This window comes from Molothrus ater, chromosome 20 (assembly GCF_012460135.2).
Source record: "Molothrus ater isolate BHLD 08-10-18 breed brown headed cowbird chromosome 20, BPBGC_Mater_1.1, whole genome shotgun sequence".
In the NCBI taxonomy this organism is placed as follows: domain Eukaryota; kingdom Metazoa; phylum Chordata; class Aves; order Passeriformes; family Icteridae; genus Molothrus; species Molothrus ater.
This window is the reverse complement of record NC_050497.2, coordinates 8,856,502-8,925,009: the sequence shown is the minus strand read 5'-3', so window position 1 is coordinate 8,925,009 and position 68,508 is coordinate 8,856,502. Positions and strand designations below refer to the sequence as shown.

Below are 68,508 nucleotides of genomic sequence, written 5' to 3'. Positions count from 1 at the left end.
CAGATAGTGAAATGAGCAGATCTGGGCTCAGACACGGGGTGACTCCCTGGGTCTGCACCAGCACGCCAGGCAGCATTTGCATCCTCACACAGAGAGGGTTTTAATTGATATTGTGCTGGGATAACAGCAGGAAGAAGAAAGCACAGATCCCTTTTCATGTCTGGGCCCCAGCTCTCCTGCAGAACCCCGGGTGCTGCTGGGGTCAGGGTGTGGGGTGGGCAGGGTGATCCCCCCAGGGATGGAGCAGGGCTTTGCTGGGCTTCTCCCTCTGCATGCCCAGTGCTCAGGGAGGATGTGGTGATGTCACAGCACGTTTTTGAAGCAATTTGGGGTAAATGTGAGCCTCTGGAGCAAGTCCCACCAGCACTTCACTCCTTACACGCACCCCCAGCATCCTCCCTGGGCGCTGGCAAACCACTCGGCCTCTCCCCCAAAAATGCTGAGGTGTCCCCTTCCCTGGGCATCTTCAGGGGGACCCACCAGAGCTGTGACCCTCACCTGCTGCTGCAGGGGATCCCCCAGAGCTGTGACCCTCACCTGCTGCTGCAGTGGATCCCCCAGAGCTGTGACCATCACCTGCTGCTGCTGCAGGGGATCCCCCAGAGTTGTGACCCTCACCTGCTGCTGCAGGGGATCCCCCAGAGCTGTGACCCTCACCTGCTGCTGCTGCAGTGGATCCCCCAGAGCTGTGACCATCACCTGCTGCTGCTGCAGTGGATCCCCCAGAGCTGTGACCCTCACCTGCTGCTGCTGCAGGGGATCCCCCAGACCCTCACCTGCTGCTGCTGCAGTGGATCCCCCAGAGCTGTGACCCTCACCTGCTGCTGCAGGAGCCCCAGGCCCGTGCCAGCAGCCGGAGGGGGAGCAGCGGCATGGACACGCTTGCAGGGCGGAAAAACCGTTTGAGGAAACGAGGCCAGATAAATCAGGCGGATTCATTCAGCTCCCATGGTGCCTGGGAGAAAGGGGAGCCTTTGTGGGGAGCGAGGCGGCCGAGCCAGCCGCCCACCTGCCCCCGGCCCGCGCCGCCGGCTCCGGCGCCAGCGGCAGCAGCTGGGCCGGCCGCGCGCCCCGGCGCCTGCCAAGGGTGCCAGCGTGGCCCTAAATGCTCCCTTTCACCACAGCTCCATCGGGAGAGGGGCTGGGGGCTGCTCCTCAGCAGCTCCCAGAGGGGTTCGTGGGGTGCTCTGAGGGTGTGGGGTGCTGCACCCCAAGCTGGCTCCGCTCACCGTCCCATCCAAGAGCGCTTCCCCTCATTTCTATCTTTATGGCACCAAGGACAGGGGGACGAGCCCCCCACCATTTGCTCTGATTCTTGGGATGCTCGGCGTGCCACAGAGCCCGTGGGGGCTCCCTGGGGGCCTGGGAGAGGGGCTCGGGCTCTTTGATCCACCTCAAGTCTCCCCTGCTCCGGGCACAGCTGAGCCCGTGGGGCCCAGCATGGCCCCGCACAACTGCGGCCTCATCCTCCCCACATGGCAGGGGTGGAGGGGGACAGGGAAAAGGAGCCATCCTCATTTTCCTTCCCCCTCTGGCTGCTCCCCTTGTTCTCCTCGTGGTTTGGGGAGCCGGGACGTGCCGGGGAAGGAGCCTCCCCCTCGGCCCCGGCAGCTGTGACACCCGGGAGCATGCGCCGCTTCCGGAGAGGAAAATGACATAATTCATACCCAGAATAATTCCCTCCTCAGAGCAAACCCGGCTCTATCTCCTGGCTGACAGCGAGGCCCCAAGCCCCTCTCTTGTTTCCTAATCTCCAGCTCGAGCTGTGAGAGGTGGTGGGAAGCAGAGGAGAAGGCCAGGCCGGCGGTGTTTAAAATGTGGATATTGCAAATCAGCGCCGGGCAGGGGGGTAACAGCTCCAGGAATGACAGAGTCCCTAATTACATATGCTTAGCCAAGATTTTTGGCAGCAACATCAGAAAGGAGTTAAAGCTGCCTAATTCCTGCTTAGCCCCAAAATAGCCTCAAACAGACAGCACCGAGGTGGGGACACGGCCTGGAGCTGTGGCTGTGGGGGTGGCACTGCTGGGGGACCCCAAGAACCCCCTCCCCGAGTCAGTTCCCCTCTGAGGGGGGTGGGTTTTGGTGTCTGAGCCCCCCCTGCAGCTGTCCAGCTGCAGAGGGACATTTCCCACCGGGGCCAGGCACGGCCGAGGGGCTGTGCCTGGTTATCTCCCCAATGAGGGGCCTGGAGCCATCAAGATCTGCTCCAAACAATCGCTTCCTTTCCCAGGCACCTTCCAAAAAAAAAAAAAAAAAGAAGAACAAAAAAACCCCAACAATAATAAAAGAAAAAAAAAAAAGCGCTGACTTTTCCCAGTGCTGCCACATTTCCCTGCCTTGTGTTTTCCTGCCCCCACACATCTTCCTCACCCAGGGATTGTCCCCAGCTGCCTCAAGCAGGGCTCCTCACTGCTCCAGGGCCAGGATTTATCCTGCTGTGAGCCAGCACAGGGACTCCAGACACACTCAGACCTGCGGGACTGGGTGAAAAAACCCCAATGGGACATCTTGGCCCTGGGATAGGGATGAATCCTTCACTATGGATCAATCCTACATGTGGGGATGGGGTTGCTGCCAGAGTTGCTGCAGCTCTGTTGTCATCTCACCCCACACCTCCCCCAGCTGAGCACAGCACTCTGGTGACTTTAACCATGACATCTATGGAAAGAGTGATGAAGTTCTGGAATGTTCTGCCTGGGGAGGTGGTGGAGTCACCATCCCTGGGTGTGTTTAACAAAGCCTGGATGTGGCATTGGGTGCCAGGGTTTAGTTGAGGTGTTGGGGCTGGGTTAGACTTGATGATCTTGAAGGTCTCTTCCAACCCAGTGATTCTGTGATTCTGTGATTGTGTGATGTTCCCAGACGTTTTTTTCAGCTAAAACTGATGGATTCATGGGCTGGATTTCCCTTTCCCAGCTGCAGGACCCCCGTGGGCAGCTCCAGGGTGGCTCTGCAGCACGCTGGGTGCTCTGCCTCACCTCGGGGCACAGCAGTGGTGCTGCCAGGGCAGAGCAGAGGCTGCAGGTCCCATCCCGGGATGGCTGAGCTCCCCCCGTGCCCGTTCCCAGGGCTGCCATCCCCGGGGAGCCCTGGGGAGGCAGCTGGGAGGGCTGAACCCAAGCAGTGCCGTCTGCCACGGGGAGAGGAGTCCATCACTCAGGGCAGCCCCAGCCGAGCTGCTGGAGATTGTTCCCAGGGCTGGCTTTGTCACTGGGGACCAGGCCAGCATCCATCCCTGCCCCTCCCAGCTCCTGGGCTTCACAGCCTGCACGGGGAAGGGCTTGAACTGGGCTCTGACCTCCTGCCTGCTGCCAGTGACATCCTGAGGTGTGCACACTCAGCTGTCCTTGCACACTCAGCTGTCCTTGCACGCTCACCTGTCCTGGCACACTCACACCCATGACACGGCTCTTCCCTCTCAGTGGTTTGGGCACAGCAGTGGGATTCAGGCATGACTCTGCTCAGAAACATGAGATTTTGGGGTTTTGGGGTCAAATTTTCCCCATCAGGAGATCAGGCACCTGCAGTGGGTGTCTGGCAGAGGTTTGGGCCTGCGTGGGCAGTGTGGTCATGGGCACAGCCAAAGATGGTTTGGAGGGAAGGCTGAGGCTCTTCCCAGCTGTGTCTTGGGACAGTGTCCAACCAAAATGTAGCAGGGCCATCAGCTCTCCTCCTTTTTAGGGGAAACACCATCCTGGGAAGAAGCATCCCCTGATCTGGCTCCCAGCTCATCCACCCTGATCCATGCACAGACCAGGCTGGGGCTCTCCCTCTAATCACTACACAGGTTCTGGTGTTAATCAGGCTAATTGATGCCAGGGTGGATGAGCTGGGAGCCGGAGGGGCTGCGGGGTGGGTGGAGGGCTGAGTGTGCTGCAGGAAGTGTGGCTGATCTGCCCTTGGCACTATCTTTGTCACACTCACAGTTTCCCATGCTGGTTTGGGTGATAGGGCTGGAGCAAAGCAGAGGGAAAACACCCCAAATCCCAGCCTGGGGGCTTTGGTGTGCATGGTCCCCCCTCATTTATGAGTCAGACTGGACCCTGCACCTCTCCAGCTGGAGCCTGCACGGCCTCTGCTCCTTTGGAGCAGCCCTCTGGCTTGGCTCTACCCCACACTGGTGCCCAGGGATGAATCCTTGGGATATAAAACTGCTTCTGCCCCCTCCAGTTGCGCTTTGCCCCCCTATAATCACGCCAGGGTGTGGTGATGCCCTGTGGGAGGGCTGTGCCTGGTGCTGGGGTTCCCCACTGGAGAAGATTCATCTCCTGGTGATTCATCTCCCCTTCTGTGGGAGCTGGAGCCCTTTTGGAAGCGTGCATCCCAGCTGCCCACAGCTGCACTTGGTGCTTTCCAGGGCTGTGGGGTCAGGATTGGCCTCCTCCTCCATTGTCTGCTGCCTCATTTGTCACTAATCAACATCAGGGCTCTGGGTCTGCACTGTGGGCTGGGGAGGGAAGGTTTTTCCGAGCCCCTGGGCCAGGGCTGGGTGCCAGAATGGGAGCAGGACCGGGAGCACGGCCACAGCCTGAGCCTTGTGGCGCTGGCTGCTCCCCCGGCTGAAGGGGAAACTGAGGCACGAGCTGGCGTGCGGGGGAAGTCAGAGCCAGACACCTCAAGTGTGGTTTTTCTTTCCCATTTGTTTACTTTCCTGCGTGCTCCCCAGGCCCTGCTCTTTTGCAAGCCGAGGGTCTTTCGTAAGAGGAGGGCTGGGGAAGTTTTGCAAGCACAGGGAACCTGCACGTGCCTTTTGAAACAAAGCCTGACCTCGGGGCCTGCTGGCTGCTCCTGTCACTGCCACCTTCCCCTTCCTGCCTGCAAGGGATGTCACTGGGGCTGGCCTGGAGGCAGGAAGGGACAGCCCTGCCCTGGTTTGTCTGGGCGTGGGCAGGGAGGTGAATCACTCCCACAAGGAGCACCAGCACAGGGAGCTGGGACATGGTGGGGAATCCAAAATCACCTTTGAGGCATCTCCTGGCACCCTGAGGGAGCCGCTGTGCTGCTGAGCTGGGCAGGGAGGTGTGATGGATGCCATGGTGCTGCTGAGCCAGGAAAATCTTCCTGTGCCCCATTCCCACTGAGCCCACTGGGGATGTGTCTGGGGAAGCTCTGAGCCCACTGGGGATGTGTCTGGAGCTGTGTTTTTGGATATAATCTGAATTTCAGAGCAGCAGGATCCGGCTGTGTCTCCTGACCTGCAGCAAACCTGCACCTTGTGGGTGCTGCTGTGCACCTGGCTGGTGTGGGGCTGGGTCCTGCACAGAATTCCCTGTCCCACATCCCATCCTCCTCCCCCTGGCGTGTGGCACCGGGGAGCTGAGTGCTCTGGAAGGACTCAGTTACCTAATAGGAAGGGGTGGGGGTGGGTGTGGGTGTGATAAATACACGCAGATAATTTTACTTCATGGTAAGTCAATAAATTACTAAAGAGCCTTTGATTGTGCTCTCAGTGGTGCATGTTGATTCAAAAACCTAAGACATTTAGCCTCAATTATGTCTATTTGTGTGTCTTTCCTGCCTGGCTTCTCTGCAGAGCAGGGGAAATAACCCTGCCTTGTCTGCGTTCCCACACCTCTCCAGCCTCGGCCGTGCTCCAGATTTCACTCCTGTCCTGATAACCCTTCCAGAGGCGAGTGGGAGAGCACCAGCTCTTGGCACGAACCCTCTCCAGCTCTCTGTGCTTGACCAAAAGCACTTGGAGCAAACTCTGCCTGGATGTGGCCAGCCCCAGGGGTGCCAGCTGAGGCAGTGGGATGCTTTGAGGCTGGCCAGGATTGTGGTTTCCCCCATTTCCCCTCTGGCATGGTGTTGGGATGATGCAAAACCATCTGCAGGAGTGCAAACCATGCGTGTGAGGACAGCCTGGCCCTAAAAGTGGCTCCTTGCAGCATTTCCAGCTCAGGAGTGTAAACCATGCACATGTGGACCCTGGCCCTAAAAGTGGCTCCTTTCAGCATTTCCAGCTCAGGAGTGCAAACCATGGATATGGTGGCCCTAAAAGTGGCTCCTTTCAGCATTTCCAGCCCAGGAGAGTGCAGACCACACATGTGGGGACACCCCGGCCCTAAAAGTGGTTCCTTTCAGCATTTCCAGCCCAGGAGTGCAAACCATGCATGTGGGGCCACCCTGGCCCTAAAAGTGGCTCCTTGCAGCATTTCCAGCCCCAGCAGCCCCGCTCCCCGCAGCCCCTGGCACGGCGCAGCCTCGTGTGCTGGGGCAGCCTGGCCGTGATCCTTGGAGCACACAGCTCCCTTCAGCTGCTGGGAATTCAGCTTTAGAGAGGAGCTGGCACTGCCTGCGCTGGGTGGCTCGGCTGGGGACGTGTCGCCACGCGAGGGAACAGCTCGCTGTCAAAGGAGAGCAGGGCTGAGCCAGGGATCAGCTCTGCTCCGCTCCAGGGCGATGTGTGCGGGATTCCCGAGTGCCCCGGGGCACTGCAGGGCTGGAGGGACTGGCACTGCTGCTGTTCCCCAGCCGGGAATGCACCGTCAGCCTGCGGGGTGGAGTTCACGGTCAAAGCCCCTTTGGAGATGGATGGCGGGAGCTGTCAGGGCCGTGCCGTTAGAAATGAGCCCCTTCCAATGGGAAGACGCTTGTTTCCTTCTGGGAAATCTCAGCAGAGGGTCATTAATCACCGGGCAGGGCAGCTCTGCCTGGCTTGTGATGGGATGTGGGTTCAGCACGCAGTGGATGTGCCATGGAGCCTCCACTCCTGGCCTGCAGCTGGGCAGCCTGGTGCTGCTCCCTGGGTGTGCAACAGGCACTGCCATGGCTCTGGAAAGCACAGGGCACCATTCCTGCTCCTGGCCTGCCTACATGTTTGTGCATGCAAATTTGACAGTGGCTTTTCAAGTGCAAATCTCCCGTGAAAACAAAAGGCAGTCCCGAAACTGGAGCGTAGGGGGGCATTGAACTGGGCTGTTCTTGCAACATCTCCCCAGATCCTGCTTCCCACTGCTGAGGTGCACCCAGCACCTTGTTCTTTGAGCTCTGACACCTATTTTTAGCTGGCAGGGAGGAAGCACAATTACACCCACCCTCAGCAGACACTTCTGCTTGGCTGAGTGTGCCCGGGCTGTGCTTCAGCGGAGTTTGGTGCCTGATGGGATCAGACAGGGAAAGGGAACAGCACGAGGATGTGGCAGGGACATGCAGTGCTCACACCAAGGGCCTGGCCCCTCTCCAGTCGCAGCCTGTGGGCAGGGAGGGACAGAGCTGCTGGCTGCAGGTGTTTGCATCAGGAGGTGAAATGTAATCCCCGAATGGTCCCAAAATCCATCCTAGCTTCTTGCAGATCTTTGGTGCTTTCCCAGGTGGAGTGTGAGGCCCCTGGGAAGGCAGCCCCCATCCATGGGCACGGCTGGCCAGGCTCTGCCAGGATGTGGACATCATCTCCAGGGAGCTGGGTCACACCTGGAGCCCCCACCATGCAAAACTGTCCCCACTCTGCACACCTGGAGGCCTCGGGAAGGTCCCCATCCTGCTCATCGGTGTGGGACACGCATGGGCAGGACAGGAGGAGGGCACACAGGGTGACACAGGGCTGTGTGTCCCCAGTGAGTCACCAGCCAGGGCTATTTTTACCCCCGGGGCAGCCTCGCTGGGTCATTCCCGGTTCCTAATTGCTGTGATCAGACCTCCATAAATCTCACCCGAAAGAGGAAGTCTGGGAAATCGAAATCAGCGAGGCGGGCTGGGCTGGGCTGGGCTGGGCTTGGCTAGGCTGAGCTTGGCTGGGCTGGGCAGGCACAGCTCAGGGGGTGCTGTGGCTGGAGAAGACTGAGGACAGAGAGCCCCGACCTGTGACCTGCCGCCCTTCACACCTCGCACTGCAGAGCTCCCCGCAGGGATGTTTTGGCTGACATTTAACCACCGGAACAGGCTTCTTCCACCTCCTCTGCTGTTCCCAGCCTCTCCCTGCTTCCCTTAGTGCTCCTAAACTCCAAGCTGAGCCGAGCCAAGCCGAGCCAAGCCAGTGCAGGGGAGCAGTGCTGGATGGGAAAAGCCAACCCCTGATCTCTTGCCCAAAAGTCACACCACACCCAAGCATCTGAAAAAGCTTCATTGAACAGTTTGTTGGCTATTTTTGTCAGTGCCTCTGCCCTTCCTGGCCGGGGCTGAGACCAGAAACAGCAACACCACGATAGAGAGGATGAGATGACCACATCCAGGGCATGGGCAGAGGAGAAGGGCTGGGGGATCCTGCTAGCAGGGTGCTGGAGGTGTTTGCACCATCGGGCCTCGCTGCTCTGGGTTTTCTGCGTTGGGTGATGGCTGGAACCCGCGGGAGGGTCCTGCTGGGGTTTGGTGGTGGGCTGTGGGCTGAAAAGGAGCCAGCAGCAGAGATAAGCAGAGCACAGAAACATTGCCATCTGCTGACACGCCGGGCCGTGCCGCCGGTCAGCGCTCGCAGGGGATGCAGGAAGCATCAGCTCTGCAGGATGTGGGCTGAGCCCTGCCCGGGCTGATGTCCCCATCTGGCAGCAGGGCAGGAGCACGGCAGGATGGCCCTGCCAGGCACAGCTGTGGCAGCAGCAGGTGCTTGGCACATCAGCTCCAGGCCACGGCAATGCAGGCCGAGCTCCGAGCTTGGTGCTGGGGGTGCTCTCCCTGCTGACCATCCAGGAGATGCTGGAGGTCTCTCTGCTCATCCCCAAAGAGTCAATGAACCTTCACCCTGCTGTGAGGAGTCACTTCAAAGTGTGGGGCAGCACCCAGCATGGTGCTGGTGCAGACAGAGAGGGCAAGTCTGTGTAAGAGAGGGTAATTGCAGCCTCTGATGCAAGCGCTGCACAGGATTTGGGAAAACCAGCACTTGGCTGCAAAAGGGAGTTTTGATTCCCCTCAGCCTGTTCCCCCCTGAGCTTCCCCCGGTGCCCTCCAGCTACAGAGCTTGGAGATGCATGTCTTGGACTGGATTTGCTTTGTTTCAAGTTCCCTGGGAATCTGGCACTGGTGCTTTCCAGAGGAAGGGTGCCTCCAGCTTCCCAAGCACCAGGGCTTTGCCACGGTGGGCAGAGAGCTGGGAGCTCCCCTCTGCTCTGGCCTGGTCTGCAAACACCATCCCCAAGAGCTGAGATGCAAACCCACAGTCCCATGGGGCCCAGCCATCAGCCCTGCACCCCCAGATTTACCCTTGCAGGGCTCTGGGATCTGCACACCCAGCACTGACGGCAGCAGGGAAAGCCAGGGCCAGGGGGATTTGCTCCCCCCATCCCTGGGGATGCAAACACCCAGCACAGGAGATGGGGAGGCTGCTGCAGCTCCCAATTCCTGCAGAAGGAGACACAGACACAGGCAGATGTGCAAGGACACATCTGGCCAGCCCGTGGGACACCCCTTGCTGAGGGGACAGTGTCAGATGAGCCCCCAGTGGCTCCCAGGGCCCAAGAGATGAATTCTGGTACAGCGGGTCCAGAGCAGCTGCTCTGAGCTCAGAGCAACCTTGGCTGGGTGGAGCATCCCAGGGCCATGGCCTGGCCTCTCCTCTGGCCAAGCTCATTTCCCTTTCTCAGCCTGGCAGCAGTGTTTCACTCTTGTGTCAACATTTGGAAGAAAAGGGGGGAAATAATAATTTCTGTCAAACCCTGGGAATGTGGGTGCCCCGAAAACAAACAGAAGCTCTGTTTCTTCAGTGAAAAGCCGTTGTAAATCTGGTTGGCTGCCAAAAAGTGATAAAAATGATTGCTGTTCTGCACTAGAGAAGAGTTTTGTTGGAAATGTCACCCCCCCACGCATCCTCCCCCCAAATCTCAGTTTTATGAAAACACCATTTTTTATCAGTAGCCTGGCAGGCAGATGCTTGGCCTGGGCCCCCACTGGAGGCCAGATGCACCCAAATTGCCATTCCTGCTTTGTGTTATGTGTAGACTGACAGCTGTCAGTCACCACTCAGTCACCTCTGCTTTCCAGGGGTTAATCATGCTCTGGGGAACAGATTTCCTCCTGTCCTGGGCTTCCCTGGTGCTGTTAGGGCAGGAATTCCTCAGGTAAGGATCACCATGCCCAGGCACCACCTCGCAGCGTCCAGCATGGGCAATGTGGGATGGGCCAAGGGGCAGTGCCAAGGGAATGTGCCACAGGAGTTGTGGCTTTGTCAGGATGAGCCATGGCCAGTGACAGGGAAAAAGCCACTGGGAAAAGCCTGGCCAGTGCAGCAGCTGCCTGGCACAATCCCTGGCTGGAGTGTGCAGGGGGAGGATGCTCCCTGTCCACACTCCAGCTTTTCAAAGGGCACAGGGAAGAACGGTTGTGTCATCAGAGCTGTGAGCTGGACCTGTCAGGGCTGGTCCCTTGTTTATTTAGGAACTGTGGCAGGTTTCCAGCCAGTTGTTTTCCTGGTGTAATATTAAACTCCCAACCTTTTGTTCCAAGGCATTGGCACCTCAGCCCCAGCCCCACTTCAGCTGGGGCAGCACTGAGCCTTGTTCAGGGAGCAGGGCAGGGACAGGGACAATGAGGGCAGCTCTCAGTGTCCCCTCTGCTTGTCCTGGCACAGCTGGTTGGGACTTTCCAGGTGTGCCCATATCAGGTGCTGCCTGATGGGTGTCCCCAGCCTGGGCCAGTGCAGCAGTGACAGGGACAGGGAGGGACAGGGGAGGACAGGGGGGACATTCCAAGCCCACCAGCCCTGACAGCATCACTGACACAGGGATGTGGATGGGCTTCTACAATCCTGCTCATGCAGATCAATTCCCTGAAAATCACTGGCTTAGGGGTTGGATATCAACACTTCCTGTGCTCCAGACCCACTGCAGGAATTTGCAGGATCATAATCCTCATAGAAACGTTTTGGACCTGCAAGGAAACAGCCCGAGGGTTGGAGAGGGACCAGAGCAGGGTTAAAGCATGGCCATGTGTAGGGGGATACAGTATGGGCAAATGAAGGTGGTATAGAATGTAATCTTATCCCCTAAAGAGTTGCAGCTGTACCAATTACTAAAGATTAGGAGCAGGCCTGATGATAACAGGCCACACCTGTAGCAAATAAGAACAGTATTATAAAAGAATGGATTGGTGGGATCTGGAGTCAGATAAGTACTACAGAGCCCAGGGTCAGTGCTTAGGGGAGGTATGACTCTCTGGCAATATAGAATCCTTGCACCTTAAGGATAATAGAACTCTTGCTATACGAGACAACAGCCATGCAGGTGTGTGAGGGGGCTCAAAGCCCCTCACAGCTCAGGCTCCTCTCCCAGCTGCACAGAGGAGCCGGCATTCCTCGGGGGAGAGGAGCAGCGAGCTGTGCTGTGTGGCTGGGCTGAGCTCCTGGCCAGGGAGCAGCAGCAGCAGCAGCAGATCCCAGCGCCTGCGGGAGCCCGGCTCTGCCTGCTGCGGGACCTGCCCGGGCACGGCCGCTTCCCCGGCGGCTGCTGCTGCTGCTCCGGAGCACGAGGATCCCACGGTGCGGAGCCTCCTCCTCCTCCTCCTCCGCGGGGAGCGGCCCAGGGCAGCGGGCAGGTGGAGAGCCCGGGGCCACAATTCCGCATCACAAACCCACACGCGTCCCGGCTCCGATAAGGAGGCGAGAGCGAAGCCCCGGGTGCCGTCGGAAACGCGGCGTTTACTGGGAGAGCCCCAGGCAAAAAAAAAAAAAAAAAAAAAAAAAGCCCGTGCCCGGCTTCCAAAGGTGCGTGGTGGTTGTTTTTGCACACTCAGACATAAATTAATTGATAGAACACCCGGTTACTCGGGTAGATTTGCCTCCCTCTCTTCTGGTGGCGCGGGAGGATTGCCGGGGGCACTGCTGGGTGGGGAGTGCCTTTGCAAACGCTCTCCTTGCCCGGAGCAGCTGCTCTGGACGTTCATTTTGAAGCAGATCGTGTCTTTTTAGTTCAATTCTGTGGCTGAGGCTCATCTTTATTCAGGAAAAAACTCCCTTTTAGCGATTGCAGCCTCACCTCGGGGAGGCACGTAGGTCTGGGAGGGAGCAGACTCCCTCCTCCAGCTTCACCTGCTCCTGACCCACGTCCTAGTGGAAGGAAGCACTGGCAAGGTGCTGCAGGAGGGTCAGGAGTGCATCTTTTGAACATCTCCCCCTTCCTGAATTTCATGTGCTGGTGATCAGGCAGGTAACAGAGCAGGAGTGTGGCTGATTTTGGAGGGCCTGGGAGCTGATAAAACGGCATTGCTGGGAGCGTGGCCCATCTCCTGCTATTTCACACCAGCCCTCCCTGCCCCACAGCAAGCTCCTGCACAAGGCAGGACTCCCAGCTGCATCCCAGAGCAGGTCCTGAGCTGGATCCATGGTGGGAACCTGAGAGAAGAGAGCCAGGGTGAGCCGAGCTCCTTTGGCCTTTATTCTAATGATAATCAGGCTGAATTCCTCTGCTCGACCCCAAGGGATGCAGACAGGGAGCTTTCCCAGAGAGCTGAGCTTGCTTTCTGTGGTTTCCCCTCTCCAGCGGGATCCAGATGGGCACAGGGCCCTCCTGGGGACGTGTCCTGAAGCTCCTGCCCACATCAGACCCCCCTGCACAGAGGGAGCATCCCTGGAGCACACGGTGTCTGCAGCAGGAGGTGGTTTATGCCCAGACATGTCCCACAACCTGCTAGGAGAGAGCCAGGAGAGAGTGTTCCCTGCACTGCTTTCCTTCTTCCCAGTGTTACAAAGAGAACACTGGTGGCAGGAGAGGGAGGCCGTGTCCTAAAACATCTTGAGAAGAGTCTGGTCTTCTCCCAGCTGGCCAGGAGAATTCATTCTCAGTCAGTGCTGGAGCTGCTGTAAATGCAAAGAGCCAAAATAAGGTGGGGGAGTGAGACCCTCTGAGCCCCAGAGCTTTGGGAGCTGAGGGGAGAGGGTTTTTCTCTGCCTGCTTGAGAAGCAACAAGTGTTCTCTGCCTCTCCTTTAACCAGAGCCCTCTTCCACAGCCAGTCCCTGGAGCCAGCTGCACCGTGGGCAGGGAGGTGGCAACTCCTGGGAATGCCTGTCCTTGGGGATGGATGGACAGCAGTGACAGACACCCAGGGGATCCCTGTCCTTGGGGATGGATGGACAGCAGTGACAGACACCCAGGGAATGCCTGTCCTTGGGGATGGATGGACAGCAGTGACAGACACCCAGGGAATGCCTGTCCTTGGGGATGGATGGACAGCAGTGACAGACACCCAGGGAATGCCTGTCCTTGGGGATGGATGGACAGCAGTGACAGACACCCAGGGAATCCCTGTAAATGGGGATGGATGGACAGCAGTGACAGACACCCAGGGAATCCCTTGGAGATGGACAGATAATCATGGGGCACTTGTACTTTCAGTGTTTTGCTTGATTTACTTTCAAACTCACAGGTTTTGAGGGTCCATCCTAACCAGCCTGGTGTGAAGAGGGCACAGGGTCAGGGCTGCTCTGCAGGGCCTCAGAGGGTGCCTGCACCCAGCTGTGGGTGCCCAGCTGAGGAGCTGGGGTGCAGCCCAGCCCTTGGCATGTCCCTGGGTGCCTGTGGGCAGCACGGTGCCCAACACGTGCGTGCAAGCCCGAGCCCAGGAACCTGCCACGTGGAGGGGATGGAGGAACCCAAAAATCCCGACTTCACCATAAAAATATCAATCATCTCCAAACATCCGTGCGATGCTGATCCTTCCCTCCCTGCCTGGTATTTTCTCACGCTCTGGAGCTGGCAGCAGCCACTGGGAAGCAGTGTTGGAACTTGTCCTGCCGTCCCATCAAGGCCCTTTATCTGCAGCATCGAGCCCTAGAGCTGGAAGAGCTGCAAGTAGGGGCAAGGCACGCTCCTGCTTGCCGCTTTCCATTGCGTCACTTGGCCAGGCTGAGCCAGAGCCCCGGGGCCAGATCCCACACACACCACCCTGCCTGCTCCTGCAGAGCACAGCCTGAGTGATGGGCAGCAGGCAGGGACCCTGGGGACACCCCTGAGCAGCATCACTGGGATCCCTGCACTGCCCTCCCAACAAGGAGCAGTGGTGTGCCTCTCAAAAGTCATCGTGTCACAAGCTGCATGCTCGGGGTGGCCCCAGGTGTGACCCTGATGTGGGACAGGGATGGGGACGCTGGTTGGGAGCCACCTTTGGAGCAGAGCGTGGCCCAGGCCTGGTTGGATGCTCTGCTGGGATGGTGGGGACAGGAGGGAATGGTGGCTGGGATGCTGGGTAGGGGATGATGAGGCACCTGCCTCAGTGTGGGATCCTGCTCGGAGCCAGCCCAGGTAATTAACACAATTACAATTACGAGGCAGGCTGCTCCTTGCCCCTCCCTTGCTGGCTCCTCAGTGAACCAATGGATTTGAAAACTCAGCCACCCTTCTCACACCCCCCAGCCCCAGGTGCCCGTGGCTTCCAACACAAATTCCTGAGATCCTCCTCTGAGCCCTGCCAAGTGCTGTGTGCCAGCAGCTGTCCCCTGCCAGGGCCACGTGGCACCAGCATTTTGGGGAGGACACCATGGTGGTCAGTGTGAGGAGAATTCTGACCCTGCCCACCTCTGGTTATGCCCAAGCCAAGGAGATGCCCCATCCTCAACTTCCAAGGGAGTTTGTGACTCCACCCTGGAGTCAGGTCAGGCCAGATGGATCCCCCTTTTCACAGAGAGCATGGCCAGAAACATTCTTTTATCAACAGGGAGCAAAAAGAGCTCAGCAAAGCTTTGTATCACACTGCAGCAATTCCTGACAGAGCTGCAGGGCCACGGGCACCGTGAGGGGATGGCAGAGCTGCCCTGAGCCCATGGGACTGGGGATGCCATGCTGCACTGGGGCTCAGAGGGGCTCGGGGCATGGGGCAGCCCCAGGAGCAGCCGAGGCAGGCAGGAAGCCCTGCTGCTCTCCTCTGCAGGAGGAGGTTTCTGGTTTCTCAGAGGTTTCTGGTGCGTGGGCGCTCTGCTGTCGAGCAAGGCTGAGCTCCCCACGCGGTGTCTCTGAGGTGACACCAGCAGTGACACCCAGGGTGCCTCTCTGACCTCGCATTCCACCGCCCACGTGCACGAGGCTGGCAGCAAACAGCTCTGAGGCTGTCACTGCAGGGTCACAGGAGCCTGCGTTTGGGCCCTCACTCCACTGCACAGACACAGCAGTTTGGGCAGGGGAAGGGGGGTGGTTTGGGGGCTGCTGGGGGGGCCCCGAGGGCAGGAGGAAGCTGCTTTGGCTTCTGCAGAACCCACACGGCCAGAGGAAGCTTCTCCTCCCAAAGCCAAACATTAAAATGTGTTATTTTATGAATCAAAAACCTGGCACCCCCCCTTCAGGGAGTGTTGCAAGGTGAGGAGCTGCTGTAAAATGAGAAGCCCCAGCTGGCTGGTACTGAAAGTGTTAAAAGCAAACACTCAGAGTATTTGTTTTTGGCCAGCCTAGGACTTGTTTTTCTGACAGTAAAAAGATGGTTTTATTTCAAAATTGCCAAAACTCTCTTGCTCCCCCGGGCTTGGCTATCCCAGTGGGTTCGCTCTGGGGCAGGTTTTCCCAGCCTTGGAAAAAACTGAGCCTTTAAAAACAAAACAAAAAATTAAATTTAAAAAAAAAATAGGCAAAACTGCAAATGCTTGTTGATTCCATTGATTTCCCAGTTTGGTCATTTCCCAGCTCTCCCTGGTGGAAATGAGTGAGATTCCACCAGAGCTGGCTCAGGGCTGCCCCATCCCAACATCCTCGTGTCAGCCACCTCAGCCTTGGATATGGGGAGCTGGGCTTTGATGGGCAGGAAGAAGGAAAAAAAAAAATAAAATAAACCAAACCAAGCCGAACCGGGCTGTTTTGATGGCAAGAACCCAAATGTCCCTCTGCACCCTGACCTTCATTGTGTGGGGAAGGAGGGAGCGACTGGGAAAACGAGATAAGGATTGCCCGGGGGTGACAGCGGCCACACGTGCCAGCACATGCAGTGAGTGTGTCCCTGCCCAGCAGCAGGGCAATGTGGAGTTCTGGTGGTTTGGGATTGCTCAGGGGCTGGAGGAGAGGGGCTCTGGCTGGCCAGGAGCCAGAAGGAATCATGGTCCCCAAGGAAAACAAGGAGAGTCAGGACTGGGAGAGCTGAGGGGGAAGAGGATGCTCGGGGAGCTGTCACAGACATATTTTGTGAAAAATCCTTTCATTAGGATCTTTTCTCCTGAGAAGCTGAAAAGCCTCAGAAGAAAACAAAACCCAATAATTACCTGCTGCTGTAGAATGCAACAAGTGCATCTTTGATTGGTCCATGAAGTTGTTTTTAATTAAAGTCCAGCTGTCTTGGACTCTCTGGAGAAAAAAATCCTGGCAAAAGGATTTCTCATAAAATATGTCTGTGACAGGGTGCTGCTCAGGGAAGTCTGCAGGGGCTCTTCTCTTCTGTTTGGTGGGAAATCTCTCCCTGGGGGTTTCTCTCACCTGGGATCCTGCCTCACCCACATCCATGGGAGGCAGAGCTGCTTTGGCAGGGCAGGGAGTGGGGGGACAGGAGTCCTTGTCCCCCCAGGGCTGGGGGTGATGTGCTGTGCCACCCCTGCTCCAGGAGCAGTTAGGGCCAACCTTTAACCGTGTTAATTTGATGGGGCTGAAGGAACTGTTTACATTCACCTTCCCCTGTGTTTGGTTTGTGATAGCAGCAGAGCAGGAGGCGATGCTGTGGTTGTCCCGTTCTCAGCAGATTTAGGGGGGTTTCCTATGGGAAAAGCAGTGATAGAGCCCTGGCAGGCACCCATCCAGATCCTTCCCCTGATTTTTTTAAAATTTATGTTTAGCTTTTACCTCATCTCAAATAAAAAAGAGTGATTTAAAACCCTTTGCAATAAAACAATTCAAACAGAAGCTGGTCTGCAGCGCTGTTTAATGGGGAAGAAGGTTCTCCTTATTTGCTTAATTACAGGTTTTTGTTTGTCGAGTACTTGTGGGTGAATTGTTTGCAAATAACAGCTGAGTTTATTCATGCTCAGAGCCCTGAGCCCTGAGATTAGAGCTGGGAGACAGGAGCTGGAGGGTGCTCAGGGCTGTGGGTGACCCCTGGCAAGTCCCAGGAGGGGCTCGAGGGCCCTGGGATCGTGTGCTGGATCCTCAGAGGGGCTGTGGTGCTGCTCTCTTGGAGCTGCCTGCCTCACACAATATGGTTTTAATCACGTGCAGTTGATCCTTTTATAAATCGCAGATAAGGATTAACTGCTTTATGGAGTCCCTGTAAAACACAGTCCATTAATGGGAGTGAACTGAGGTTGCCTGGGCTTTGGAGCCCTGGATTCAGCCTGCCAGGCCAGGCCATGGACTGCCAGGTGTTTCCTGACCTCCTCCTGTGTGCCTGCAGGAGATAACACCTCTCCTTAGGGCTTCTTCCCTGCTTTATGGTGCAGATAAGGGAGTTTTGGGGTGTTCAAGGAGAAGTGGCTGCCGGGGGATGCTGTGCTGAGAGTAGGTGGCTCAGACTTGGGATGGACACGGGATCTGTGTGAGCACAGCTGCTCCCAGCCAGTTCTGGGGCCATCCTGCTGCTGTGATGTCCCAGAACTGGAGCTTGGGGATCTCCTGAGAGCCTCCAGACTGATGGAAATGGCAGCTGCCCCGAGCACAGGGAACAGGGAAGTGACACCGGGCAGGGAGACGCGGCCCCAGCCAGGAAAAACAAAGAGCAGGACACAAACACATCCCTGCAGCCACCCACCCGCCTCTCCTAGGGCTGCACACAGCAAAGCCCAGCTGGGAAACTGCTCCCAAAGTGAAGAAATCCCAAAGTTTGCAGCCTGCACAGCGGGGAAGAGCCACAAAATTATTGTGACTGTTCTGAAAGGGCGATGGAGGCTGCAGGAACCATCCCATGGGGAACCCACCAAAGGGCAGCAGCCACTTCTCCCTCCCTGCCAGCCCCGAGTGAGCCGGGGCAGGGGGGCAGAGGCTGCTGCAGGTGCTGAAGGGCTCGGAGGGGCCCAGGTGACTCAGGTGTGACTCAGGGCACAGCCACGCAGCTCCCGGAGCTTCGCCCCAGCCTGCGCTCGCCGCTGGCGCTGGGGGTGATGCGGAGCCGGCACGGAGCCGAGCCGCGATCCGGAGTGTGGGAAAAGCGCAATCGCTGCGAACAATCGCGGGCAGAGCCGGCAGCAGCACGCAGAGAGCCAGCGAGGAATTCGGAGACACATTCCAGCGGGAATGACAGAGGAGGGGCTGCGAGCTGGGCCGGGAGAGCAAAAAAAAAAAAAAAAACGTGCTCCGATTTGTTTTGGTTTTTTTTTCCTCCCTCTCTGCAGAGGTGTCCCGCCCTGCCTGGCTTTCGAGTAAAGCGCTGGGTGCAATTCTTTTCTTCTATATCAAAACTTGCTTCCATCTCTGTTCCTTCGTCAGACTCTACGTTCAAAAATCTTTCTGCTAAGCACACACATCTGTGAGACTTTCTTGTCAAACTTTCATCCTTGCCAACACACACGCGGCCACCTCCACATGCTCGGTGCCCATCTCCACCCCAGCAGCATCACCCTCCTCCCCGCGCTGGGCAGAGGCTCCTGCCGGGCACAAGGAGCGATAATTGTCAGGCTGCGAGGCTGCCCTGGGCCCTGCTTCACTCCTTGCTGCAGGCACAGCAGCCGTCCGGGAGCTAAAAGCGCTCAATTGTTGGCCGATGCTTTTCTTTGAAGCCCTCATTCATCCTCCAAGGTCTGTATTGATTGGGGACTCCAGGAAAGCATCTGCCCTTCTCTGCCTTCATCAATGACTTTCCCACATTAATCCACCTCGTCCCTTGATAACCACACTAATTACTCTCAGCTAGGTTGACTCTGGCAGGGCGCTGGAGGCCGGGAGGAGGAACCTGGCTGGGCCTTAAAGCTGCAGCTCTGTGCAGAGCCAGCCCCGGGGCTGGAGGGAGCTGCTCATACTGGGAGTGTGAGCGCCAGGCATGGGGCTGCCCGAGGCCAGCACGCCAGCTGGGGGCAGAGGGGTTCGCTTTCCATTGCTGAGGCCTTTGTACCTGCCAGGGAATCCCTGGTGGTTTTTCAGGGATGGTGGTCCCGGTGGGATGCACACCCACCCTCCCTGCCTGCATCTGCCAGCCCTGGGGCTCCAGGGGCTCGCTCTCTGTGCTGCAGGGGGTTTCAGACCACCACGGGAGGTTCATACCCTCAGCCTGGGGTGGTCTAGGCACGAGATGAGACCTTTTCCATGTCTCCATCTGCGTTTCCTTGAGGGGGAAGAGAGGGACAGAGTTCTTTGACCTCACCACACTCAGGCTGAGCTCTGGCTCAGGAGCAGCCCCGTGGGAAGGAGCTGGATACAGGGAATCCCACATCCAGTGAGGAAATGATTCCCAATATCCAACCTGAACCTGGTGCTGTAAGGGGAGGAAGAAAACCCTCCTGCAGCAAGGAGAGAGAGAGAGAGAGAGAAAACCCTCCTGCATGGTTGTGGTGGCAGTGGGGACACGGGTGGCAGGGGGACATGGGGGGCTCTGCTGGGCCCCCATGGGGGGACAGGACACCCCGGGCTGGCCCCCAGCGTGCCCCTGCAGCCATTCCTGAGGTGGAGCCGCCATCTAGTGACACAGGGATGGGCTCCCCCCACATGTCCCCAGGGCAGTGGTGGCCCGGTCCTCACCATCCCCAGCTCCTCAGGCATGGGGGGACAAAGCCAGAGCCAGGTGAAGAAGCTGGATTGGGGTCCCTTCTCCTCACTCTTTCAGGGTGAGGCAGTGCATAAGCCCCAAAGTGCAAAACAGTGTTGGGTTTTTAATTTATTTAATAATAGAACCATTAAGGTTGGAAAGGCCTCAAGGATCATGGGTAGCACAACACCAACCTGTTCACCACGTCCCCAACATGCCACACACCTTTTGGACCCTTCCCAAGCAGCCTGTTTCCCCTTGGAACAGCAGGGATTGCAGCAGGGAGATCCCAACCCTTTGGGTGCCCACCATGTGGGGCTCACCCCCGTCCTGTGAGCAGTGACAACCAAACCTTTCCTGCCCCCTCCCATGGCAGTCTGAAGCCTCCCCACCTCAAGCTGCTCCTTCAGCACATTCAGGCCCATCATCATATCTGTAAACCCCCCCCACCATCCTCCTTCTGCCTCAGAACCCAAACAAAGGCAGTGGCCGTCCCGTCTCTTGTCCCTCTCCCATTTTCCTCCCGCTGGCTGCCGAGAAAAGGGATTCAGCCGTGCCCACTGCTTGTGAAAAGCCCCCGCCTGCCTGGTGTTTTATGAAGGAAAATCTCCTTGGGAGAGCAGCCAAACATTCCCAGCCTCCTGCTGGGTGTTTCAGACGGGAGTGCTGAGGATGGAGGGCAGCCCCAGGCGTGGGGGGAGCGTGGGGGACAGCGATGGGCTCTGCACAGCCACCCCCAGACTGCAGGGGGACACCAGGCCAGGAGGGCACTGCAGGGCTTGGGTGGCCAGAGGCGGCTCTGTCTCCCCTCAGGGGAGGGAGTTTGGCTGTGCGCTGGGGCTGCTGAGATCCCAGACATCCCCTGGGACAGGATGTGGGGAGATGGGGCTGGGTGTGGGCACGGGCTGGGTGCTGGGTGCCATCCCTCTCCTCCCTGCAGTTCCTCCATCGTCCCCATCCTTTTCACCTCCTTCTCCTTTCTCTTTGGCTGGGTGCTAGGTATAATATTAATATTAATATTAATATTAATATCAAAAATTAATAATGCTATTATTAATTATATTATATCTAATTAACTATTATACTATGATATAATCTTATTATTTTAATAGATAATAAATTATATATTAATCTATTTATTAATTATATTGTGCTATTAATTATCAAATTATTAATTATTATATTATATTTAATTATATTACATATTTAATTATATTATTAATTATATATAGTAATAATTAATAATAATATTAATAATAATAACGAAGCCTCTGCCCCTCCAGTGCTGTCCCTGCCATCTCTCTCCTCCCTGCAATTCCTCCTTTATCCCCATCCTTTTCACCTCCTTTTCCTTTATCTTTGGCTGGGTGCTAGGGCTAATAACAATATTAATATTCATTATTATTATTATTATTATTATTATTATTATTATTATTATTATTATTATTATTATTATTGATACCATTAATATTAATAGAATAATGTTGTCAATACTAATATTAATGTTAATATTAATATAAATATTATTAATGATAACGATAATAACAATAACAACAATAATAATAATGAAGCCTCTGCCCCTCCAGTGCTGTCCCTGCCATCCCTCTCCTCCCTGCAATTCCTCCATTATCCCCATCCTTTTCATCTCCTTTTCCTTTCTCTTTCCTCCCACTCTTCTTCCCACACTCCCCCTCTCAGCCCCTCTCCTGGACCACACATCCCCATGCACTGGAGACCTTTCAGACCCAGCAGCTCTTTCAAAGGCATCCAAGAGGCCCCGGGGGCTCCAGCCCACCAAATCAAACTCAAATTTGCAGCTTATATGCAAACATGATGTGTGTGGAGGCCGAGGCTCTGCTGGCACACACAGAGAGTAAACAGAAACACATGGCTGAGCCTGGAGCAGCCTGGCTGAGAGCTTTGGGGAGGGATTTTAACCCCATTTGGGGAGGGATTTTAACCAGCAGCACCCAAAGGGGGTGAGCCACATCCACTGCAGCTCCAGGGGCACTGCCAGGCTCAGTTCCCACGCCTGTGTCCATGGCCAGGCTGCTCTTGAGGGCTCAGAGAGAAAATCTGGGGGGAACCAGAGGTTTCTGCTCTGCAGCTGAACCGAAAACCACAAGGGCAAAGCCAGGCAGGCTCAGACCCAAAGGAAGAATCTCTGCCATGTTTCCTTTTCTGGTTCATCGTGCAAATGCTGTGTTCCACACAAAATTAAAACCTTCCTTTCTTTCTTGGGGGCCGTTCAATATCCTTTAAAGGCTTTTTCTCTTTCTTTTGAGGCTGGGAGCAATTTCTCAGGGAAAATACCGCTCACCAGAAGCACGTTTCATATCTGACAACGATGAGACAAAAAACATTTAGCAGCTCAAGAATGAAACTTGTTGCTGGCAAGCCTTGGTGCAAAGTACTTCAATGTTTTTATTGCATCCGTCCTTCCTCCTCTTTCCCTGTGAAGCTGCTGCCTCAATTTGAGCCACGCCAGCAGACAGCTTCACACGTTTTTCCAACTTTGAACCTCTTATTTGTGAAACCAAAGAAACCTCTGCTCTTGCAGAGCTCGGCTCCTGCTAGCGTGGCTCTCCCACTCCACCTTCCTGTCGCCTGCAGCTGCTGCTACTCCTTGCTTGATGTATTTTCTCATCTAAAGGTTTCCTGAAATGTTCTTTGGAGGCTTAAAAAATGTAAACAATAATAATTATAGTAATAAGAGTAATAGTAGTAGTAGTAGCAGTAATAATAATAATAATAATAATTATTATTATTATTATTATTATTATTATTATTATTATTATTATTATTATTATTATTATTATTATTATCATCATCATCATCATCATCATCATCATCATCATCATCATCATTATTTTTAAAAGCCCCTGCCCCTCCAGTGCTGTCCCTGCTGCGTCCCAGATGTTGTGGTGTGTCCCCCCGAGGTGGGCACATTCCCTGGAGAGCCTGTGCTATCCAGCAGTGGAATACACGGATTTTTTTGCACAAGAGCACTCCCCCTTTCCGGAATTTTCACCTCTCTGAAGCAGACAGGGGTGAAGGAGGGAAAAGCTGTCCCTTTCCTCTCCCTTTGGTGTGAGGTGCAGCCTCCAGCCCCAGCATTCCCTCTCCTTGGAATGGAGCCTTTCCCGGCTGGAAAACCCTGGAGACCCCTCGGGGGAAGGCGCCAGGGGCTGGAGCTGGGAGATGTCCAGCAGGGAGAGCGTGGGTGCCTTTCTGAGAGCAGGAGCAGCCACAGTGGGGTGTGCTTCCCCTTCCTAAGCCAGGACAGGCAGCTCCTGCTCCTCCACTCGGCTGTTTCTCCCCTTCCCGACTCTTGGCTTTGCTTCCTCCTCCTCCTCCTCCTCCTCCTCCTCCTCCTCCTCCTCCTCCTCCTCCTCCTCCTCCTCGCCTCATGGTCTATATTTATCCCAAACCCTTTTGCACAACTCCGGAGCAGTGCCAGCCCTGGCAGGCTCAGGGCTGGGTTGTCTTTGGGGCAGGGAATTAACAGCCAATAATGGTAATTTTCCCTGCCACCCTGAGGGCTTCCTTACAGCTCTGCCTCCAGAGGGGATTGAGCCGGAGCCGTGGATGAGAAGGATGCAAGGAAAAGCTCCCAGGGACGCCAGAGGAGGGCAGAAGGAGGCAGAGGGACAGAGCGTGGCTCCTGTGCTCAGCCCAGTGTCCCAGCCCTGTGTCTGAGCCCTGCCTGGCCTGCGGGGACAGGGGGTGGCCCTGGTGTCACATCCTCACAGCCCAGGCTCTGCCCGGCCCCTCCATCCCAGGGATGCCTTTGGGGAAGGGTTTCAGCACAGAAGGAAAGGGAGATAAGGGATGTCTCCCTTTCCCCTGCACATCAAAGCCCCGGGTTTGGTTTATCAGCAGGTCCTGCCTGGTGTGGGGCTCCTTTCAGCCAGGCTGGGAGGGGACGGGGTCAGCTCTGCCTCACTCGGGGACCTGGTCAAAATCTGGGCACTGAGCAGCCCTGCCAAGATTTCTGTGCCCCTCAGGCCTCCCTGAGCCTGGCCTGGGAGCTGCTGCCCTGCGGTGAGGGGGACACAGCCGGGAGCTGTGGCTCCAGGTGAGCCGGAGGCTGGAGGTGAAGCTCCTTCCTCCCATTCCAGATGGGATCGTGGGAAGAGCTGGAGGCTGTGGCAGCAGGGAGATGGATGGGCTCAGGGTGCAGGGGGCAGCAGGGGGGAGCTCGGCCCATTTAGGAGAGGATGAAGCACAGCAGGAGGTTAAAAGTCAACATCTTTCCCTTTCCCAGCTCCTGCAGGTCAGAGGAAGCTTCCCAAGGTTATCACCTGGGGAAGGCAGTGAGGGCTGGGGGGCTGAGGTGCTGGGACAGGGGGCTCAGCCCCACTCGGGGACAGCTCCATGGGGCTGTGGGGACAGCTACCATGACAGACACCCTCATCCCAGCCTGGGAAAGGGCACACACACCCCCAGGGACACAGAAACACTATATAATATATTATATTTATGTTATTTATAATGTAAATATATTATATTATATTATATATATTATATTATATTATATTATATTATATTATATTATATTATATTATATATTATTATATTATATTATATTATATTATATTATATTATATTATATATATCATCTAATATATATTATACTATATATTATATATATAGTATATATATTTTATATATAATTACAAAATATATTCTATATTATAATATTATTGTAACATTATTATAATGTATAAATTTATTATTATAATTATCCATATCATATTATATATTAATTATTTGTTCTTATAATAAATATTATATGTTTATTATAATAATTATAAAACATATAATAGTGTATATTTATTATTATATATTATCATAATATAATAAATAACATATAATAAAGTAATTAATTAGCCATCTGATATCCATGGAATGAATCCTCCTCATCATTTCTCCCTGCCACGGGGGTTGCCTTGTTTACTGTAGCTGGGTGTGAGATGGGGCCCAGACTCTGCTGCAGTTGCTGTGGTTTGATGTCATTAATGTGACAAGCTGGATTAATTAAGTGTGTTTGGAGGCGTTCCTGCCTTTCCCAGGGCTTTCACTTCAAAGGGAGGCAAACCCTGAGAGCATCTCCCTGCTGAAATGCCTCTGGAGCCATGTCAGGGGTTTCTGGGAGCATCCAAACCCTTCCCACTTCCAAATCTGAGCCCACAGCAGCAATGGGAACAGGACTGGAGCCTGCCTGCCTCCCCTGTGGGTGCTCCCCATTGCCCACGGGGCTTTCTGTGCCCCCAGCTCTGCCCCAACACCCCAGGGAGCAGCTTCTGGCTGCCACCTTCTCCCCTGGCTGTGACTTGTGAGTCTGGAAACTCCAGCAGGACAAAGTGACTTTTTCTGAAGTCCCCAGAGGAAGTTTCACACTCCTGCTGGGTTTGTCCTCACGAGGTTTTGGAGTGTTTGGTAGCAAAGTGAGGCTGTTCCAGAGCTCCCCTTGCATCTGTTTCCTTTGCCTGTGTGTCTGGCAGAGCCTTTTGCCCCAGTTTGATGATTTTGTGACCATGGCCTTCAAGCTCCCTCTGGAGAGGACAGCAGCTGCGAGAGGAGCGCTCACCTGCACTGGAAGGGAGGAAAAGTGCTTTAAAGCTGGGGGAAATGCTGTTTTTTATGTCCAAATAGCACCTGGGAGCATTGCCTCATGGCCATGCCCTGCCCCAAGGAGCCTCCAGCCTCACCTGGCAATGGCAAAGAGAGGTGACAGTGGGGACAAGCGTCTGTGCTGCCCCTCAGCACATCAGGGCTGATTTGTTCCCAATTTGATGCTGTCCCCAGTGCCCCAGGATGTACAAGGAGAGGGGACAGGTGACACGTCCCTTCAGCAGGGAGGTGGCAGCATCAGGGGCGAGATTTGATATTAAAGGAGCAAAAGTTGGAACAGGGAGTGCACAGCTCTCCCCTCCCTTCCCCAGGGAGCTCAGTCCTTATCTAGCCCCACTCCCTTTTCCTTCTGGGATAAACCAGGAATGGGTGGATTGGGTTTTCCTTTGCTTTGCCATTGGTGTGGCCACCCCACAGATGGGGAAGATCCCAATGTGTCCATGCTGGGCTGAGAATCAGCTCCTCTCTGGGGCTGCCACACCAGGAATGCTCTGGAAAATTCACTTCCCAGGGCCTCTGCATGGGAAGGAAAGCGGAGGCACCGTGGCTCCAATTACAATGTATTTAACATTTCTGAGCTCAGGGGGCCTCGCTGCCTCGCAAGTGGGTCAGCCCTGAGCCGCAGTGCCAAACCGGCTCCAGGATTAAGTGTGGTGTAACTGGAGCCCTGGGCTGGGAGGGGGAGATTTGTCTGGCTGCGATTGCACTGAGCTCCCTGACCTGTGCACAGGGCTCAGCCGCGGGTGGCACCGTGTCCTCGCTCCTCTTTTCTGGGAGCTGAGCCCTTCTGCAGAGCTTTTGATGATGTCCCCGAGGTGCTGCTGGGTGGTCTGGCCTAGCAGTGCTAGATGAGAAGATCTCCACTAGGAAATCCTCGAAATAAATGGTTATCACAGCTCCTTCTGGCAAGAAAGATCACAAATGTTGGATCTTCCCAAAGAAAGTTGGATCTGACTGATATTGGCTGAACCGGTACCCACTGTCCTTGTCCTTGCCCACGCCCAAAGCTCTGCTCATGTTTTTGTCCCCACTGCAATAATGTCTGTGTGTGGAGCTCCCTGTGCTGCAGCTGCTGGGGGAGACCTGGGTTTGTTTCTGGAGGGATTTCTGACTTTTGGCACTCCTGCAACAGAAACATGAAACCAAACCAGAGCTGAAGTATCTTGTCACCCCAAGAAAAGCAGAGTGAAACACCCATCAGCCTGCCTTGATCAACATTTACTTTACACTTCGAAATCTTGAATCTTGAAATGCTGGGAAATGAGCAGCATCACTTCCCAGCAGGGATGAGAGGTGGTGGCTCTGAAAGGCAACAATGGCCCAGGCTGGGCCATTTCCTTGAACGTGTGTCTGTGGTGCTCTGCACAGCCTGGGGCAGCAGCTTCTGCTCTCACAGACACCCCACCTTCCCCTGGTTGGCCTTTTGGGAAGCCCAGCCTGTGCCATTGTGCCAGGAAGGGATTTTGAGAATTTCTCTCCAGCTGTGCAGGGAAAACAAAACCCTTGAGCTTTGATCAACCTGAAATTAGGGGGAAGTGCAAGTGAGAAAACAACTGCAGTCTGTATTTCCTTGCTCAGAGAGGGGAAGAAAAGGGTTGTAACCAAAGACTCAGCTCTGCTGGGCTTTGCTTTGTCCTGTGGCTCTGCTTTCCCTCCAAGATATCAGATCCTGTCCCCCGAGGCTGCTGGCAGCTGTGCCAGCTGGGGAGGCACGGTGTGACCATTGTGTCTGCACAGGTGGACACACTGACACGCAGACAGACACACTGACACACACACACAGACAGACACACTGACACACACACAGACACACTGACACGCAGACAGACACACAGACACACACACAGACGGAGCAGCCGCAGGCTCAGGGCTCCAGGGGCAGCCCCAAGCCCAGCCTCGGGCTGCAGGAGAGGCATTTCACATCCTTCCTAGCACAGCCCCCGGGGTCAAGGACTGCAGGGAAGCGTGAGCTGCTGCAGTAGGAAAACAGGAAGCTCTGGTGGCAGGGATTTGTGTCACTGAGCAGCCCCAGGGAGGCGTGGGGCCAGGGGTGGCTGCATCACCACGCGCTGGGTGTCCCTGTCCCTCCTGCTTTAGCCAGGGTGTCCTTGCAAGGACAGGGTGACATGAGGTGTGCCACCCGCCCTGGCATCCCTGCATCCATCCCAGGGCGTCAGGGCACTGTGGGGGCCACCAGGAACGGGTTAGGATGCTGCTGTGATGGGGAGCAGCTCGTGGCTGGGTCCAGCAGGACAGCCCGTGTTAGCTGTGCTCAAACAGCTGCCAAAACCTGCTCAAAGTCAGCTGCCAAAAATGCCAGGTATAAACCATGCCTGTGCTCCTGGGGAAGCAACACTGCTTGCATGGTTTGGGGCTGAAAGAGAGTCTTGGAGCTCTTGGAAAGCTCAGGATTGCTACAAATACAGACAGACAGCTGGAATGAGCCCCTGGCTGGGCAATAATTAGCATTGACTCTATAATTCACAGAAGGCTGAGCAATAATAATCTTTATTAAGAAACCAATTGCTCTTTTGTAGACAGTTACAATACAGGTGGACCTAACTGATCCTTGAATCCAAACACCATCACCACTGGTTAATTAAGAAACAACCCTTTGGTAAACCAATCTCCACAGCACAGTGCTCATGTTCACAATACCAGGTGCAGCAAGTGAAGACAAGGATTGTTTCTCATTCTTTTCTCTGATCTTCTCAGAGCCTTTTCAAGAATGACGGAAAGGGAAACTCATCTGTTCCCTGGGAAAGTTATCTGCTGCTGTCTGTGGCTGGGAAGGGGGAATGGACACTTGTAGAAGGAGGAATTCTGTCCATCTCTGTGGTCACCAATTGTTGAGGGTCCCCATGACGAGGTGAGAGATGAGAATTGACTCTAAGTTCTCAGAAGGCTGATTTATTATATTATGATATTATATTATATTAAAAGAAAATTATATACTAAAAAGAAAGAGAAAGGAGACATTAGAAGGCTAGACAAGAATGATAATAAAAACCTGTGACTGACCAGAGAGTCAGACACAGCTGGCCTGGGATTGGCCATTAATCAAAAACAATTCACATGAAACTAATTAAAGATGCACCTGTTGGTAAGCATCCTCCAGACCACATTCTAAGCAATCAGATCATTATTGCTCGCATTTCTTTTCTGAGGCTTCTCAGGAGAAAAATATCAGAAAATATCCCAGTGACACATCTCCAGCTCGTGCTGGCTCATGGGCACTGCAGCTCCTTTTGCCAGGTGAGCCTCAAAGGCTGTGCAGGACCTTTGGGGGCTGCTGGCTGTGAGGTGCCCCCTCTGCAGTGCCCACACGGGCACGGGGAGGCCCTGCTGCAGTTTCCTGCCCGGGCAGGCTGGGTGGTTGATGATGGATGGCTGCCCCAGCACGGCGCTGCTGGGCGTGCCAGGCGGAAATGTCTGCTCCGAGAGATTGGATAACCCCTGGCCTGCTTCCCTTCCAGCCTTCAAACGGCCACGGCTCCCAGAAGCACCATATCCTTTTCCTCCCTCCCTCCCTCCCTCCCTCCCTGGGGCTGCACTTTGGTGGCTGATCTTTTTTTCTTTTTTTCTTTCTTTTTTTTTCGTTGTTTGGTTGCTGCATGATCTGTGATCCGTTTGTTGTAATCGATGGAGATGATGGATATCCCATTCCAGCTGTTCTAGAAATAAAGCTGTGTTTAACTCAGAGGAACTCCAGGAGTAAACAGCCAGGGAAGAATGGAGGAACAGCTCGTGGATTGAAATCTGCAGCCAAGAGCAAATATTTATGGTTGATCCACAAACAGCCGTGCAGGAGCCATGGGCCATCCATGGGGCTGGGAACACCAGGACCTGTCTGTGAGGTGCTTACAATTATAGAATCATGCACTGGTTTGGCTTGGAAGGATCTTAAATATCATCCATTCCAGCCCTGCCACAGGCAGGGACACCTTCCACCATCCCAGGCTGCTCCAAGCCCTGTCCAGCCTGGCCTGGGATCCAGGGGCAGCCACAGCTGCTCTGTGCACCCCCACCCTCCCAGGGAAGAATTTCTCCCTGCTACTGAACTGAATCTCTCCTGTTTCAGTCTAACAGCACCCCCGTGCCCTGTCCCTGCCTGCCTGTGTCCCCAGGCAGGCAGAGCTGGTGGCGGTGGCATTGCAGAGTGCCCAGGTGTAACCTGGCCAATGCGTGTGCTCCCTCACGCACCCCTGCAGCTCCTGCAGCACAAACTGCTTCCAGGAAACGGCTGGGGGAGGAAGCAAGCGCTAATGAAGAATGCCGTGGTGAAAAATGTGTTTCTACAACCGTTAGATTATTTTGTCCTTGAGAGGCAGGGGAGGAGATAAGGAAAGAGCCTCGCTGCATTCCAGCCTTGGCTTTCTGGGGACGCTGGTGCTGTGCTGGCCACGGGCCCTCTCTGGGGGTGCCACATGTCCCCCTTGTTCCTGTTGAGCCCCCCGTTGCCCCACAGTGCTGTGGGAGTGAGGAATCTCCTGTGGGGCTGATCTTGGCAGCTGTGGGCACTGAGCAGGTCTGTGCTGGGCAGAGTCACAGGGTGACAGCATCCCAAAAACCAAACCCAGAGCCCTCTTTTGGGAAGGAATCTGGGGGAAAATACAGCCTAATTGAAGGGCTGGGAGTGCTCCCTGCTTGCAGATCAGACAGGTTTGTGCCAGCAGTGCCTGGGTGTTACCCCAGGCTGGCTCAGTGGGCACCACACAGGGACAAGCAAGGAGCAGGGACTGCCATGAAACGTCCAGTGGGCACCTTCCTGGAGCATCTGGAGGGGAATTGTGCCACCCCAGGAGCCTGAGGAACGTGTGGCACACTGCTCTGCTGCCTCTCTCCTGCCCTGAGCTCCTGAGCTGTTTTCAGTGAGCTCCTTCATCTCCTGCACTGGGGAGTGCCTCAGGCCAGGGGACTGGGGCATGTGGCTGTTCAGTTCCATGCCAGGACACCTTCCACGCCCTCCCATGGCAGTGCCCAGCTCAGGCTGCCAGCTGCAGATCCATGCCAGGACGCCTTCCATGCCCTCCCATGGCAGTGCCCAGCTCAGGCTGCCAGCTGCAGATCCATGCCAGGACGCCTTCCATGCCCTCCCATGGCAGTGCCCAGCTCAGGCTGCCAGCTGCAGATCCATGCCAGGACGCCTTCCACGCCCTCCCATGGCAGTGCCCAGCTCAGGGCTGCCAGCTGCAGATCCATGCCAGGACGCCTTCCATGCCCTCCCATGGCAGTGCCCAGCTCAGGGCTGCCAGCTGCAGATCCATGCCAGGACGCCTTCCACGCCCTCCCATGGCAGTGCCCAGCTCAGGCTGCCAGCTGCAGATCCATGCCAGGACGCCTTCCATGCCCTCCCATGGCAGTGCCCATCTCAGGCTGCCAGCTGCAGATCCATGCCAGGACGCCTTCCACGCCTTCCCATGGCAGTGCCCAGCTCAGGGCTGCTGCAGCACCCACATCCCCGGGGGCAGCCAGCAGCAGCAGCAGCAGGGACATTCCTGTGGAGATGGGACGTTTGTGCTCAGGAAGGCCTGAAAAAAGCCAGGGACAAAGGGGGGAAGTGCTGGTGGCTGTGTCTGGAGTTATCTTGCTGCTGCACTTGCGGGGGCCGCTGAGTGACAGCGCTGCCGAGGGGCAGGAAGCACTCATCTCCTCATCTCCCCTGCTCCCTTCCTGCCCTGCCCTGCTCTGCTGGGGGGGGGACAGAGCCCTGAGCCCCCCCCGGGGGTGCCCAGCATCGGGGGGCACTGCTGAGGAACCCTGGGCCAGCACATCCTAAATCCCCTCAGCCAAAACCCCAGAGCCACTGGGATTGTGCCCTGCGGTGGCATCGGAGCATTGGTGCCTTGTACCCAAAAGAGGTTGCTCCAGCAGGTGGGAAACTGGGGAAACAGCTCCAAACAGCTTGGGGAGCCCCAAAACAGCCCCTTTCTACCTCCTCACTCTGTTAGTCCCTTTGAATTCTCTGATTTGGCTCCCCAGCGAGGGAGGGAAGCTGTGGGGTGGCAGCAGGGCTGGGAAAGGCAGGGAATTCCTGGTGGGAATTCCTGGTGGGAATTCCTGGGCCAGGGGACACAGCAGCCTGGCCATGCAGGAAGCCAGGAGAAAATGCAGCTGGGGATCCCCCAGCACAGCCCTAGCTCAGGGTGCAGGGCCATTGTGTGCTCACCCCTCGAATGGGAAGTGAAAGAGGAGCAGTAAAAGGATGTTTGGCTTAACCCTGTGTGCTTTGGAGTATCCTGTGATGAAATGTTGCTTTACAGCTTCTTCCAGAGCCTGCCCTGCTCTGGATGCCAGCATTGCACCTGGGGCTGCAGCAGGAACAAAGGGATCTGTCTGCCCTCCCTTCAGGAGTGGAAGAATCCCACTCATATTTTGGAATCTCACTAATATCTTGGGTTGGAAGGACTCGTTTTTCCAGCGTGGAAAAAAAATAAAAGTGGCTTTCTTTTTGCTAATAATATTTAGCACTTCTCGAGCCAAAACCAGCCCCAGAGGAGTTGGCTGGACTGAGCTCTGGCTTCTCCTGCCCAGTGTGGTGTAACAGGGCTCTCAGTGGGGTGGGAATGGGGATTTCTGCTGCCCATGTGCTCAGAGCTGTGCACAAACCCCAGGTCCTGCCCTGGAGACCCAAAGGAAGGAGTTCATACAGAACAGGCATGACAGGAATCTGGTTTATCAGCAGAGCTGGCTGAGCTCTGCCAGGTTGTGCTGGTGTTTGAGGTGCATTTCAGCTTCTTTCAAACATGGGGGGTTTTACAGCTGACAGGGATTTCAGGGGCTCCTTTTTGGGGGGCTGCAGCCAGGCCCTGTTCTCAGGCACTGAAAACACCTGAGAGAATCCACTTTTGCTCGAGAATCCACTTTGCTCGAGAATCCACTTTTCTTTTCAGATTCTTCTTTAATTATTTGCAGCCACGGAGGCTTCCACAGTGACTCACAGTTTTGGAAAATGTGGGTGGTGTGTTTTCAGTGACTCTTAGATGTCAGAGAGGTGCCACAGTTCCGACCTGAAACGGAGACACATTCCTGGAGCACAAACAGCCCTAAATCCCTCTGTGGCCAGAGAGGGGCTCTGATTTCCCTCACTGCCCCCACATCCTGCATGGAAACGCCTCTCTCCGGGCTGGTGGCAGCTCCCTGTGATGGAAATGTCACAGCAGCTGCTCCAGCCTCTGTGCTGAACAGCTCTGCACCAATAACAGCCTTTTCTAGGGCCAAGTTCCTAAAGCCCAGCAAAAACAGGGCTTTGGCATGGAAATGCTGAGATGACATTAATGGCAGTGTCCTGAACGCAGCTCTAATTAAAGAGAGGAAGGAGAACTGAGGCAGGATGTCCTGTTTGGCTGCCCAGGATGGAAAGCTTGTCACAAATGAAGTGCATTCTCGTGCTTTGTCTCTGTCCCTCTGCACGAGGCTTTCCCAGATTCTGCAAATGTTCATTTTCTTATCTCTCCTGAGCTCTTGTTTCTTTGCTTTTGAAAGAGCTCCTGACAAGGGTGGGGTTTTTTTTTTTCTCTCTCTGCCCACCGAGCTCTCCAGCTCGCCCACCAAATAAATGTCATCTCAAACACCAAGTGAATGTGGTTTTTTAATCCCTTAAACAAAATCACTCGGGCACAATTGGCTCTGTGCAAAGAAACTTCCCTATTAACACTGCAGAGCAAACTCTGGCAAGTGAGCAGGGACAGGCAAATCCAAGCTGGGAGTGAGATGGCAAATGTTTCCTTTGGAAAACAGGCTTTTTGTGACCTGGGCTGTGTCACAACCAATCTCTGAGCTGCTTCCTACGGGAGAAAAATAAATCAAAATCAAAACAGAGCAAAGAAGAAAAGGAAAGAAAAGGAATTCAGAAACAACAGGCCAGTGATTTCACTCACTGTGTGCCACAGGAATCCTGATCCAACCAATTTTTGTGCTCACACAGAACCTGCTGAGTGCTGCTGGCTTTGTACCTGGGACTAATCTCAGCAAAGCCCGGGTTTAAGGCTGACACTTGAGCTAAAAGAGCCGTGCCAGCAGCGCTGTCCTGCAAATCCAGGATTAAAAACCTGCGTGTGTTTATGGAAAATAGGATGATCCAGCCTGAACTCTTCGTGTGTGCAGCAGGAGGAGCAGGGCACGTCAGGGGCCCTGCTCCAATGGCTCCAGATGTTATCTCCTCTGCTGGGACACTGGCCTGGCTGATCCAGATGTTATCTCCTCTGCTGGGACACTGGCCCTGGGCTGCCCTGCCCATTTCCACAGAGCACAGACCCTCCCTGGGCTGCTGCCAGCTCCAGGGCTGCTCTGGATTTCTATGAATAAAACAGCTGAAGGCTCCCCACTGGGCTGGCACAGCCTCCAGCAGCAGCCCTGAGCCCTGGGGGTCCTCCAGGAGCAGAAGGAAAATGTTCTTGTGCTGTAAATTCAAGCTGGGTCATTCCAGTGTTTCTTCTGGCCAGGTTTATCCTCTCTGTTGGGGTGCTCAGGTGACATTTGGGGCAGTAATCCCCAATGTCTGCTCAGCCCTTTCTGGAACTGGTTCTGCTGCTTCTGGTGGGTAAATCAAGGGCTGGGGAGGCAATGAGCTTATTCCAGCCCCACAGGGGGACTTGGCAGCCCTGCAGGTGCTGTGGGGTCACAGCTCCAGCTCTGCCCCTGTCCCTGGCCTTGCACAAGCACTCAGAACCCTGTCACAATCTGCCCTACCTTGGGAAGAACCTGCCTGGAGCCACTGCAGACCTCTGGAATCCCAAACCCGGTGCTGTGACCCTGCTAAACCCAGCCTTTCCATGAGGGGAACAAAACCCCTGCTGCTCCCAGCCCCTCACACCCAGCTGGGCTCTCCTGGCCTTGGTGCCTTCCCTGCAGCTCCTGCACTCCCGAGGAGCTGGGCACACATGTCCTGCCTGCCTGGCACGGCCCAGGAGCCTGTCCCCAGCCTGGGGGACTGTCCCCAACCCGGCAGCACCACGGGGAGCTGCTGCTGTCACAGGCACTGGGGGAAAGTTGAGGCTCCTCATTCCTGCAGGTTAATGAATTACCCTCGTGCACCAAGGTGGGAGGTGCAGCCCCTGCACGCTGGGAGCTCAAGGGGAACAGGAATAAGATTAGAAATCCACAGGGCTGGCAGATTCCCAGTGTTCAGTGGGATCCTGCCTTTCTCCCACTGCTGCTCTGCTCCCATCCTGGGCTGGGTGTGGGGATGAGCTCCCAGCTGGGCTCCCTCCATGTAACAGACCCATAAGCAGGACCTGAAACCTCACTCAGGCTCCAGCTGGGGGGGTTTGGTCAGGAAGTTTTGGTAGTGAAGGGTGAAACCGTGTGTGGAGCTGGAAACAGAGTGAGGGAGGGGGGCTGCTGCATGGAGGTGACACCATTTCCTCAAGGACTGACTCATCCCAGCATTCCCAGATGCACCTTTGCCTGGTGCCAGGCTCTGCAGACATCTGACCTCAGCAGAGGTGATGCCTGACTGCGTTGGGACCGGCTGTGCTTGTCCCTCTGGGTCTCTGCTGGCTCTGGTTTGTCCCTCCCAGTGCTGCTGGGGGCATCCCTGCAGCTGCACTCGCTGAGGATGGACAACCCAGAGAAGAAAAGTGGAAACCTGCCAAAACATACTTGGAGACCCACAGCCTCAGCATGGAGAGGTGATTTCAGCCCAGCCCAGCTGGGAGGTGTCTGTGATGTGCTGTCAGGAGGGTCACCAGCTCCCTGAGCCCCTGGGCTGAGATAAAGCCAGGAGAGGGCCAAAGAGAGAGCACAGAATGATCCATGGAACCATCAGGTGTGCTGGTGTTTGAGGGTCCCCAGGATGAGGGAACAGATGAGAATCTTGACTCCATGTTTCAGAAGGTTGATATTATGATATGTATTATATTAAAAGAAAACGATATACTAAAACTATACTTAAGAAAGAGAAAGGAGACATTAGAAGGTTAGACAAGAATGAATAATAAAATCTTGTGACTGACTCAGAGAGTCTGACACAGCTGGGCTGTGATTGGCCATTAATTAAAAACCATTTCACATGCTGGGTAAACAATTCTCCAACTCACACTCCAAAGCAGCAAAACATGGAGAAGCTGAAGCTTCCCAGCTTCTCAGGAGAAAGGAAAGATCTGGCAAAGGTATTTTTCAGAAAATATGTCAGTGACAATTGGGCACATCCATCCTCGCTGCAGAGATCACAGAGCAGCTCCTCCTGGGGGATTTGCCCATTTTGCCTGACGAGTTCCTCTCCTGCCAGCGCTCGCTGACATTTGCTGCTGACACTGCCCAGCCACAGCTCCACACTCCCAGCAAATATTTTCCTTGGATGGGAGGGAAGCTGCTCCGAGGAGCTTCTGTGAGCGTGTGGGAACGCAGAGTGGAGCTGGCTCCCCTGTGCTCCCTCGGGATCACCTGCAGGGATGCAGGCCTGGGGAAGCGATGCTCTGCAGGACGCAGGGTGGGAGCTGCTGGGCTGCCTCTGCTCGGGGGCAGAAACCCCTGAGCCTGGGGTTTGGAACAGGTCTGGCTGATGTGTGGAGAGGAGGGAAGGGTGATGAGTCCCTCTTCTGCCAGGATTGCTCTGGCAAGAGCTGGGAACCATGGGGCACCTCAGCCTGTGGCACTCACCTTCATCCCAAAGTCCTTAATGCCCTTGGGGATGCTCAAGCATCCTAACAAGGTTCAACCTCTGTGTTCTCCAGCTCTGGGGCTTACTTGGAAGCTTGACTTGGAAATCTGGCTTGCATGGGTGGTGGGGGGAAATACAGAGAAAAACACTCTGTGGGTATTTAAGGCCCACTGAGTGGAGACTAGTGCTGAGGACTGAAATGGTGTGGGTGAGACCATGGAGATGAGAACACACAGAAAATGGTTGGACACTTGGTCAAGCCCCTGAGAGCTCAGTGCACATCCCCTGCCCAGAGAAGCTGGGAGAGGCTTTGTGGTGTACGGTAAAAGGACCAAAATGGGTCCAGTGTGAGGTGCTGAACCAATGCCCTGCCTGCTTGCACACACATCTGTAAATGAGATTTTGGGGGAGCAAGGCAAGGGGATCCTCTCAATTTCATCTGAGTCCCATCCGCCCCAGCAGCACGGGCAGCACTGGGCAGGGACAGCGGGGAAAATGGCAGATATTCCTCAGAACCACCCAGGGCCTGTCCCTGGTGGGCAGGAGCTGCTGACAGGTCTGGGTGTTGCCCTTCACCTGGGATAAGAAGAGGGGAGCAGCCGGAGCCGCGGCGCAGTCGCTGGAGGACGGCGCGAGCGGCCCCGGGAGCCTTTGCTCAGGAAAAACCCTTCATGGCTCTGTTTGTGCAGGCTCAGACCTTCATTCTTTCAGGCTTTTTAAACTAAAGGTCATTTTTCTCTTCCCTTGCAGAGTTGGGGGGGGGAAAAAAAAAAAAAGAGAAAAAAAAAGTGAATTCCTCTTGACGCAGATCCCCTTCCCCTCTGGATGGGAGTTCAATTGTTCTTGCAAGCAAACTCCAAATCTGCCCCTTGCATTCACTTCCTTTTTCCTGCCCGAAAGGAAACAGAGATTTCTGACTGTGTGAACTGGGCCTTTATTTAAGGATACAAGAAAATAGCTAAATGCTAATTCAGTGTGGATCTATGCACTTTAGCATGCGGCCAGGCAGAACAAAAGAAAGAGAAACATGTCCCCGCCCTTCCCAGCTGAATTGTAAACTGCCCACTGGTTTGAGCATAATGGGTATTTATGAAAGTTATCCTAAAACATTTACTCCAGTCCAATGCAAACCCAGACCCCTCAGCCAGGAAGTTTTTAGCTACCAAAAATAATCACCAGTGCCTGGCTAATATTTTTAACGACCGTGCGTTCTTGGGAATTTCCTCTTCCCTCCATGGAGATAAGTGATTAAACAAAATAAAGGCAGTGGCCATTTTGACAGACTGGGACGTGTCAGAGAGGAGAAATATCAACAGCTCTTTTTTTTTTTTTTAATCTTTTTCCTAAGTCCTGACTTCTGCATTCACTGTCTGCCTTTTAGGCTGAATTCCACTTCTCTCTTATGCTCTGAAATCCTGAGGAGTCAGCAGAAAAGCCATGGAAGTTTCCTGGGTAGGACTTTTAAGCCAAGGTATTAAATCCACTAAAGGGACACACTTATCTCTTACACGCATTATTAATTTCGTAAAAAGGCTGTGGAGCTCTATTCAGCTGGGGGTTACTTGGCTGGATCATTTCTGTGCAACACCATTAATGTAATGTCCTGTCCATTCTTCAGGTCCTCTCCATGGAGAGCTCCTCTGGGCTTTGTCCCACACAACCAGACCAGAACCAGCCCTTGGAGTGCATTTTTCCCATGCACAGAGGTTTTTTTGGTTTTTTTTTTTTTTTTTTTGAGGTAGAAAACTTTTTAATCAGTTGCAGGTGTTTTGTTCTGTGACTAGGAAGGTTTAAAATGTCAATTTTTGTCGTCTAGAGTGTCCAGTGAGAGTTGCTGGGAAAGAGATGGTTGGCTGCAGGCAGGGAAGAGGAAGAGGAGGGCTCAGCCTTCAGGACTCTGCTGAGGATGGAATAGCCCAGAGGTCACCTTTGCAAGGACAGGGAGGGATAGGATAAGGAGGCATAGCTTTAAACTGAAGGAATGCAGATTTTATTAGATATTAGATATTAGATATTAGGAAGAAATTCTTCCCTGTGAGAGTGCCCAGAGCAGCTGTGGCTGCCCCTGGATCTCTGGAAGTGTCCAGTGTCAGGTTGACAGAGCTTGGATCAGCCTGGGATAGGGGAAGGACACCCTGCAGGGATGGAATGGGATGAGTTTTAACTTCCTTTCCAACCCAGATCAGTCTGGGCTTCCACGAAATAAATGCCAGGTCTGTGGGAGTCCTTACCTGATCCATAATTTTGTGTTACTTTTGGCAGAGAATTCAAAATGTGTGCTTTGGATCTTTGCTGAAAGCAAGGCTCTGCATTTAGGATTTGGACTCTGTTGTCAAATAATAGCAAAAATGAATTAATGGTTGTTAGTGCATCCACAGGGGTGTTTCTGGTGAGGCTCTGGCACAGGTTGCCAGAGAAGCTGTGGATGTCCCATCCCTGGAAGTGTCCAAGTCCAGGCTGGAAGGGGCTCTGAGCAGCCCAGGACAGTGGAAGTGTCCCTGCCCAAGGCAGGGGTTGGGAATCTTTAAGGTCCCTTCCAATCCAGACCATTCTGTGACTCTGTGAATAAACCTCCAGAAAGCAAAACAAACGACAAATCTGATATCCTCTGATCACACCTCCAGCCCTGAGCTGGAGTTTCTGCCCCAGCCTTTGCTGCCCGTGTTCAAGACTTGCACAGTGTTAAATTTCTGCTCCCTCACTTTCTCCTCTCCTCTTACCAGGCTTCCCTTGAGCTGTCTGTCAGGAGGGAGGGGTGGCTGAGTCTCAGAGTGCAGATGGAGCATCCCAAAGGCTGTGTGTGGTTTTCCCCCAGCACTGATTTCCCTGGCAGGACAGGATGAAGTGTCCCAATCTCAGATTTAATCCCCTCCATCCATCTGGCCCCTGCTGACTGCTCAGGGCTCCACAGCCTGGGTGAACAGGAAGGGTTTTCCACACGTCCCATTTCACTCCTGCAGTCGGTGTGGGCTCAGGGGGGTGGGTGATGGTGTCCCCACGGTGTCCCCTGCACTCATCCCAGGACAGAGGGCACAGGGCCAGGCAGGGCTGCTGCAGATGATAAAATTGGGCTGTAGAGTTTTAGGGAGAGCTCTGGAGGTGTTCAGCATTGCAAGGCTGAGCCTGTGTGTGTGTGCTGGTGGTGGGCAGAGGTCTCAGCCCTGCATCTGAGATCCCTCATCCCACAGGTGGCACGAGCCTGGCCTGTGACCCCTGAGCCTTTCCATGGGGAGCTGCTGCTTAAAACCCATCACTGAGAGGAAAGCAGGGAGATTGAGCCTCCCTGCAGCTCATGTGAGCCCTCAGGGACACATTTGTGAGATTCCCTGGGTATCTGCGCTGCCAAAGATTCCCTCAGCTGGGAGTGCTGCATTCACACCCGGGGCACACAATCACCTGGTGCTGGGCAGCCTCTAAAGCCCTTTCTGCCAAGGAAAACAAGAGGGGGCTTTCTTTAGCCATGCATTTATATAAACAAACACAGGGATATTTTGCAGCTCCCCGGGGGATTTGCCCAGAGCTCAGTTCTGCTGAATCAGGGTGGGAGCAGCTCCGTGCTCCCCTGAGCCTGCGCAGGAGCTGCCGGCACGAGCTGGGGACACAGGGGACCCCAGGTGCCACGTGGCTGGCCCCAAATCCATGCCAGGCACTCTGCTGGGACAGCAGCAGAGGCCCACAGGCTGCTGTGGGGGGCTGCAGGTTATAGAAAGAATTGCCACTGCCACAGCCCTCACGCTCCAAAACGCCTCTGGTTTCAGTCTGGATGGAAGTTCCGAAATCCTGTTACAAACTGAATTGTTGCTGCTTTGGCTGCCCAGAACTGAGGTCACGCACACCCACACACACACACACAGAGAGGAATTAAATTTGGAATACAATCAGTTTTGCACGGGAATGGGCTTGAAAATTAGGGCATCAGGGCAGCTGTTTCCACACTTCTCTGCTGCCTGGCCCTCTGTCAGGTGGTGTCCTGCAGGTTCAGTGGCCCAAGCCGCACACCTCTCTCTTTTCCAGCCCAGGCACAGTGTGACAGGGTGACAATAACCCCAGCACAGCCTTGCTTCCCAAACTTTGGGGGGTCACAAATACCCCAGAAGGTGCTCCAACGGCAGTCAACATTGACATGGCCCCTCTCGAGGAGGTGGCCACCAACCCTGCCATGCCTGGCACAGATCCCTGGTGCTCTGGGGGTCCCCAGTGTCCCCTTTTGAGGGGGAATGGGAGTGGGAGCTGCCAAAATGTGCCCTAGAGGGGTGGGGTGGGGTGGGATGGGTCCCACCCATCTCAGGCCTGGTGTGAGGCTCGGGAGGCGGCCTGGGCCAGCAGCCCTGTCCCTCCCCTGTCCCCAGGGACTCGTGGCTGCCTCCCCTGCGAGGTGGGCTCGGCGTGGGGGTCCCGCCCCGTGCCCCTCTCCCCCTCGGGGCGGCCGTGTTTGTTCTCCTCGCGGCGCCGTTATCAGCTCACAACACACACAGGAAGTCCTGTCTGGGATTGTCCATCCCCGGCCTGATTTATACAGGAAGAAAAGCATAAAAAGCCGCCCTTCCACCTCGGCAGCCACCTCCTGCCTGTGCACAGCCAGCAGCCAGCCATGCTGGGGACAGCGGGGACACCAGGGCTGCTGGACCCGGCGTGGCCGGGCAGGGATGGCCACCAGGAGCCACCAGGAGCCACCGGGGGACAGGGGGGCAGCCAAGGTACCACAGAGCCCCAGCAGGCATGGAGGGATAGCATGGGATGGGATGGGATGGGATGGCATGGCATGGCATGGCATGGCATGGCATGGCATGGGATGGGATGGATGGCATGGCATGGCATGGCATGGCATGGCATGGCACGGCATGCATGGCATGGCATGGCATGGCACGGGGAGCTGGCACTGATATGGGGCAGCAGGAGTGTGTCCTTGTGAGCTCTGTGGGCAGCAGGAGGGTGAGCTCCTTGGGAGTGTGTCCCTGTGAGCTCTGAGCGGGTTCTGGCCCTGCTTGTGGTGCTGGGAGCCTCGGGGATGGTTGAAGAGCCAGCGTGGAGTGAGCAGGTGTGCAAAGCATCCCTTGCAGCACACAGGTGTGTGAGGCAGCCTCCACCTGCTCCTGGCGAGGCTGGGTCTGCTCTCAGCCACGTGCTGAGCAGGGCTTTGCCCTGAGCACAGCCTCCAGCACTGTTGTTTTTAAGTCACCCCAGTGGCATTCAGGCTGTTTTCACGGGGAGGGGAAGCCAGTGGGTAAATTTTGCCTCCTGTGCATGTAGAGGCTGCAAACACTTGCACAAATTCCTATGAGATAGCTGGAAATTCTTAGCTAATCTCTTTTCTTTCTGTGACTCCCTCCCTTTTCCCTCTGCCTGCTCTCTGGATACCTCTGCTACATCCCCAGGCTGTCCATCCTCCCTGCTCTGCTCTCCTCTGGGCGCTGCTGGGTTCACCCCAGACCCGCTGGGATGTGGGGCAGGGCAGGGACGCGGGCAGGGCTGTCCTGGCTGTCCCACCAAGGCTCGTCCTGAGCCTGGATCGTGCTGGGCGTGCACACCAGGAGCTCAGCAAAGCCTCCCAGGTTTATAACCACGGTGCTGGGTGCTTTTCATGCTGTCTGCAGCTACTGTGGGTCCTGCTGGCCTCGTCTGGGACATTGCACAGTGCAGGCAGGAGGCTTCCATGAGGCACCCAGGGTATTTTGGGATGAAGGAGCAGCTGGGATAGCCAGGCACTGTCTGGCTGTGCAGGGACACGGAGCAGAACCACGCCAGTGAAGGGCTCTTGGTAGAAATAACCCAGCATATTTTCCCCAGGGTCCAGCATTCGTGGAACCAACTCCCCGAGCAGAGAATCAAACACACAAAGAAACAGCAAGGCTTTGCCAGTGATCCAATAAATTTCAAGCCGGATTGGGAAGGTCTGGCAGTGCTTGGGAGGCTGTGGAAAGCTGTTGTGGCTGGAGCATCCTCAAAAATCCACCTGACCTCTGGGCAGCAGTGGGAACACGGATCTGCCCCGGCAGATTCTCCCTGTCCTCCCCGGGATGTGCCGATGGAGCTGCTCCCCCGCTCTGCTGTTCCCCTGGAGGTAAGGACGAGAAATCGAATCCCGTCTGAGCCTTTTCCCAGGCTCTGCTGCTGCTGCTGCAGATGGGGCTGGCCCCGGGGAGGAGGCAGATTTACAAACTGCAGCAAATTGGGGAAAACGAGCCCGTCCCGCTGTCCCAGCAGCAGCAGGAGGGCTGGGAGGAGCACGGGGGAAGAGGTCCCAGACCAGGCTGGGAAACAAAAATGTCTCTGCAAGCAGAAGGGGGGATCAGAACTGTTCTTTCCTCTGTCCCAAAGTGAGCTCCGGGATCCCCGTCCTGCCTAGGGCAGGTTCCTGCAGCTGGAAACTTTCCCCTGGAAGAGAAAAGATAACGAGAGCAGGAATTTCTTGTGGGAAAGGCTCTCTGCTGAGCTGTTCCCTGGGATGGTGAAAGGGCTGAGCCACCCTGCAGCTATCCCACCACACTCCCCATGGGCTGATTCACTGGGAAAGCGGGGCAGGAGACCACTGCCAGGTTTTGACGGGGAAATTTTACAGAAAGCCACAAAATTCAGTTTATTCTTGGGTGGGATGAATCATTTCCCAGTTTTTACACTGCAGCCATTGCTTCTCCTCTAAATGTAAATAAAAATTTAAGTGTGCATGTGAGAGAAAATAAAGCTGGCTGTGGGATGGTGCCCTGTTCCTGCATTTGTTTTTGCACAGGCCCAGCTCAGCTGCTGGTTGTCCCCATGGGCACCTTAAGTTATAACACACTGGTCCTGAGACAACTAATGCTTGTGAATCCTTACTCAGGCCAAAAAATAAATCACTCTGTGGGGCTCAGGTCTCAGTTTTAATGTGCAGAGTCCTGAGCCACTGGTGACAAGAGTTATGGGTCAAGTCCTTTTCTTGGTTTGACCTGGTTTTATCCCACTGCCATCAGTGGACTCCTCGATTTCCACTGAGATAGCTGGAGTGCAGCTGACGCAGCTGAGAACAATATGGGCCAGAAGAGAACAGTGGGAGGTCACTTTCCTCACAGAGCCCTGCAGAACAGGGGCTGCTCCAAAGCTTAAACCGAAATGCAAAGTTTACAAACAGCCTCACGAAATCCTGGGCAGAAGAATTTGTCCTAGAACAGCAAAAGCCATTCCTCCTTTTTCTATTTTTGAGAAGCACCAAAAATCCCCTTTTGCTTCAGCAAGTGGCTCCAGCTCTGTGCCAGACCCCTGTGGAGACCAGTGGGAGCCCATTGTGCGCTGCAGGTATGGGGTCAGCCATGGCTTGTGGGGGCTGAAAGGTTTTGCATCTGTGTGTGTGTCACTCCGTGCCCGTGTCCCCACCCATCTGTCACTCCAGTCTGGGCAGAGCTCGTGTGCCCGGGCACGTCCCAGGCCAGGGGCTGGAAGTGCTCCTCTCTAAAGAGCAGGCTCCTGATGTGGGACTTTAATTCTCCACTGTTTATCCTTCCTTCTCCATGCCCCAGATACCTCCCATCCTTCTACCAACCAGGGAAGCGCTTCCAGCCCTCAGCTCCAGCCCTCAGTGCCCCATGGATGCTCTCAGGGGGATGCTGGATGCCCAGGCAGGTGCAGGGGGCTTGGCAGGCCCTAGGAAATTGGGAGGTGGTGAAAATCTCACCTGGTGCTCAGCCTGAGATGTGCTCAGCACTTGCTGTCCCTCCCAGCTCACGCTGGTGGTAAATCCAGTGGGAGACAAGGAGGTTTTCACGTTGTTGAATCTGAGAGGGAGGCTGGGCAGAAACATTTCTTTGCTGGCCTGGAGACAAGCATTAATATTAGATGTCGTGGGAGTACACTTGTGGTGTGCAAGGGAGAAAGCTGTGGGGGAAAAATGTAAAACATGGGGCAAGGGAGGACTTTGAATTCGGGCGGCCACGCAGGCAGGAGCCAGAATCCCCCGCTGCCTTTGTCAGGAGCTCATCACAGTGGCATTAACAGTGCCAACAGATCTGATCTTCCCCCAGTCTGCACTGGCATAACTCCTCTGCTTCCAAGGGAACTTTGCCAGGCCTTGTCCTGGGGGATTTCCCTCCCAGCATAATGAATATTAGCACAGAAGACACAGAACCCTCCCTGAGAGCAGAGGATTAAATGCTCTTTTAATGGGCTGTGTGCAGCTCTTTAGCAGCTGACACGGGCGCTTTGCTTGAGCAAAGATTTGACCCAATAAATGGAAGTGGAAAGGAAACTTTCTGCAGTTAAAATACTGGCAGAATTTTAAAATGCTCAGTGCACTTAGGGAGTGGCTGCCCGCGGCTGAGAAGGCTCCAGCGGGGTCCCTGGAAGTGCTGGGTCCTGGGCTGTGTGGTGGGGTCCTGTGAGGAGCTGAAGGATGAGCCCATCCTCTTCCTCACCATCAAATTTACACGTGGAATGCCAGGGATTCATGCAAAGGTTTCCTTTGCATGTGAGGGATGCTTGTCCTTAAATGAGGGTAAATGGTAAAATAGAGTGTAATGGTAAAATAGAGTGTTGGGGAACAGCAGATGGGATCACAAATCAGGGGGTAAGCTTGGATACACATGGGACAGTGTTCCAGGTGCACTCCTGTTCTCCTGGGTCCTTGGAAAATCCCAGCCTTGAGCTGCTGGAGGGGATAGACCCTGCCCAGCAAATCCCTTCTGCTCATCAGCCCCTGCTCATCCCCCAGCCTGCTCAGCCCTGAAAGGTGCAAAGGCACCGTGGCTCTGCCTGGATCCCCACTGGGATCACAGCAAGGTGAGGGAGGATCGGGGCCATGGGATGCTCCTAAACCCCCACTGTGGGATGGGGATGGATTTCCTCATGCCCTGCCATGGGTGTGACAGTGTCTGTGCCTCTCTGGCACACCAGCAGTGTGAGCTCAGTGCCTCGGGGGCTCTGTGGCCACCACCCTGCAGGGATTTTGGGAGTGTCCAGGGAACACCAGGTCCGTGGTGGGTGAGGGCTGGGTCTCTGCTCTCTGTCTGCCTGACCAGGGGAGTGTAACACTGGGCTTTTTCTGTCCTCACAGAAAGAAACCAAGATGCTCCACAAGCAAAGGGTCCCTGCCCAGCACACCTGATGGAGCACCGTGGGTGAGGTGAGTTGTCTTGGCTGCAAAATGAGATCCTGTGTTTTCAGCATGGCCACACAGAGAAGCTCTGGCTTCCATGTGCATTTTGCAATTATTAGACAATAATTCAGGCTCTGTTCATCTCCCCCGTACACCAGAAAAAAACTCAATAATACTCTCTCATAACAAGATAATTGCTGTGCTTCCAAATCTCTTGGGAGTAGTTGCCTGTGCTGATGAAATTAAGGGAGCTGAAATCATTCCCCAGAGGGAGGATGGCTCCAGAGGGTGAACAAAGCCATGTGAGATGCTTTACAACACAGAGCTGCACTTCCACCAGCACCACCAAACCTTTCCCTGCTGCTGGGAGGGATCTCCATCTCCAGCAGCACTTCCAGAGAGGATTGCCCTCTGCTCCCTTCCCAGGGAGGATCCCACCAAAGCTCCTTTTACATGGAGAGCCCCAAGCACCCATCAGCTTCCCCAGAGCTCCAGTTCCATCAGCAGCCCCAGCGTATCCCTGAGGAAACAGAGGGGATGGGCCAGTGATCTCAGTTGTTCTCTTGGAGCCATTATTGTTGAACTGGTAAATATTTCCTTTAAATGCTTACATGCTTTCAAAAAATTTACAGGGCTTAATGGGAACAAATATTCCCAGGGGGCTGTATCCTGCCATTCATTTGCACATCAGATCCCTGCTATCTTTAAGAATGGTTCTGTGCATGGGCAGGCGCCTAAGTCATCTGAGAAACAATAACCCTCTGTGCTTTAATTTTCCAGACAAAAATGTAGACAAAACAAGTGGCATTTTGGCACAAAACGAGCTGCTTTGATAAAATACTGGGCATTTAAGAGGAGAAGCCTGTAGGCAGCTGGGCTGGGGCTGTGCCGGGGCAGGTGTTGGGCTGAGCCCTGGGTGTCACCCTGGAGAGTCCCTCTGCAGCTGGGGGGCTTCTGAGGAATTCCCTAAGCATCCTTTATGATTTGCTGCAAAGCTGGTGGTTCATCACCGGCTCCTGCAGGACTTTGGGATGAGCTCAGGGGGATTAGGGGCACGGAGCAGGTCTCTAACCCAGGGAGAGGCGATGTCTCCGAAAGTCCTCTGTGGTGGTGGGGAGTGCGGAGCGGGACAGTCATTTGTAGTCAAGAGAATTCAATTTGCCCTGGGCACTGGTGATGGACCATCCCCCGGGGAGTCTGCGGGGCCGGGGCTCAGCCGCGATCTCTCGCTGTTAATCCCCAGCCCACCCAGCCGGGCTGGGCCATTGGGGGGCTCAGGGCCCGTGGGGGCTCCTCCTGCCCTGGGCTCGCAGGTAAGGCTCCACATCCACCCGGGGCAGGGGTCGCCGCAATCCCGTCCCCATCAGCGACACTCGGGACACCACAGCAGCGTGTCCCCTCACCCGGGCGGGGCGGCTGCGGGTCCTGCCGTGTCCCCGCATGACTCCCCGCGGGTCCCGCTGCCTCCGGCGGCGCTGCCGCGTCCCGCGGAGCCGGGGGCAGGCGGAGATCCCCGGGCCCCGGCGCTTCCCCCCGGCCGGGAGGCTCCGCTTTCCTCCCCGCCGGGAGCTCATTGGGCCGGGGCGGAGGGACCGGCTCGGGCCGGGGGAGGAAATGCGCGGGGGGCACGGCCCGGCGGCGGCTCCGCGGCTCTGCCACCGGCACCGGTGAGTCCCGGGCGGGAGGGCCCGGCACGGCCGGGGGGGCTCGGCGGGGACGGACGGGGCACGGGGGTGCCGGCGGAGCGGGGCTCGGTACCTGCGGCGTGGGGAGCGGCCGGGGGGATGGACCGGCGGGAGGGCTCGGGGCTCGGGGCTCGGGGCTCGGGCTGCTGCGGCCGCGGGAGCATCCCCGGGACATCCGCGTCCCCCCGGGACTCCCGTGTCCCTACAACCCCCTAGGACACCCGTGTCCTTACAGCCACCCTGGGACACCCGTGTCCCTACAGCCCTTACAGCTCCCCGGGACACCCGTGTCCCTACAGCCATCCCGGGATATCCGCGTCCTTACAACCCCCTAGGACACCCATGTCCCCTACAGCCCTTACAGCCGTCCCGGGACACCCGTGTCCCTACAGCCCCCCGGGACACCCGTGTCCTTACAGCCCCCCTGGACACCCGTGTCCCTACAGCCCCCCTGGACACCCGTGTCCCTACAGCCCCCCTAGACACCCGTGTCATTACAGCCATCCCGGGACACCCGTGTCATTACAGCCATCCCGGGACACCCGTGTCCCTACAGCCCCCCTGGACACCCGTGTCCCTACAGCCATTCCGGGGCACCCGTGTCCTTACAGCCATCCCGGGGCATCCGCAGCCCCGCAGTCCCGGGCGGTACCGGGTCCCTGCATGGTGACGCTGTCCCCGTGCCCCTCCGGACAGTGTCACAGCCCCCTCGGCGGTGTCACCGTGCCCGTGTCCCGCTCCGTCCCGCGGTGCCGCATCCCAGCCAGCGCAGGGAGGGGTCTGGGAGGGAGAATCTATCGCCTGCGGCTGGCGCTGACCCTCGCCGGCACGGTTCGGCTCTGAGGGCACAGCCAGGGCTGGATCCCGGGTTCACCTGCAGAACCCGGCCGGGCTGTCTGGAAAATTGCAGCTTCTGGTCCCGGCAGAGCCGTCGCATCCTCGCCCGGGGCTGGATTCTCTCGTCTCATCCCTCTGCAGCCTGAGCGCGATTCCTCCTGCTGCCCTCAGCTGGAGTTTTGGCCGCGGTTCCGTGGGCAGAGCTGCAGAAAGCGCTGCTCACCTGCGCCGTGGGTTGGGTGTCCCCTCGGTTGCTGTGGCAGGTGAGGCAAGAGCAGAATTTTGGGAATTTAGGAGAATTTTGGGAATTTAGGAGAACTTTGGGAATGGTTCTGGCTGGATGGCTGACAGGAGCACGTGGTCAGCCCAGGAGGGTTTGCTGACCCCTAAGATATAATTTCACTTGTCAGACCATGGGGCTTCACCTCGTCATTTGAGAGGCTTAAAAGGCAGAGACAAAAAAAGTATTTATTTTTTTCTTGAGCATTATTTTTTTCTTCCTCAAGTTCTGTGCTTTAGAAAAGCATGGAATAGATGGTGACAACAGGTTGGAGGATCCTCAGCAGCTTTAAAGAGGTTGATTTTTGTAAACCCATAAAAAGACAAGTCTAGACTATCGTATTTTCTACTTTTACAGCTTTTTCTGGTACAAAGCAACCATAATTTTATGACCCAGAGGGATCCTTGAGGTAGGGCACTGCAGCTCCAGTTCAAAGTGAAAAAACAAAATCTGTATTTTAGGCTCGTGCCCTGTGTTTCCTGCCATCCCCACAAGGAAAGCTCCCATGGCAGCCACGGGAATCCTGTGGGAGGATGGAGATGGTTGGCAGAGTTTGACTTCCAGACTTCAGGATCTGGGGCTGTAGGGAAGTTTTGTGTCCCAGTATAGCCCTGGGAAAAGCTGACTGATGGAGCAAAGGGGAGTTGGTGTGTGTCTGTACACCAGTGTCCTTGGAATGTCTCCAGGAGGACTGGGGAGAGGGAAAGCTCCTTCACTATTTTTAAAAAAAAACAAACTTTCCTGCAGGACAAAGTGAGATTTGCTTTCCCGATGGTGGAGGTACCATAAATTCTTCATTAGGAAATTAAACTAATTGCAGTGTTTAAAGAATGGAGGACTACAGGCTTTAAAGTACCAAAATCCTCCTTCCATCCTCTGGGCTGGGTTTGCATGGAAATCTGCTGGGATATTTGATATTTGACATTTGATATTAAGAGGCAGGAATGCACCAGGCTGTTTCTCTCCAGATGTCGATCTCCATTTCTCCCCACCTCAGATTCTTCTCCTGCACCAAGGAAAGGACAATCCTGAGTGCCTTGGAGAAGGGCTTGGAGACCTGCATGTCTGCAGATTTGCCATGGTTATTTGTAAAAACCCGTCTCAGAGTTGGGATTTCCCAGTGGAGTTTGGGGATCAAACTGCAATTTTCCAGTCCAATCCTGCCCCACAGCATGTGGGGATTTTAGAAAGTTGATTTGCAGCTCCCCAAATCTGCAGTCTCAGAAGGAGGTTTCTTGTTGTGTAGTCTCCCCTTTCAGACAGTTTAATCAGAAGATTCTTTCTTTAATTGCTGCATATTTAAGGTGGGTTTCTTGATTTGTTCCTCCTTCAGCTGCTGCCATCCGGAGGCCAAGTGGTTTGTTTAAACGAGATATTGTTTCAATTGGATATAGTTACTGACTCTCTTCAGCCTTGTTTTGTATTTGTCCTCTGCTAGAAAATCAAAACCTCTGGGTTTGTGCCTCAGAGCCGACTCTGCAGATGGTACATATGGCCCTTTTCTCTGCCACGAATTTGTGTTTTAAAGAGAAGAAGATCAGATTTCAGTGTTTTATGTGGTGGGAAAACACAGCTTTACAATGCTGTGTGCATTAAGAAATGACAGGCCATTGTTTTGCCCTCTCTGCCTGGAACTGGCAGCGAGCTGGAGGCAAAACACATCCCTTCCCTGCCCCTCAACACACAGCTGGGCAGCCCCTGGTGCCCTGAGAGCATCTCCAGGCATCCCCTGGGGTAAATCAAGGGTAATTCCTGAATTAATATTGAGCACAGTGACGAGACGAGCAGGGCAAGGTGGGTTTGTGCCTGGAGCAAACCCCACCCTGCCAGGGTTTGTCCCCGTGGCTCTGCTGGGTGTCACCAGCTGGGCAGGGACACCTCACAGAATCACAGAATGACCCAGGCTGGAGAAGACCTTTGAGATGAAGTCCCTTGACCTAACACCTCCTTATCAGCTGCACCATGGCACTGAGTGCCACATCCAGGGACAGTGACTCCACTGCCTCCCTGGGCAGCCCATGCCACTGCCCAATCTCTCTTTCAGTTCAGAATTTTCTCCTGAAATGTCCTCCCACTCACAGCGGTGCCCTCCTGCCCGCAGGGATCCCCACTGAAGGACGAGCCATGCAGTAGGAGCCAGCACATCCCACGGAAGAGCAGGACCCAGTGCTGCAGGAGGAACAGGACATGTGGAGCCTCAGCTGCCTCCTCTGGGGACTCCTCCTCATCCTCAGCACCACCAGCACGGAGGGCTTTGCCCCGGCAGGGTAAGGCTGTGTTTTGTTTGCAGCTCTCAGGTGTGTTCTCCACCCATCAGGGTGAGGCACATCCTCTCTGGGGGGGAACAGCCCTGTGTGGCTCTCTGGGCTGCTGAGGAGGTGGAAAATGCTCTCCCAGGGCTCAGCAGCTTGTTGCTGGTTGTTTGTTTTCTCACTGGAGCTAAAACATCTCTCAGAGAAAATGTCCCAGCTCTGTTTAACTCCAGGCAGGGGCACAAAGACACTCTGGGCTTTTTGTTCAGAGAGTCAAAAGCTGATGAGGCCCTGAGCTGTTCAGGAATTATTACAGTCTCTTTCAAGCACATCCTCCATGAAAATATGTGTGAAATGCTGCTAGCACAGAGATCAAGCGCTGTGAACAAGCTGTCACTGAAGGATGCAGCTCCCATCAGAGGATGCAGCTCCCAGCTCTGATGGACACCCAGGGACGCAGGTGTGGAAAAGCCCAGGCTGGGCTTTGTGCTCCCCAGGATGCTGCTGGGGCCCATGGTCCTGCCAGCCCAGCAGGGGCAGCTCCAGCAATTCCCCTTCCCTTTGTGGGAAATGGGTCTGGGAGAACTCCCTGGCTCCCAGCACAGCCTGGGCAGGCACAGCTCAGCTCCTGCTGGCTCTGAGGAAGCCCAGAGCTCACTGCCCCAGTTTCTTCCTGAGCCGAGAGGAGCTGGAGCTCAAAAGCCTCCCCCAGACACAGCTCACATTTTCTACAAAGTTTGTTTTTACACTGAAATGCTCCTCCAGTGTCAAACCTTTCACATTCTGTCCAGGACTGAAACCACAGCTGAATTCCTCGCTCACACGCACAGGCTGCAGCTAAAACTTTGTTCTGAATTTTACAAAGCAAACAATTGCCATTTAAAAATTGCATCTTCTATAACATTAATCATGAGGCTGAGAGGAGTTTTCTGGAGTTAATGGAAACCATCTGATGTCCATGCTAATTCCCAGGCTTTTTATTTTAGTTTCTAATTGAACTGGGAGGCTGAGACAAGTAGATGGGTTCCTCAGTGGGACTGACCTGCTTGGGCTGGAAATTGTTGAAAAAAAGGATGTTTAACCAAGACCACTTTGGCTGTTAACCTTGGGAAAGTTTTTGCCTGGATAACACTCATCTTAGCAAGGCTGGGGAGTGCCTTTTGTCCAACCTCTAATTTTTTTGTGGTGAGCCTGACCCTTCCTGTGAAATCATTAATTTCTTGGTGACCACAGGGGTATCCGTTTCAGGAATGCAAAAGTCTCAGAAAGGAAAAATCCACCCAGAAAGTGAGTGATTTTAGGGGAAGGGAGACAATGAATGTAATGAGTAAATCATCCCTAAATCTGGGTCCCAGCTGCTCCCTCGGGACGGGGGAGGAAGCGCCCGCGCCGCTCCAGAATTGTGTCACTGACCCCAAACAGCTTGAAGTGGCTTCCCAGGTCACTGGGGCAACCAGTGCAGCAGCCCAGTGCAGGGAGGGGAGCTCAGGCCGTGTCCTGGCTGTGGGACTGACCCAGCTCCGTGTGCCCAGGCGCAGGGTGTGCGCAGCCCCGGGGACGCCGAGCGCCCACGCCGAGTCCCACGTGCAGCCCGTGTACCAGCCCTACCTCACCACCTGCCCGGGCCAGAGGCTCTGCAGCACCTACAGGTGAGCCCTCCTGCCTGTGCCACGGGCAGCACAGAGCCTGCTGCACCCACAGGCGTGGGGATTCTGTCCCGTGTGACCGCGTTCACGGGGGGCTCGGGTTGAGGGAAGAGATGAGGATCTGGCTTTATGTTTCAGAAGGCTTGATTTATTTTTTTATGATATATATTACATTAAAACTATACTAAAGAATAGAAGGAAGGATTTCATCAGAAAGCTAGCTAGGAATAGAATAGGAAAGAAAGAATGGTAACAAAAGCTTCTGTCTCAGACAGAGAGTCTGAGCTAGCTGACTGTGATTGGCCATTAATTAAAAACAACTAACATGGGCTAATCACAGATCTACTTGTTGCATTCCACAGCAGCAGATAACTATTGTTTACATTTTGTTCTTGAAGCCTCTCAGCTTCTTAAGAAGAAAAATCCCAAAGAAAAGATTTTTCATAAACGATGTCTGCGACAGTTCCCCCCACTGGAATGGGGATCCCAGCCCCTGGGAGCGCCCTGAGCCACTGTGGGAGCAGGGCAGGGGTTTGGGGCATCCTGCTCAGCCCAGCCTTGCCTTGCAGGACCATCTACAGGGTTGCCTACAGGCAGAGGCACAGGCAGCTGCCCCAGCCCATGGCCTCGTGCTGTCCTGGATGGAGCAGAGCAAGCGGCCACACGCTGGGCTGTAACAGAGGTGAGGAGCTGCTGGGTCACCCCGGTGCCACTGCCTGTCCCCAGACCCTCGTGTCCCTGGAGGGGGCCCCAGGACCCCATCTCTCATTTACCAACCCTCTGCCTGTCAGTGGATTCTCCCTGAATTAAATTTTCAGCATGACAGCCAAATGTGGTTCAATATCTGATTAATTCCCAGCTTTTCTCTGCTGCCTCTTGGGCCTTTTCCCTTTGGGATCACTTATTACCTTTATAGTTACCAGAGGATCAATAAAACAATTCCTTCCCATCTAAATCAGCAGAAATGGATGAGAAACACTTTCAGGAGGCAACAAATACAAACCACAGCAGCAGCCAGTCTGTCCCCAGTGGGCTCAGAGTGTGGCACCAGGGGCTGCTGCTGCCTGCTGCCCTCCTCCTTCCCACCTTTGCTGCCTGCAGGGCCTTCAGCTTCTTTCCAGCTCCTCTTCCTCCCATCCATGCTGAGCCCTGCTCCCTCTGGGCAGCTCAACCCCGCTGTGTGCTGCTGGTGTGTTTTGGGGTGTGCACAGCTCCAGGGGGAGCGAGGGAGGGAGCTGGGGACCCCTGGAGCAGCTGGGTGATGCTGTGCTGTGTTCCCTCTCACAGCTGTGTGCTGGGAGCCGTGCCAGAACGGAGGGAGCTGTGCCTTCCCTGGGAGATGCTCCTGCCCCCCTGGCTGGACAGGGAGAGCCTGCCAGACAGGTACTGGCCATGTCCGCCTGTCCCTGCTCCTGTGTCATACCTGCCCTGCTGCTGGGACAGCTTCTGGGAGCATGCCAGCTGCCACAGGGGCTCTGGGTGTCCTTTGCCCCACACCAACCCCTCAGGGGGGACAGGGACCTTGTCAGACCTTATCCCTTACCAGACCTTGGGCCATGTCTGACTCTGTCCCTCTGCACACGCACGACACTTGCTCCAGGAAAGGATGGGGAGTGTGGCTCCCTTTGGCTGCCTCAGTTCTCCCTCCTGTGCAGCTCTGGCACCCCCATTTTCTCTGCCTGCTGCTCTGTGCTGGGTCAGGGTGAGCAGAGCTGTGAAGCTCTCTGCAGCACAGAGCCCTTGTGGGGCCAGCCTGGGGTTATGTGTCGTGATCATCCCTCCCAGGCTTTGTAAACTCTTGCTGTAAACTAAAATGCCCTTTTACTGCAGAGACTAAAAATCCATAAACCAAAGATATCTGGGGGTGGAGGAGAAGTCTGGTGATGTCCAGGCACGGGAACAGCGCCAGTGCTCCTCACAGCATGGAGAAATCAGGCAGTGTGGGGCACACCAGTGCTGCAAACCCCTGCCACGGCATTTCCCAGCTTTTCCCAGCTTTCCAGCCTCCTGTAAGGCAGAGGAGGAGCGTGTGGCATTGACCCATGCTGGGCCAGGCAGGGCTGAACCCATTGCTGACAGCTCCAGCTCTGAGGGAAAGGATTTTCCCACTGCCTAAAACAGATTTGCCCGGGCGTGGGAAGAGCTTCAGCTCTTTCTGCTTTGTGGGAACAGCTTTAATAACTCCCCCGTGTGAGGAGAGGTTACTGGGTTCTGTACACACTTGAAAGGCTGATAGCTCCTCGCCACAGCTGGCTGGAACCAAAACCCCGGCCGTAAATCCGGGATGAGAGCAAGCACTGCCTGCACCCGCCTGGCCAGAGCTGGGACATTTCTGACCACAGCTTCTCCTTCTGGTGGTATTGTGGGGGGAGCAGGAGGAGGGGAGGAGGTCAGACCCCCTCCAGCTTAGCCCAGGTTTATCCAGGGCTGTCCCAGGCGCTGAGACATCCAGAACTGTGCCGAGCACAAGCCCCAGCTCACTTGGGGGGCACTGCCTGGGGTTCCATTGCAGCCCCCCTGTGTCCCTCACCCTGTCCCCTCCTCACTGAGCTGTTCCTGTGTTCCAGACGTGGATGAATGTGCCAGCCAGAGCCATGGGTGCAGCCAGCTCTGCATCAACACAGCCGGGAGCTTCCACTGCGCCTGCCGGGACGGCTTCAGCCTGGCCGCCGATGCCAGGGGCTGCCAGCCCCTGGTGCCAGCCCCTGGGACAGACGCCTCCAGCCAAGCAGGTATCCTGTCCCTACACTGAGCCCCAGCTGCTGGGAGCCTGCAGGGAGAGCTGAGGGAACACTCAGCATCGCAGGAGATGGGAGAGGGGACAACAGCCAGAGCCCCTCAGCTTTATTCTCTCTGAGCCAGGAGTGCTTCTCCTACCCAAACAAGTTCCCCTGAGCACAAATCCATCTGTGAGGGTGGCAGGGCCTGGCTGTGGCTGGAGCTGTCTGGGATGTGTCTGTTCTCTCCCTCATCATCCTCGTTCCTGCAGGGCAGGTCTGGAGCCACGAGGAGCGGCGCTGGTGACGGCCCATTATTACTTTTGGTACGCGCTGTGACACTTCAAACTCGTACCGTGAGTAATAATGCGCTGTGGCCAGCATGGGCACCACACAGCAAACATCTGGGACAGCCTGCACGTGCCCCACCTGCCTCTGCCCCTGTGCTGGGCCCTGACAGGGACAATCCCTTGTGCCCACCAGGCACAGGGCAGAGCTGGGTGTTATTTGGCAACACGGGCACAAAAGGCCAGGATCCACCAGATCTCTTGTCCTTTAAGCATCGCCCCACTGCCTGAAACCCTCCCCGCTTTGTTGCAGGTGCTGCAGCAGCAGGAGCAGCCTGTGCCAGATGCCAGCAGGTCCAGCTGATGCTCTGGGGGATGACCTGGGGGTGGAAAGCAGCAGAGCTTGGCCAGAGCCCTGCAGCCATGTCTTTCTCCCCAGCAGCTTCCACCTCACTCAGCAGTGGGCTTTTACTCACTGACATTCCCTGGGTCACTTTTTCAGGTCCCTCCAGTGAAATGAAGGAAGAAATGAAGGACCTGAGGAGCAGAGTGGAAGCGCTGGAGCAGGTGAGTTGCAGCACATCCCTGTGCCCTGTCCCTGCTGGGCCAGCTCCCACCCGGGGCTGTTTGCAGCCAGGGTTTCCCTCCTCCCCGGCTCTGTTTTTAACAATCCCAGCAGCAATCCCAGCTGTGCTCCCCGCAGCCGCCGGCAGCGCCCACACCACGGCTTTTCCAGCCCTTTGAACACAACTGCAGCCCCTTGAGCCCTCCCTGGTGGGTGCTGCATCCCCCCCGGGTGGTCCTGCTGGCCGGGGGGATGCACTCACAGCTCCCCTTCTCCCTGCAGAAGCTCCAGCTGGTGCTGGCCCCCTTCCACAACCTGATGCCGCCAGAGGATGTCGGCGCAGACCCCATCAGCCGCCTGTCCCACTCCCTCCAGCAGCTGGACAGGATTGACTCCCTGAGCGAGCAGATCTCTTTCCTGGAGGAGAGGCTGGAGACCTGTAAGTGCCTGGAAAATCGGTGGGGGATGATGATCTCCCTGCAGCCACGCTGGCCACAGGGAGCAGATGTGGGCCAGCGAGATCAGTGACACATATGCCACTGTTAATCTGGATCTGCCTCAAGCTCAGCAGCCTGTAATTAATAAAGGATGAACACCAACAGCCCATTAGCTTCATTTCAAAGCTGTTTCTATGGCTGCACCATCTGACTGCCCACGTAGCAGCCAAAAGTGGCGGATTGGCACATGGAAACGTGGCTGTGGGGCAGGGCTGAAGGAGGCACTGGGAGCAGTGGGGCACCTGTGGCAGGCAGCACCTCACAACTCCTGATAACTCCTGATATCCTTCCTGATAACTCGGGCCTTAGGAAAGAACCCCCAACTCTTAGGAAATTAACAGCCCAAAAAGTCAATCAGGGAAGTTTAGGGAGCGTGCAGAAGTTGGCAGATTTATGAGCCTGGGAAGTTTTAGGCATTTCTTTTGGAAGTTTACAGACCAGTAAGGGCACCAGACAGGGTCTCTGAAGTAGCAAACTGAGGAAGGGCCCCCAGTGAGAGCTGTCATGTGTGAAATGGCTGGAGGTGGAGGCTCCTGCCTGGTGTCCCCACCACGCAGAGGGACAACAGCATCCCCTCAGGTTCCTGTGGTGCCCACCTGGACTCCAAGCAGAACACAACCATCTGAACTCTTTTCTTGTGATAGGCAGCTCTTTGCAGCTCATTTTCCCATTAAATAATTCCAGAAACTAGACACGGTTGGGGTGTGCAACAGCAGCTTGCTGAGTCTTGGAAAGACTCAGGAGAAACTGGTTCAGGGCATATTCAGTCCCAGTTCAGTGCTTGCAGTAATGGCTGAGAGAGAAAAAGAATTCAAAGAACTTCTCTGAAGGCAAAGTAGCTGCAAATAGACACTTAAAAACCATCTCAGAAAGGGGTAATTACCAGAACCACTGAGTGTTCCAGCAGGCTGAGTTTTCTAGTAGTGCCCTGCACATATTATTAGTGACAGCACAGAGGAATGTGAGCAGTATCACAAGGTAACATGGATTCATTCCAAGGGATGACTCCAAAGTCCCGAAATTAATTTTTGCCAAGTCTGTCTCAGCAAGCAAAACCTGTTTTTGTCTCTTTTCATGGTCCCTGTAGGACACAAAGCTGTCCTGTCATACCCCAGTGAGCTCTGGGGCTCACAGGGCATCCCATGGAGTTACTCAGCCATCCCTGTTCCATGCCTGGAGGAGCATTTCCCAACTAAATGCTACCCTCCAACTGCACTCCCCTATTTACTGCTCAGTGGGGATGTGTGCAATGACCAAAAAACCCATTTTCCCTTCTTTAAACCACCAGCAGAGGCACCAGGTCAGAGCTCTGTAAGCCATAACGATTTTGGCCCCTGATCCAGCACAGACTGTTCTGCCATTGGATTTGGGGACATTGTGCACAGGGCCCAGGCAAGGACTGTGACATGCCAGGGAGGTGACAGTGACACTCCTGAATGTGGGGAGATGAAGCCTGCCTGGGCTTGTTTGCCAAAAGGAAAGCAGCAAGTGTGGGTGACAGTCCCAGAGGTTCAGGTCAGTCTCATTCTGCCAGGCTCATGATTGAATTTATCAGGCTGAATTTATTTTCTTTTTTCCAATCTTCCCAGGTTCCTGCAAGAATGAACTCTAGCAGAGTGCCTGGGGACCTGGAGCAAGCTGACCCACAGCTCTTATCTCCCTCTCCAGCCCTAGGCTGGGGATGAAGCCTCACCATCACAGGAAGGCAGAGGGTGGCAGGAGAAGGCAGGAGAAGGCTCCCATCAGCATCTCCATCATTCTCTCTTCCAGCTCACCACACCAGAGGCCACACAGCTCCTTCCAAACTGGACTCTGAGGCCTCTCCCTGCTGGAGAGGCAGCAAATAAATGCCTTACCTCGTGCCATGAGTGCCTGGCTGTGCCAGACTGGCTGTGTGTGTCACCTGGGGGGTGTGCAGCTGCCCCAGGCTTTTCCTCAGCACTACCCTGGGATAACAGCTCCCAGGGAGCAACGGGCACAGGGCTGGCTGTGGAGCACAGAGCTGGCCCAGGCAGGGCAGCTGCCTCCCCACACTCCCTGTGCTTGCTGTCACAGAGGGAAGGTGGGGACAAGTCCCTGCAGCCCCAAGCCAGGTGTCACAGCAGGGGAGAGATGGCCCTGGTGCCTGCAGGGCCGGGTACAGGAGTGGATGCCCATCCCTGCAGCTCCCATTCTGCTCTCCAGGAGCCCTGCAGTTGGATGGTGCCTCACCAGTGAGGTTGGTGAGGCCTCCCTGCCTGGGAGGGCTCCTCCTTGTCCCCCCACAGGGTGGGGACAAGGACCCCCCCTGTCCCTCCCTCACCAAACCCACCCCCTGCGAGAGCTCAGGGATCAGCACCCCTCCCTCAGCCCCCACACAAGACAAGGAAGCTCCTTTATTTAAATAACCAAAGGTGTAATTTCTATTTTTTTTTTTTGTTGATTTTTTGTAAAGCAGATAACATTCTCAGCCCAATTAAAAGTGAACAGCAGACAACTGCACATAGAGGCACTGCTCCCTCCTCCCAGGAGGAGTCAGACATGGTTCCCCTCCCCAGGAGCCCTCCCAGGGCCCTCCTGGGTTGACCCTCCATGACAGCCCTTTATCTGCCACTCTCACAAAGTGCTGGTTTGGTTCCCACCCTCCCACCCCGACCCTTCCCATCCCCTGAGTCTGTACTGTAAGGCCCCTCCAATGAAGCCCCTGGCAGCACCAGCTCGGCCCAAGGGCTCCTTCCATGGAGCTCCCTGCCTTTCCCAGCTGAGGCCAGATAAACACAGCTCCAGCAGTGCAGGCTGCAGGAGCTGGGTGTGCTGCTTACCTGAGTAGCCCCAGCTGGTTTATCCAAAGGTCCCCTGTGCCATGAACAGGAGAGCTAAAGCTAAAGAACCATGGACCTGACCCAGCCTCCAGGGGCATCAACATTCCACAGCTCCCGGTGAGGCATCCAGAAGCTCTGTTGGTCCATCACCCTAAGGCACAGGGGAACCCGTTTTATCTGACTGGAAAAGCGGTTTATATCCCCCAAAGGGGGAGCTGAAGCCTTCCCAGCCCCGTGCCAGCTGCAGCTCACCCACCCTGCGGCTCTGCAGGGGTTTTACAGGCCCTGGAGAGCAGCAGCTCCGCCCCGCACATCTCCCCCAGCAGAGACGCGGGACAGGCACCATCTTTCGGCCAGCGCTGACCATGACAAGTGACAAACCGAGCACGACAGAGCCCTTTGCCTCCATGAGGGGCATTGCAGGGATGTGACCAGGCTGAGCCACCACCACGGCAGGGAGCTGGCAGCAGTTTCCCAACGTGATGCTGTTGTGACACAAGGGCACCTCAAGGGGACAGGCCTGTGTGTCCCACTGGTGGGTGGGAGTGCTCTGGGCTGTCCAGGGAGGACACCACACTCCTAGCACTGCTGAAAAGCCAAAATCTGGATTTTCACCCCAGTTCTCAGCCCTGTCTGAGCACCAAGGTTGTGCTGATACAAACTGCTGCCTGGTGGTTTCCACCTGGGACATCACAGGGCCACCTCACCAGCTGAGCCTGCTGGAACACAGGTGCAGGGACAGTCACATGAGGCAGAGCTCAGGTTCCAGGCAGGTTTTTGCTGTCACCCCAAGCTAGCTGCAAGAGCTGGGGGAACTCACCTCTCTAGTCATTGAGCCCTTTGGTAGCACAAGTTTGATGCCTGAGAAATTCAGAAAAAGGAGATATTGTGAAGTGAGAAAATGAACCCATAAGAGAAATCCACTCAGAGGGGAACCTTAGTGCTGGCTTGACACCCTGTGTGTGCCAGTCTGTGGTGCTCCCAAGAGTTAGAAATCACTGCAGAGGAGAAGAAGATCCTTCAGTATTTGGCAAGAACAGACAGGTCCCTTCAGCCACCACTGCACGGTGACACCACTGGAGAAGGCTCTAGGATGAGTCCTTTGCCTGGCCTGGATGGCCTGACAGCCTGAAGAGGGTCTCCCTCATGGTGCTGAAGCATCTGTCAGAGAGCTCGGTGACATCGTCTGACGTCAGCCCTTTGGTCTCTATTGGAGGCAGAACCTCAACCTTGATTTTGCCTGGGGACAAGAGAGGAGCCTGTGAGAAACCCACACGCCACAGGAGCTCTGTTCTCTGCCCTGTTCCCCACCCTGGACAGCCCCAGCACAGCCCTCAACCCCTCCCAGGGCTTCAGGCATCCACCCCTGGAGCACAGGCAGAGTTAGATGCCAGCTCCAACAGCTGTGCCACCCAGCATAATCCCCCCGTGCCCCAAACTGCCATCCCAGCCAGACCCTGCCCAGAGCAGGAGGTAGCAACCAATTTTTAATGAAAACATCCCTCAGTGTATTTAATTACAGCCCTTCCTGAGTTAACCCAGCCCAGGCTCTGGTGCCAAGTGCTTTGAACTGCCTCCAAACATCTCCCAGCAGGGTTCCTCCTGTTCACCCCAGCTCTGCTTCCCTCCCACACCCCTGTGAGCCAGATCTCCACACAGGACAACAGCAACCCTGTCTCCAAGTGACTCTTTGTTACCTGATGTAAACAGTTTTGTCTTTGGGTTATAGAAGCTGGTGAAGGAGGAATACACCACAGGGATCACTGGGACCTTGGGGAAGGGAAGAAAAAGAGGAGTTACTGGCACTTCAGGGCAGGCCAGAGACAGGCAGCAAACCCCATGCTGCAGAGCTGACCTGGCCTGGCTCTCAGACACACAGGGCACACACAGCCCCACAAGCAACACCCACTTCCAAAGGGTAGAACAATCAGCAGTCAAATGGAATCAAAACCACTCCCCAAAGACTCAAGGCACAGGGATACTCAAGGAACCAGGGCCAAGTTCCACTCCAGCCTCAGCTCAGCACTGGCTTTTAGGGCTCCTCGACCCAAGTGAGGCTCCAAACCCCAGGTATTTTCTGTCCTGCAATCAAACACTGCAGGCTGCCTGTTCTGACAGGCCTTGCCTGCTGTACAGGCATGTGTCTGGGGCAGGGTGGCTGCTCTGCTCTCAGTTTCTAAGGAAAGGAGTCACCAGTTGTTATCAATTGCTCCTGGGGAAGCTTCAGACAGACACAGGGCCAGGAGGGCAGGCAGAGCTGTTGCTCCAGTGCTGGTAACACAGCCAGGATCTACAGTTGGTGACTCAGGGGGGTGTAGCAGAGGCAGGAACCAGTTCCATGTCATCCTTTCCTCCAGCAGCTGCCAGGCTCTGCCTTGGCTGCATCACCCAGGCAGGAATGGGGATGGTACAACACAGGCTACACCCTGGGCTTGGCCAAAAGAACCCAGTCAGAGAGCTGGCATCTCTTCCCTTTCCCAAAATCCCTGCTGTAACACCTTTCCTGGGGGAAACCAGTTTCCCCTGAGGCCTTGAGTCATCCCAGTCTCTGGCACACTGCCCCAGCACTGTGCCCAGGCAAACACCCTGCTCCTGAGACAGCTCTGGCCTGAGCCCCCACTAACTGCTCATGGATGCTGTCATTTTGGAGAGAAAAGACATATCAAGAACTGCCATATGGCTGCCAGGGAGGCAGCAGCTATTTTCACACAGAGCAAGCCCAGATGTTGCTCTAAAGCACAGGAATTAACAATCCTGAATCATCACTATATGACTGTGACCTGGGGGATTGAGAAATGAATCGTCAGCTTTGGGCTCCCCCAGGAAAGAACCCACTGGGCTCCCTGCCAGCAGCGAGCTCTGGGCTGCAGCCATGCCCCCAGGAACCCCTGGGCACTGGCACTGCCCTGCCATGCTGCCAGGAAAGCCTGGAAACAGGGATCAAGTGTGCTGTCCCTCACACTCCTCCCTCCAGAGGGGACACCAGGACTGAGGCAGGCAGGAGAGAGGACAGGGCAGTTCTCCACTGTCTACAGCCACTCACGCTCGTTCCCAGAGGGGACAGAAAAGGCCCTTTTCTGGCTGCTGCAGGGCAGCACTTCTGACACCAGTGGTTTTCCTGAGTAGGTGTTACCAGGGAACACAGCTCATCTGAGAGCAAACAAACCACACACTGCATGATCAGTGTGCAGTGCCACTGCAAAAGCACTCAGGGTTCCCATGCAGGGGCAAAGCACTGTTACCTGTGCCTGGACAGCGAGGTGAAATGCTCCTTTCTTGAATGGCAGCAAATCCCCAGTGCAGTTCCTTGTGCCCTCTGGATATACCCACACCTTCACCTGCACATGGAGAGAGAAGGCTCTGCTCCAGAAATCCACTTGCTCTGGTGGGAGACACCAGCCAGCTCTGCCAAGCTGAGCCAGAAGCACCACAATGCCCCCATGCCACCCCACCCAGCTCCACAGTGACACTCACATTCTCAGCCACCATAGTCTTGGCCACCTCTGACATGACCATCTTGGCACTGCTGGTGCTCTTCCTGTTGATGAAGATGACGCCACCGAGGTACATGATGAGCCCCACGCTGCCCATGTACATCAGCTCCTTCTTGCCCACCTGGACACAGTTGTCGGGCAGGACCTCCATCAGCCCTAGTGGGATGGCAGAGGGCAAGACCCAGCAGTCACCCCTGGGACAAGGACAGGACAAGGACAGGGGCACCAGGGACAGGCTGGTGCCTTGCTTCTCTCCCAGCCTCTGAGAGCAGGAGGCTTGGCACACAGCAGAGTTAGTGAGGCAGGGTGGCTGCAGGACACCCCCAAAGGCAGCTGATTCCCCAGCAGCAGGGAGTCCAGCAGGGCCACTGGCACATGTGCTGGGCCAGCACCTCAAGGACAGCAGAACCAGGGGGGCTGCACAGGTGTGGGATTGCTCAGAGTGACAGGAGACCTGTCACAACCAGCACTGATGGGGAAGCTGCACCAGGGGCTGCTTGTACAAGCAGGACTTCTCCCAGTGGTGAGCAGGAGAAACGTTCTCTTCCCTCCCACCAGCTCCTCACCCATCATGTCGAGGACGCTCTGATGGTTGGACAAAATGACAGCAGGGCCCTCTACCTTGAAGTTCTCCAGTCCCTTCACCTCAAACCTCACGCCGAAGAAATACTTGAAGGTCTTGACAACAGCTTTGATGATCCTGCAGAAGGAAAAAAAAGCAGTCAGCAGCAGAGCAGAGAGACCAAGGGCTGCAATACCCAGTGGGGGTGGAAGGAGACAAGAAGAGCTCTAGGACAGAGAACCTCCAGTCTTATTTGTGCTGTGGTCCACCCAGGTGTCTGTCCTGCATGGTCCCACATGCTGCAGCAGTGCTGTTCACTTGCTCTGTTCAGTGCCATGGTTCTGGGCTGCCCTGGTGCTAACAGGCTCTTTCTCCTGCAAGCAGCAGGGCCCCACAAGTTGTCAAACAATTCTCCCAGGAGCTGCCACTCCCCAGCACACACGACACCCAAGGAAGGCTCTGCCAGGTCTGCTCCTTGCAGTGCTGGAAGATGGGGCTCAGCGATAGAAACAAACCCGGGGTGCCCGAGGAAAGAGGGGAATGAAGGTGAGAAACACTTCCCTGCACCAGGCAAGGAAGCAGGCAGCAAACAGGATGCTCCCCACGTGGCTTGGCAGAGGCTGGGTGCCCTCAAGCAAACCCATGCTGAAGCTTTTGCCCTTCCCCAGTGGATCTACAGGTCTGACAGAGCTCCCAGCTTTTCCCAGCTGGAACACTCCAGCCATGCCAGCACTGGAGCACATTTCCTTGTCAGCCCACAGGAGCAGGGCCCATCTATGCTACCCCCTGACCAGGGACACTTGGGGACTCTCCAGCTAGGCCAAAGGACACAGGCAGAAGCTGGCAGAACACAAGGGCTATTTTGGGCAAGGGAACAGCCATTTTTCAGGACAGGTGGCAGAGGAGCCTGCACGTGAACAAGGCTCCCAAGAACAGCCACCAGCATGGCTCTGCTCTCCCCTAGAGCTGATTCAAGCTGACCTGACCTCCACCAAGCACCTGGATGTCCTGCCTCAGAGCCACCTTCTCCCTGGCAGACAGGGGATGGAGCTTTACTTCCTGCAGCAGGAAATTGAGGAACAGCCAGCTTTGTCCCCACCACAGGGTCCGGTTTGGGAACTGTGCAGCACCATTGTGCTGAGAAGCATCCTTGTCACTCAGGTGGGAGGTGAGCACCTGGACAGCATCTCATCCTGGCTCGACAGCAGCTCCCAGCATCTGCTCTCCAAAAGTCTCCATAAACTCTTGAGCCACAGCACTTTTCCCAGCTTGCTCCTACTCACAGCAGGGCTCACATCTCCGTGGGTGTCCCCCCATGCAGACCACCCGAGCTGGCTGTAACACTGGAGTTCAGGCCAGGCCAATGGCCCGAGGTGACACACTGCTATCAGTCCTCATGTCAGCTCGGTGCAAAGAGCCACACCCAGGGAAAGGACACAGGGAGGAATGCAGAGCTCCACAGCCCGCTCCAAGGTTACAGGGTGCAGTCTGCTCCAAGGTCACAGGGGTGCAGTCCAGGTGAAGAGATGGGGTTACAGGTGAGACGAGGCAGGGTGACACGAACCAGAGAGGTCTGGGGGGATGCCAGGCCACCAGGGTGACCTAAATCACACTTCTCCTCCCTTCTGACTGCCAACCAAAAAAGAGGTCACCGCTCTGGAAGTCACAGAGCTCACTGGCTGCTGGGAGAGGCTGGTTACACATTACTCAAGAGCAACCATCCAGCTTCCTCCTGCCAGCCCGGGGACAGACTTTCCTTGCACAAGATGTGGTGTGAGCCACTGAAAGAGGCAAAGGGGCAGAGCCCAGAGCAGGAAAAGAGCAGGGGTGACCTGCTGGGCTGGCCACATGACCCACAGGGTTAAAGGATGGATCTGAGTCCCCACAACCCCACAAGTGACTTCTCTGCCGGAATCATCGACTCAGACATGGTGCAGCCACAGCTGCAGAGAGCTGTAAAAACAGTGCACTTATTGCCAGAGACAAGGAGTATAAAAATGACAGGGAATGGGACTTTTCAGTGCATCCCTAACAGTCTGAGTATGAAAGCCAGCAGCCCCCAGATTCACGTGCTCTGCTCCACAGCCAGTCACAGAGGCTTGTTTAGGATACTCTGATTTTCAAGGACTACTGAAATCTGCTTACCAGATTGGAAGCTCGTGCAAGATGTTTTACCACAGATAAACAGTTCTATCTCTATCACACACCCTGGGTAACCTCTTCCAAGTCACACCAGCTCGACACTGGAGCCAGCAGCACAGCAAGAACGGGGTGTTCTGCACCAGGCAACAACACCATTATCACTGTCTGTCCACCAGCACATGGTCTGCTCCAGCCCCCTTTCCCAAGCTGGAATAAATAGCCTGGGATGTTGGAGAAATAAGGAACTCACTGGTTCACCTCAGCCACGAACCTCCCAGGGGCTGAAATACATCACCAGGTTCTTCAGCCAGTGCCACTACAAGGAAACAACAGGCTTAAGTTACAGGAAAAGGGTGGCTCTGGCCAAAATTCAGCCCTGGGTTTCAACAGGAGGAGTTATCCAATGCAAGTTCTTGTTCCCAAATAATTCATTGAAGTTTACATAAAGTTTAGAGGCTTTATTTTTGGGGGGAAATAAAAGGATAGCATCTCCATCACTGACATCATAAATTCTCCCAGCTGCAGAGCTAGCTGAGCATTGGAAAGCTGCTCCTGAGTGAGCCAAGGCAACCAAAGCTGGAGAGAGAGCCAGGCTGGAGATCACAGAGCAGACTGCCTGGGGCCATGGCACCAGCTGGGACCGGCAGGGCACAGCCCTCAAGGCAGCACATCAGCTCCCTCTGCCCTGAGTCCTACGTGTGAAAGCCACACTGCAAAGCAAAGTCCAACTCCACCTGCTCAGATGCTGCCAACCTTTGATCCTAAAGGATGTTAAGGCTCTCCTTTCCACTGCATCCACATGACATGCTCAGCAGAGGTAAAAAGCTGCCTAGGGGAGAGCAAAACCAGGAAATGAGATGTCCTGTGCTGCCAGCAGAAGTGCCAGCTCTGCCCGTAGAATGCACCTTGGCATGGAGAGGAGGTGCTGGATGACAGCAGCCCCTGGGCCCTTGTCACAGGTGTCCTGTCAGGGGACACAGGGCCAGACAACAGCTGCAGGAGAGCTGTGCCCCGGCAGCACATGGCACACAGCCTACCAGCCTCTGCTGCTGGGGCAGGAAGCACCCCAAACACAACCACCCAGCTGTCAGGATCAAAAGGAACCTTCTAGAGACTGGCTCCATCTGCCACGGCGGGGTCACCCAGTGACACGGGTGTGTTTGGAATGTCTCCAGACAGGTAGATTCCCTCACACTCCCTGGACAGCCTGCCCCAGTGCTCTGCCACTCTCAACAAACACTGCTCTCCTGCAGCTTTCCCTAAAAACGCCACCACCGCCACCTTCCAGGCGCTTCATCCCCAAACGCGCCTTGCCGAGGGCTCTGCCACAGGCCAGGACAGCCACCCTGAGCCTAGAGGGGACTCCCGAGGCTGCGCTGCCACCGATGTGACAGGGGCCGCCGCCACCCCAGGGGCTCCGGGCAGCGGCGGGGCGGTGACACCGCTGTCCCCAGCCCCTGTTCCCGCGTTCCCCCCTCACCTCATGTTCTTGACGGTGCGGCCGCCGTTGACCAGCAGGCAGGCTACGGCCGCCAGCGCCGAGGCCAGCAGGCACAGCACGCAGTAGAAGCCGATGCGCAGCGTGAAGTTGACGGTGGGGCTGAGCTCCATGAGGACGTGGAGCAGCAGCAGCACGGCCGTGCCCCATAGCAGCCACCCCATCTCCATGACGGCTCCACCCGGACCAACCGCTACTGCTGCCACCTCCTCCTCCCCGGGCAGCCCGCGCTGAGCCCGCCTTATGTGGGCGGCCCTGCCCGCCCCGCCGCTCCCTCGGCGGGGCGGGACGGGCGAGCGAGCGGGGAATGTTCTCTGTGGAGCGGGCATTCCTCAGGCTGCTGGGCGGGCCGCCGTGGCCATGGCGAGGGGAGGAGGGCGGTTGGTTCCCTCACGGACCCCTGTGGGGGTTGGGTGCCCGCATGGAGGAAGTTTGGGATCCTCATGGAACCATGGGGAGTTTTGAGACCTCCCCATGGATTTCTGGGGGTGTTTCGTTCCCTCATGAAGCCCTGTGGGGGGTTTGGTCTCCTCATGGAGCCCTGTGGGGGGTTTGATCCTCGCATTGACGGTTGTGGAAGTTTGGGACCCTCATGGAGCCCTGTGGGCCTTTGGGACTCTCTTGGAGTCCTGTGAGGGATTTTCACTGCCTGTGTGGTGCCATGGAAAGGCTTTGGGGTCCTCCATACTGTGAGGGAGTTTGTGTCCCTCAGGCCAGTATGTGAGGGACACAAACCTCATAGGCCCTTGCCCACCTTCTCTGCTGGTGCTTCGTGCTGGTTTTCCAGCGGCACAAATGTGCTGAGCAGGATGGAGCTTTCCCTGCTGGCACTGGGGTTAGGATAGGATCAGGCCCCGAAGCTCTGTGGGTACAAAGCTAATAAGGGAGATGAAAGTGTCTGCTGGAACTGGCACAAACCATTCATTGAGCTCGGCTGGTTTTGCAACACTTTTTATAGCAAAACGCAAGTCCTGCAAATCTCCGCAGAGGCTCCACTGGGGTAAGATGTGACCCTGTGGTTCTGAGCATCCCCTTGGCATCCACAGCTTTGCAGCTCCTGGAAAAATCAAGGAAAAGTGTTAGCCCTGTTAAAATAACCATTGTTCCCTCAGCTGTCCTTGGATTCACCAACAGAGGTTGCATGCTGTTCCCAAGCAAGCTGTCACCAGAAAAAGGAGAGCTCGCTGCACTTTCCCTACCCCACAGCAGCTTTAGGGCTGGGAGCAGGAGACAGGCTCCTTCTCTACAGCGAGCTCCTGGCTGGCACTCCCTACGGCTGCCAGGCAATGACATCTCAGAGCTGGTCTCATGATTCCAGCTAATGCCACAAAGAACCCTTATTGTATTAGCATCTCCACACAGCAGGAGATTAATCCCCTCTGCCTGTGTCGTGTGGGCTGTTCAGGGAGCCTTGCTCCAGTGCTGTGCCAGCCAACATATGCCTGGGAAGTCACCCAGACCTTTGCAGCTGAGCACACGCTGGGCCCGGAGCAATTTTCTGTGTTATCCTCGTGACTTTTTGCTTTTGATGACACGGGAAGAAAGTCCCTGGTGATCTGTCACTGGGGCGTTGCACGGGCCGATCCATGGAGATCATGAACGCTGGCTGACATTGGGAATCTGAAATGTAAATTCCGGCAGGGCCGCGGTGCCGGCGGCGAGCGGAGTGAGCAGATCCGGCGGGGTTGGTGCAATGCTCCACGTGTGGGCTCCCGGAGGAGCTTGGCTGCCATCCCCTTCTCCCCACGCTCTCCAGTGCGTTATCTGGAGTAATGCAAATGAAACATTTAGTATTAGTCTGCAGCTCAAGGAAAGGAAGCGCTTTCTGATGCCAGATTAGAAGCCAGACATGGGCCTGCCTGCGAGCAAGCAGAGCTGTCATGCTGAGTTATTTCATGAGGCAGGCGGTGGTGCTGCCAGATGACGACAGCCTGTGCGTTAACATTTTCATAACAAACTGCCTAATGGAAGAGGCCTGAGAGCCTCTGCCCGCTGTGCAACACAAGCATCACCCCATCATCCTGAAACATGGCCATTTTGGGGTAGAGGCAAAGGTGACCCCATCCCTGTCCTCCCAAGCTGCAGCAGCCAGGATGAAGCAGTTCCAAATGCTAAAAACCCCTGATTTGCTAGATTGTGCTAGCATCACAGCACTGACGTGTTTACCCTATGTAACACTCTCACACGGGCAGGGCTGCAGGCTGGAAACCTGGACCTTGTTTGCATATGTGTGTTTTGCATATTTAAACTACTGACTGGATTATTTAAACGTGGTAGAAGGGTACCCTGCAGGTAGTGAAGCTGACCAGGGCCCAGAATCCTTGGCAGGAGCAAGAACGCATCAAGTGCCAAGCAAAAGAGTCCACACAGCATCACTGCTGGTGGGATTTCTGTGCCTGGATCCATGAAGAGCCATGAAGCTCAAAGCATTACCCTTGTTTTA

General features: G+C 55.3%; 2 protein-coding genes and 1 long non-coding RNA gene across 8 annotated transcripts; 1 reads left to right on the top strand and 2 right to left on the bottom strand.

Moving 5' to 3' along the window:
* The first annotated feature begins 41,713 nt into the window (after positions 1–41,713).
* EGFL7 (EGF like domain multiple 7) lies at positions 41,714–57,436 on the top strand. 5 transcript variants are annotated; one of them, XM_036394165.2, is made up of 10 exons: positions 41,714–41,802; positions 44,761–44,829; positions 49,706–49,871; positions 51,389–51,505; positions 52,072–52,184; positions 52,790–52,885; positions 54,070–54,234; positions 55,009–55,073; positions 55,354–55,510; positions 57,158–57,436. In XM_036394165.2, the coding sequence occupies exons 3-10, from the start codon at positions 49,792–49,794 to the stop codon at positions 57,178–57,180; spliced, it is 816 nt and encodes a 271-aa protein (XP_036250058.1). In that variant the 5' UTR covers positions 41,714–41,802; positions 44,761–44,829; positions 49,706–49,791; the 3' UTR covers positions 57,181–57,436. The 5 variants fall into 5 exon arrangements, with proteins under 5 accessions (XP_036250058.1, XP_036250059.1, XP_036250055.1 ...); XM_036394166.2 differs by lacking the exon at positions 52,790–52,885; XM_036394162.2 differs by lacking the exon at positions 57,158–57,436 and having other exon boundaries at positions 55,354–56,549.
* LOC118693513 (uncharacterized) lies at positions 41,796–47,447 on the bottom strand. Its single transcript, XR_004981265.1, has 3 exons — positions 47,362–47,447; positions 43,387–43,524; positions 41,796–42,116 (listed from the first exon to the last, which is right to left on the bottom strand). It is a non-coding gene; the product is annotated as an uncharacterized LOC118693513 (long non-coding RNA).
* A 779-nt stretch (positions 57,437–58,215) lies between the features above and the next one.
* AGPAT2 (1-acylglycerol-3-phosphate O-acyltransferase 2) lies at positions 58,216–66,251 on the bottom strand. 2 transcript variants are annotated; one of them, XM_036394271.2, is made up of 6 exons: positions 66,048–66,251; positions 62,430–62,563; positions 61,844–62,019; positions 61,612–61,707; positions 60,067–60,139; positions 58,216–59,609 (listed from the first exon to the last, which is right to left on the bottom strand). In XM_036394271.2, the coding sequence occupies exons 1-6, from the start codon at positions 66,233–66,235 to the stop codon at positions 59,458–59,460; spliced, it is 819 nt and encodes a 272-aa protein (XP_036250164.1). In that variant the 5' UTR covers positions 66,236–66,251; the 3' UTR covers positions 58,216–59,457. The 2 variants fall into 2 exon arrangements, with proteins under 2 accessions (XP_036250164.1, XP_036250165.1); XM_036394272.2 differs by having other exon boundaries at positions 61,844–61,984; positions 62,485–62,563.
* Between the last annotated feature and the right edge of the window lie 2,257 nt (positions 66,252–68,508).

What these genes read in the sequence shown, in the direction of transcription:
- AGPAT2 (XM_036394271.2), bottom strand. Translation starts at nt 66,235, where the DNA reads ATGGAGATGGGGTGGCTGCTATGGGGCACGGCCGTGCTGCTGCTGCTC. An exon ending in AGACTATGGTGGCTGAGAAT is followed by an intron (nt 61,708 to 61,843) that starts GTGAGTGTCACT and finishes CTCCATGTGCAG; the next exon opens with GTGAAGGTGTGGGTATATCC. An exon ending in GACAAAACTGTTTACATCAG is followed by an intron (nt 59,610 to 60,066) that starts GTAACAAAGAGT and finishes TCTTGTCCCCAG; the next exon opens with GCAAAATCAAGGTTGAGGTT.
- EGFL7 (XM_036394162.2), top strand. Translation starts at nt 49,792, where the DNA reads ATGTGGAGCCTCAGCTGCCTCCTCTGGGGACTCCTCCTCATCCTCAGC. An exon ending in AGGCTCTGCAGCACCTACAG is followed by an intron (nt 51,506 to 52,071) that starts GTGAGCCCTCCT and finishes CTTGCCTTGCAG; the next exon opens with GACCATCTACAGGGTTGCCT. An exon ending in AGGGAGAGCCTGCCAGACAG is followed by an intron (nt 52,886 to 54,069) that starts GTACTGGCCATG and finishes CCTGTGTTCCAG; the next exon opens with ACGTGGATGAATGTGCCAGC.